This window comes from Coffea arabica, chromosome 3e (assembly GCF_036785885.1).
Source record: "Coffea arabica cultivar ET-39 chromosome 3e, Coffea Arabica ET-39 HiFi, whole genome shotgun sequence".
NCBI classification, from domain to species: domain Eukaryota; kingdom Viridiplantae; phylum Streptophyta; class Magnoliopsida; order Gentianales; family Rubiaceae; genus Coffea; species Coffea arabica.
This window is the reverse complement of record NC_092315.1, coordinates 42,800,736-42,872,824: the sequence shown is the minus strand read 5'-3', so window position 1 is coordinate 42,872,824 and position 72,089 is coordinate 42,800,736. Positions and strand designations below refer to the sequence as shown.

General features: G+C 36.7%; 2 protein-coding genes, 1 long non-coding RNA gene and 2 pseudogenes across 3 annotated transcripts in view; 3 read left to right on the top strand and 2 right to left on the bottom strand.

Moving 5' to 3' along the window:
* The window catches only part of LOC113736860 (endochitinase EP3-like), a 9,289-nt gene extending 4,409 nt beyond the window's left edge, over positions 1 to 4,880 (top strand). The window contains exon 2 of the mRNA XM_072083466.1: positions 4,310 to 4,880. Within this exon, the coding sequence (XP_071939567.1) occupies positions 4,310 to 4,722 (413 nt within the window). The 3' untranslated portion in view covers positions 4,723 to 4,880. The remainder of the gene's footprint in view (positions 1 to 4,309) is intronic.
* Positions 4,881 to 10,676: 5,796 nt separating this feature from the next.
* LOC113737668 (endochitinase EP3-like) lies at positions 10,677 to 12,644 on the top strand. Its single transcript, XM_027264862.2, has 2 exons — positions 10,677 to 11,130; positions 12,063 to 12,644. Exons 1-2 carry the CDS (start codon positions 10,722 to 10,724, stop codon positions 12,473 to 12,475), a joined length of 822 nt encoding a protein of 273 aa, XP_027120663.2. The 5' UTR covers positions 10,677 to 10,721; the 3' UTR covers positions 12,476 to 12,644.
* Positions 12,645 to 35,541: 22,897 nt separating this feature from the next.
* On the top strand, positions 35,542 to 37,178 carry LOC113737667 (putative pentatricopeptide repeat-containing protein At1g02420; annotated as a pseudogene).
* A 2,092-nt stretch (positions 37,179 to 39,270) lies between these two features.
* LOC113737666 (receptor-like protein 7) lies at positions 39,271 to 42,412 on the bottom strand (annotated as a pseudogene).
* A 1,422-nt stretch (positions 42,413 to 43,834) lies between these two features.
* Positions 43,835 to 45,262, bottom strand: LOC113736558 (uncharacterized). The gene is made up of 2 exons (XR_011842310.1): positions 44,105 to 45,262; positions 43,835 to 43,959 (listed from the first exon to the last, which is right to left on the bottom strand). It is a non-coding gene; the product is annotated as an uncharacterized lncRNA (long non-coding RNA).
* Between the last annotated feature and the right edge of the window lie 26,827 nt (positions 45,263 to 72,089).

Sequence of the window (72,089 nt, the reverse complement as noted above, 5' to 3'; positions counted from 1 at the left end):
TCAGAATCCGGAGTTCAACCAAACATCAATCCAACATATATACATCGAAATTTAACATTTACAAGCCAAAGCGGTATACCAAAATATCCAACAAGTTCACACATGTGCAATTGGCCAATTACAAACCAACCATTGGTTGAAACAAAACACTTAGGGTTTTCACCCTCAAGGAGCTATTCAAAATATACATTTACATGAGCTCAACTTGACAACCAACTAGCACAACCTTTCCCAAAATAGTCATTTTTCCTGTAAGGAAAACAAATGGAACGGAGTGAGCTAAAGCTCAGTGAGCAACTATCACATAATCAACAAAGATCACTTAACTTTCATCTCAAGTACGCAATTAAGAAATAAAACAAGTCGGTAAAAGGATACGGACGGCTCTCAAGAGCCCATTTCCACGCTTACATTCTTGATCCAACCTCATTGACCCTCCGTCAATGTTTAAGAATACCCGACCGTAGACCTCACTTCACTTCCATTCCTTCCACCCAACATACCCCAACCGGGCCCGCACTCCAAGCAGTAGCTTTAGGTGATACTCGAGTACACCGGAACCAAGGGTCTCATTACCACAAGATTCCCATTTCAGTCCCCGTGGCTAGTCAATTTTCACGACCAAGCCCTCGCTGGCTCGATTCAAGTGACTACCAACGGGGTCGAGCTCAGTAATGCAGTAGGGCCGTTGGATACTCGTCCAACCGACACCCAAACAGTTTCCCATGAATGGAATTCAATATCTCATATAGCAAGTGCAGTATTACAGTGAAACGGTAAACAGTCATTAACAAGATAAAAAGGATGAGGGCGGTCAAGTACACCCTCACCTTAACCATGTCCAATAGCCAAACAAGCCTTCAAGGCATCACAATCACATATAGCAAAGCCACATTATAAACATTCAAGTGAGTAGTATACTCACTACTCAAGTAGGTGATGTTTCATGCACCGTCGTTAAAAGGTCGTCGTGAACCCTCGTCACGTCCTAAAACACGTAAACAAATACAATGAGACTCGATAACGAGTCATAAAGCCATGCCAATCACAACCCCAATAGGATTTCATATTCATATATAAGCATTATAGCAAACCAGAAAATCAGGAAATGTAACTAACTTGGCCCTGAAAAAAAAACAGTTTTGTCCTCAGTTTGCGGTAATGGCACAAATTGCACTACGCTTATCGGATGAGGGTGTAAGACCCACCGTTTCGAAGCTAAGAAACAGGGCTACAACAATGTAGAAGGTCACTCAGTCCAATTCCTAGCACAACTAGGTCAAATATGCAAAATACCAAACCAGAACCTTAATTGCAGGTTTACAAAATACACTATGCTGTAATTAGTCCAACTCAGTCTATACAAGTCCAAATTCATTCATACCAAAGGCATGCGGTAGCTAAGACATCAAGCTACATTTCATCAGAAGGCCTCAACAACCAAATCCAAAGCAATTCCAGCCAAAACCACCAATTACAGACGCAGTTCGGCCATCCTGAAGAACCCAGAACAGCAACAGTAAAATCGACTTTTCTCACTCTACACAACTCCGATGAACCTGAAATTTTACAGGCACCTCAAACACATCAATACCTACAACTTTCATGTTTTAAGACAAGGCCAATTCGGCCTCTAACCATGAGATACAAAATCGGACAGAATTGGGGATATAAAACCCTAACTTTCTCAAATTCCTTCCAAACCCAAAATTGCTTGCAATTACCAATCATGTACACCTACTAGAGTCATTACCCTTCATTACCAACCATCATAGATAACCACAACATCATGATCACATTAAACCAGAAAATACACCATTAAATTGAAAACTTCATCATTTCATCTCAAACCAAGAAATAAACCACAAATTTCAGCACTTTAGCTACCACTAAGCACAACTTAAGCTTCATTAAGTGTAGGAGGAAGTTCAATCACCACTCACCTAGTAAACAAGAGAGGGAGAGTTGTTGGACACCTTAGCTTCCTTAAACACTTCACCAAATCACTTACTAGTACCAAATGGAGAGATTTTATGGAGTAGAAACAAGATCAAGCAATTGTTTTGGAGGATTTGAGCTAGATGGTAGCCAAGATTTTGAAGAGTTTTCTTCCTTCTTAAGCTCAAGGTGGCCGGCCAAGAAGGTGAAGACAAGAGTGAATTTTTTTGTGATTTTTGAGATATTTAATCAATTGGTAAGAAAAGTCAAAAAAAATGAATAGTTGTCAACAAGTGAAACCAATCCCAACATGACAAGTGTCACTTCATTAATGCATTTCTATCCTTTTGTTTTCCTCTCACATCAATCACATCACATCCTATACTTATCTCTTAACACCCGATAAATTTCACTCAGTATCCGGAACTTAACCTTATTGACCGAATTTTTCCGAACTTTTCGCACTAGTGGGCCCCACGTCCGTTATATATCCGTAATTTTTCAAAAACTATCCAATGCTAGAAAAATCATCTAAAAACTATAATTACTCATAAAATTCACCAGGAAAATTTTCTAAGCCAGAAAATGCAGAAAACATGCCATTAAAGGGGAAAAACCCTAGGAAAATTATTAGGGAAAATACGGGTTCTCACACGTCTCCTCAGGAATTGAGGATATTTGTCTCTTTGAGATTCCAATTGGTAAAATGGGTGTTTCATCAGAATAAAACTACAAATAATTAAGCAATTCAAATAAAACGAATAATTAACTAACACGAATATACACAGGAATTAATTCAAGAATAGATAAATTCTAACCAAGAATACAACTATTCAAACATAGTCCACTTACCCGATCATTGATGTAAGGGAGGTTCACTTAATTTATTAATAGACTAGTTATAGTCGCCGACGAACTCTAACGACCAATTTTTCTTTAATTTATTGATAACCAAGGTACAACCATTGATTACCCCTAACCAGAAAATACTCCTAGGTACGACCGTAGGAATTAATTTTTCAATTGCATTAATAACTAGAAAAACCTAACCCCAATCAATAACACGCTACGAGGGTTATTTAAATTAGATTGCACGTTCCCCTGGTGTGTAAACACGCCAGTTGCCACTAATATTAACCAATCAAACAATTATGGATTTAATTGACTAATTTGGCAGGAGATTAATAAGTCACATTGAACATCGATCCCTTGACATCCAATTAACAAAATAATCCCATGGAAATTCGAATAGACAACGCGCAATTATTAACAAATTAAGAACGCGTGAAAACTAATTAGATCTCACAGATATTCGGGACTGCGCCGTCGAGTTGATCCTTGACTAGATGAAAAGTTTAGCCACGCCGCATAAATAAATTTCCACGCAAATTAATTGATTGCAAAGGCATCGGGTTTTTCACTAAATAATCAAGAGGTGAAAGATATTTCTCCAGTTGGGACTTTTGTCGAACAGTAGGCATGCATGAAAAGGAAAAAGGAAGAAAACTAAACTATTGCTAAAAACTATCCCTAGCCTCTATACGTTCTTTTTATTCCAAGCAAAAGTATGACTCCTTAATGCTCTCTGTGGTCCCCAACGAATTGGGAGTCCAAGTACAAAAAGAAAGCTCTGCCGAATTTTTCTCTACTTTTCGTTTCCTGTTGCCCATCAAAGACTTCAACTCCTAATCAGTAAAAAGGAAATGCCATCCGTTTGTGGCACCATGTGGCCCCGGTTGTTTGAAGTCTCCATTGTCTCCATAAAGTCCCTCCTTTTTTGTAGTTTTCTACTCTATTCCTTGAAATTGAGTCCAAATACCAAATATAAGTAAATATTAATAATTAAAACAATATTTGGCAAGGATAAAAGGGAAAATTAACAATAAAATTACTAACAATTAACACCCTATCAATTCTCCTCACACCTGAACCATGCTTGCCCTCAAGCATGAGAGCAACAATCAAACACCAAAATTTGACAATGGTTATTGCTCCAACTATCATATTGCTAGGATACCAAGAAAAACATATACTCCCTCCGTCCCACTTTGACGTTAATTTTTTCTACTTTGTTGTATTGGTTATTTATTTAGTCTGTGATTACTTATAACTTTATAATTTCTTTATCACATATGGTCCCTTCTTAAATATTGATGACATTTTTTGGGGTTGTTCTTGATTGATTATTATAACTGACTATAGATTCTGATTTTAAATAATTAATTTTTTTTATGTTCTCATTTATTTTGTATTTAGATTATAGGTTTTTTAATAGTAAAAATATCTAAAATCCATAATGTATCAATGAGTGGCTTTCATATAAGCAATTGAATGCAGTGATAATTGATACAGACTTCTCTATATTGTGCAGATATGTGCTATATAGAAGAGATAGACGGCCCTTCCAAAGACTATTGTGATGAGCGCAACACTCAGTACCCTTGTGTGCCAGGCAAGGGATATTACGGCAGGGGTCCAATACAAATATCTTGGAACTTTAACTATGGACCAGCAGGTGAAAGCATAGGGTTCGATGGACTAACTGAACCTGAAACTGTGGCCACAGATAATGTTATTTCATTCAAAACTGCCTTGTGGTTCTGGATGAACAATTGTCATGATCTTATCACTTCTGGCCAGGGTTTTGGGGCTACAATTCGTGCCGTTAACGGACAGCTTGAATGTGATGGTGCAAATCCGGACACTGTTAGTGCTCGTGTTGAGTATTATGCTGAATATTGTAACCAGTTGGGTGTTGATCCCGGTGATAATCTCAGATGCTAGGGTACTTGTAAGAGTTTCGAAACTAATATAAATTAGCAGAAGTTGAGTCCCTTTGTAGTTCTTTGACAGCAGAAGTTGTGAATTTGAAATCGGATAACTGATTTCAACTCAACTTCTTGGAGTATCTGCAATTATTAAATTCCATTTTTGATCCCTTATCATGTTTGACTTTCTTGTTTCATTTTCAACACATTTCTTTGTCAATGATTTGGTGATCACATCTTTCATTTATAGCTTTTTTTAACGGGTGCTAATAAGGTACTTGTTAACATATTTAACGTTCATCTAATCTATTATGTATATATATCTATTAACAATTATTAACTTTTCTTATTTAATTTTATCTACTCTCTCTTGTATTTATTTATTTTTTCTATTAATTTTACATTTCCAAAAACATGACACTTGAGATATATTTCAATGGTTCCCTATGAATACTTATTAGACAGACCCTTCATTTATTATTATTCTTCTTCATATTTTCATATGCTATTGGCAAAATTTAGTTGTGCAGAACTCAGTTTATGCCTTTCTTTCACCAAAATGCCCATAATACATTTGTATGCACTGGGGGAGACAATCAACGAGATGAAGGGTCTGTTTGGTTGGAAGTAAAATGTTTTTCTTGGGAAAATATTTTCCGTGGAAGTAATTTTCCATGAAAATCATTTCTCTTTCATCATTTTCAGGTGTTTGGTTAGTTTATTGAAAATATTTTCTTACTTCATTTTTTTGGTGTTTGTTTAACTTTTGAAATATTTTCACTTTTATCTCTATCTTTACTTTCTACACATTATAACTACATACTTCTTCCCATGCAAAATAAGAAAATTTATCTCATTGTTTAACTTTAAAAAATCTTGGAGAAATGTATATATGAATAAAAAATATCTCCTTAAGCAATAAACAAATTGCTGGCCATTTAGTGTCAAATATCAATCACATGCAATGCTTATTGTGACATATATCTTGCACTATCATTGCTGAAAGTTTCTCTAGAAAAGAATGTCCCTATTATACATAATTAATTACTAGAATAGGATGAGTAGGATGAGGTTTTTTTTATTTTGAATATACTAGGGGGAGGGTTGGGTTGGGTTGGATGGTACGGGGGAGGGAGTGTAAGGAAGAGGTCTTGGTTCGAGTCCTCCTGTTTACACTAAAAAAAAAAAAAGAACATACTACAAGATGGTTTCAGTAAGTTTGGAACATACTACAGGCGGGATGCATGCATTTCGGAAAACAACTTCAGTAAGTTTGGAAGGGAAGTTGTTTTCCATAAGATGAGTGAAAATTTATGTAAAATGTTTTCAGTAACTTTTGTGCAATCAAACACGGGAAATTAGGAAAATACTTTTTCTGGAAAACATTTTCACCCGAAACAAACGGACCCGAAGACAAACAATTTTCACTGGTAAAGTTTGAGAGAAGATAGGGAAGAAATTTGAGGACACTTTAAAGTTAATCTTTTACAATAAATAAACAAAATTTGTGAGAAAACAATGAAGTGCCTTGAAGGTTGCCGAAATTTGGCCTTAAATCCTGGTTCCCCCAAATTATATATTTAATGAAGCCGTCATGGGCGGCTCTAATTGGGTGACGATTACGATACTAAGATACAAGCCCAAAAATGTCTTCGGTTGCAAATTTAGTAGTTTCATTTAGAGTTTATTGTTCGTTAACTAGCAATTAGAAAGATAACCAATAGATAAAACAAAAGAAGTTTCTCCACCATCTCTCTACACAACCTTCAAGACAATTATTATTTCCTCCATGGAGGATTGCCTTCCTCCCTCTGTTTGACTTCTCTTTTTTTTTTTTTTTTATGTCTAATAAAGTATAGTGAGACTATCTAGTGAGAATTTTCTTCTCTACTAAGATATTCTAGTGAGAGTTTTATTCAGATAATTTTATATCTTGTTTTGTTAGATTTGAGAGCTTTTCAGATTTGTATGTCAAATCTTGAATTTCTTAACTTATTTTCTCAAGTGTTGAATTTCTTCTCTACTAGATTTGGAGCTTTAACCACTTCAATATAAAATCTAACGGCAATGATATGCATAAATATTTTTTGACAATGATGATATGCACATATATTCATTGGGGGCAGATGATTTATCTGAATTTGGAATATATCAGAGGTACTAAGATAATTTTTGTTAACTTTTATATATCTTGCATCTAACGATTTTTCACTATTGCATGTTGGATGCATTTTCAGCCATTATTAGTGCAATTTGTATGTTTTTTAATAAAGAAAAAAGAGTTTTTTGTGCCTTTCCTTACCACATCGCACCTCGTCAAGCCCTCCAATGACCTTGTAAAGGTGAAATAAGTCTCCACAACTTGTTCGGCATCTCAGACTAATAATAATAATAATAATAATAATCATAATCATAATCATAATAAGGAAAAATTGCCAATTTGGTCCTTGAACTTTTTCACTTAAATCAATTTCATCATTTACGATTTTTTTTACCAATTTAGTCCTTAAACAATTTTATATGGTCCAATGTGGGACTTATTGGGCAGCGCTACCACATTTTATGTATTTCCCACGGCGGACCAAGGGTATAATTGGAATGACAGGTTTAGCTGTCTAATTACAGTGATTATAATAGCAACTTTGACATGATGAAGGAAAAGAAACCTCTGAAAATTGAGAGAGAAGCTGGGTTTCATAAGGATTAAAATTTAAGAAGTTGTTTCTGAAAATGGCAAGTAGGGTCGATTCCACAAGTAACGGGTAAGAAGTTGTTTCTTTCCAAGTCAATAGAACAAAATTGGGGGATATTTAATGGAATGAAAATGAAAATAAAATAAACAAAATTCAAAAGCTAACTCGCCAAGTACAATTCACTGAAAATAGCAATTAGCAAAATTCTATCCAAAGGATCAACTTTTCAGGCACGGTCCAATTAAATGATCATCGATGCAAAGATATTTCACTCATTCGTCACTAGGTTGGTTATAGCGATCAACAAGCTCTGACTGCTAGTTTTTTCTTACTTTTTCGATAGCCAAGGTACGACCGTTGACTGTTTCTCTAACCAGAAAATAACCCTAGATACGACCGTAGGAATTTAATTATTCAGTTGCATTAACGCTAGAAAAATCCAACCCTAACCAATAAACACGCTATAAGAGGGTTTATCTAAATTAGATCTTACGTTTTTCCCAACATAAAGCCAATTATGATGGTTGTCACTAATTATCAACTAAACGAATAATTACGGATTCAATTTAGTTAACGTGACAGTAGGCTATTAGATTAAATTAAATATCCGGCTGTTGATACTCAATTAATAAAATAATCATAAACAGTTAATCCAGAAAACGCACGAATAGTAACGGATTGGAAGAAATAGTGAAAGTTCGATTAGATCTCACAGATGTTATGGACCGCGCCTTCGCGTCGACCTTTGGGTAGCAGAGAAACCTAGCCACTCCTCATCACATCAATCTCGCGTGATTTGATTGATTCCATCCACTTAATTACCAAAAAGTTGGGAAAGATGAAATAACGACGAGACAAACGAAAAGTCTTGCTTCTTTTTTGGTTCCGTGTTCGTGCCGGAGAAAAGTAAAGAAAAAGGTCTAAAGAAAGTCGCCAAAAGCAAAGCAGAGAGCAGATCGTCTACCCAGGGATACAAGAAACTAAAGCTAATCTCCTAATCCCACGTGAATATGGCTTTTTCAATCCTCCCCCGGGTGGCTACCGCAAGACAAAACGTAAGAGAACTCAAAAGCTCTCTGCAAGACTCAAACTACTTGTCCTTTTCACCTCTGCAGCCCACGAGAAAATAGCCGCTTTGAAGACTTCCTAATTCCCCACTTTGTCTACCAGTCTCGCGGGGTCCGGCTTTGTAGGCTAGTGCCCCTAATTTTCCTCCTTATTGGTTGTTACCCAATTCGCTGGAAATTATTGCCTTTTTGTTTTAACGCACTTCCAGCAGCGTCAAGCAGGAATAAAGGTAAGTTTAGTTAATTAGTCCCGCGGTCCACCTTTGAGGAGTCTCTCTATAGTTTCTGGCGTCGGCACGCTCTGAAATAAAAAGTCTTCTGAAAATTTGCCTCGAGAGATCAGTTTCAACACCAACCGCCTGTAATTTACACAAATATCAAATATGAGCAAAGCTGCACTACTTAGCATGATAAGTAGCCAACATTATGACCAAATAACAGCACTTATGGTGCCCAATTATTGCTCTATCATTTTATTTATATGGTGTATTTTATTATTAAAAATATTTATATTTTATTTATCGTATATTAAACTTTCATTTTAAGTTTGTGTGCTTTATTTGCTAAGGTTTTTTTTCTATTGTTTCTTGATTGTCAATTTGCCCCACCCTCCCCCCGCCAAAATCAAAATCCTGCATTCCTCACTAGCCACACATGCTCATAGAGAGAGGATATAAGTAGCATCCTGTTTAGGAATAGCAACAAGGGGTTTTAGGGGATGGGATGGAGGTATCCATTTAATGTTGGAGGAGAAATATTCTTCAATCCCTCCATCCCCTCCTGCATTTTCTCCCATCCCATTGATTCCCAATTGGCACCCATCCCATTGCATCCCTAATCATGTTGCTAAATGTTGTAATGTCATCCAAACTAATGTATTTCTCTGCTCGTTCTTTTTTATTCCTGGAAAATAATATGCTTAATCGTTTTCTTAATAGAACTTTTTTTTTTGCTTAATATTCCTCCTCCTCCCAAATAATGACGAAATTGCCCGTAATTTTTTATGTAATTGATTATAAGCATGGTTTGACTTGATCATAAGAGCATAGAAAACTTAAGCATCGTACTATTTGTTTCAATTTCTTGGCCCGGGGAAGTTGCCTTTCAGTAGAAAAAGAGCAAAGAAACCAAAACTTGAAATTTGGTTCAGAATGTTTTTCAAAATCAATTACTTAGTTGGGTTACCATTTTGATATCTTCAGTAACAAGGGTTTGTTTTGGTTTTTCTGAATTTTGCGAATCAAGAATAAAGCCAGAGCAAAATTAGTTAAAACTATGGTCGATTTGAGAGTTTAAGTGCAAATATTTAGAAAAAGAAAAGTACATTAAATCGCCCAATTTACTGCAAGATGTTTCTTGACATAGTCAGCAGCCACTCTAAAATTGTCATTTGACCAACTAATTAATGATAGGGAAAGACTTGTATATTTTCACGACTCTGCATGTAACGATATGTCGATAATTCACTATGACCTAATACTATTTATAAACTATAGTGCTGACATTTTGGAGCATTTCATTGCCAACAATTCAACACGTCCGACAAGCATCTCAAATGAAACATATATGGTCATAGCGTGTACTAACAAAAGCCACATAATGTTGTTATGCATGATAGATATGTCGGCTGCTTTATTCTTTCTTAATTTTTCCAAAAGCCGATGAACACTTATGTCAATTTATAGAACTATTTCTTCTTCTTTTTTTTCATATCATTTACCCTCAAAATTTTTCTAATACATGTTTTATAAGATTTTATTTCTGGAATTGCAATTAAAAAAAAAATGTCTCATATTTTTTTCCGTTCTAACTCAAACACAATTTTGAAGTATTACTAAAACACAGTTAGGCAAATAAACTCAATAACAAGCATGAAATTAAATGATTTAGGCAACTTCAAATTATATTTTTGCACACATTCTAGTGGGGACTTGTGAGTCTACATGCCTTATTCTCACAATTGTTCATACGAATTGGCCAAAATCTTTCTTTTTGACCTTTCCCATTCTAGAAGCCAAGAAAGAAAGTTTCCGCTTCATTGACAATGTCAAAGTCAATACTCTCGATAGAAGTCAACCATTCACGCTTTCGTCTTCTGTTCTGTTTTCTTTAATTGCTCAAATTCAATATTTTCAACAATAGCAGCTGTGCATGCTTCACACAAGCTGATCAGTTTTCAGTTCTCTTCCCTACATATACCCTTTTTTCTGATACAACTGCTGCCCACAAGCTTCTCTCCTTTATCAAATCCAAAAATGAAGAGTTTTCCAACCATCATTTTCTCCATTGTAGTTCTTGTAGGAGCCTTTCCACAGCTGATTTCAAGCCAAAACTGCGGCTGTGCACCAGACTTGTGCTGCAGCAAATTCGGCTATTGCGGTACCGGCAACGACTACTGCGGCTCTGGCTGTCAATCCGGCCCTTGCACCGCTGCTCCGAGCAGTGGTAATAGTGGCGTTTCAGTTGCTGATATTGTGACGGACGCTTTCTTTAATGGGATTGCTGATCAAGCTGCTTCAAGCTGTGCTGGAAAAGGGTTCTATACTCGATCAGCTTTTCTTGAAGCTCTGAACTCGTATCCCCAGTTTGGAACCGCTGGTTCTGTTGATGATTCTAAAAGGGAGATTGCTGCTTTCTTTGCTCATGTCACTCATGAGACTGGACGTAAGTTTTGAATAACACTAGCTTGGAAATTAAATTTTGAAGATATTTTCTACTTTTTTAGTAGCTCCTGTGAATTTCTAGATAGTATATCTTGGAATCTCCTGTGCACTATTATCCAAGAATTTTTTCTTCAAAAAATAAAACTTGAATATGAAAGATTTATTACTGTTAAATAATTTATCATGATGAACAGAAGGATTATTATCTCCATATTCTTTTTACTTTTCTTGTAGTGGTCACTTTTATATCTACATAAGCAAGTTTTTCTGCCTTTACATTCCAAGCTTAAGGTGGTTGTATATTTTGCTGCATCTAAGAGTAGATCATGTGGCTTTACTTAGCTTAATAAGTATTGCACATATTTGTTTCGGGTACAAGGTATTACGGTTACGTTTTAAAATTCATGCCTTTTCTACTTTTATCTTTTGGATTCCTTTTTTCTTTTCCTTTTTTTTTTTCCTTTTTTTTTTTTAAGTTAAGATTGGCTCGCTCATGAGTATGACAACTGACAGATACACATTTCCGAACTTCCAATTTACCAAGTAGAATTAACTATTTCACCTAAATTTGGCCGTAAATTAGTTCAAATTTATTAGCGAAATATATTTTAGACGTCCATGATACCTTTGTAATTTTTATATCACTGTTGGTCCCTTCTTAATCTTGCTATTGCCAATTTTTATTTATCTATCGTATAACCCTATAATGTTAAATCATTCTAAAATTTTACCTCATAAAAAGAGTGTTTACTTTAGGTCTGTCCAACCCAATTTTTACAAAATGGGATAAAGTCTTTTCTCACCAATTGAATTCATTAGTAAAACAATCAAATCTAAAAATTTACAAAAAATTCCAGACCTCCTGATTTTCTTTGATTCTAACCCTTTATCAATCATTTCAATTGAGTGACAAAATTTCTTTATATTGCGCAGATTTGTGCTACATAGAAGAGATAGACGGCCCCTCCAGAGATTACTGTGATGAGAGCAACACTCAGTATCCATGTGTGCCAGGCAAGGGATATTACGGCAGGGGTCCAATACAGTTATCATGGAACTCTAACTATGGACCAGCAGGTGAAAGCATTGGATTCAATGGACTCAGCCAACCTGAAACTGTAGCTACAAATAATGTTATTTCATTCAAAACTGGCTTGTGGTATTGGATGAACCATTGTCATGATCTTATCACTTCTGGCCAGGGTTTTGGGGCTACAATTCGTGCCATTAATGGTCGGCTTGAATGTGATGGTGCAAATCCAAACACAGTTAGTGCTCGAGTTGAGTATTATACTGAATATTGTAGACAATTGGGTGTCGAGACTGGTGATAACCTCAGATGCTAGGGTATTTAATCCGAGGAAAAACAAGTTTTTGACGTGAAATAATGTTGAGGTACACAGCTGACTGGGGGGAAAAAAGCAATAAATTGTTTAACTTTATTTGTTCTTTACAAGCAAAAGTTATGACTCTTGAAATCAAATAATTGATTATGTTGATCTTGGTTCGACTTAACTTGTTGGAGTGTTTTACCAATAATCAAGTTCTTATTTTGATCCGTTGATAATATTTTTTGAGCTTTTGTCTTTGGTGTTTAAATCTCAAGGCATATCTTCATTAAAGTTTCCTCACATCTTTCATTTTGTGTTCATGTTTCGATATGCTTTTGGCAATTTTGGCCGTGATGTTTCGATACAAAACAAAGGCTTATGCTCTAAAGCACCATGCAGCTGACGCAGCTGACAAAGAAAACGAAAAATCCCACAGCAAAACCAGTACTCCTAATGACAGGTGCCGAACCTGTGCAATAATAAAAATAAACCTAATTGCCAATAAAAGCTGATAAGTGACTAATTTATGTAATAATTGTATGATATTTTATATTATTGTTAGTCACTTTGGTTACATTATTGGAAGAAAATGATTCATTTTGGCTATAATTGGTGAAAAATGCTTTTAAGTAATTAAATGAGGTTTTTATCACTTTTTACTTGGATTTTGTGCATTTTGACAGTTTTGACACATTTTCGTATTTTGGCTATAACTTGAGCTATAATGATCGGATTGAGATGATTCTTAAACCAATTTGAAGATAAGAGATAGATCTACAACTTTGGTGAAGACATCTGAATCTATTTTGAAGGTTTTCCAGGTTAAAAAGCCGAATTACAGTAGCTAATTTCTATTGGTCGAAGCTGAAATAGGGCAGTGAGCAGTCAAAGGTATTTCGGTCATTTCTCAGCCTACACAGATCCAAATGAGGTGATTCTTGATGCATTGGAAAGCTAACTCAAAGGGCTACAAGTTTTATGTTGATCAAGAGCTAAATCAGCTTTTATCATCAACAAAAGTTCAGTTGAAATTGACACAAAATTGGAGCAGAGCTGGAAATTGAACAAAAGTGCACCAAAATGTCACTGTAGCAATCCGGCCGGAACTTGGCCAGATTTCTGGCCGGATTGTGGTCAGAGAAGGCTGCTCTTTACGTGGGAAACTCAATTTCACCTCCACTAAGTCACAGGTGATGCTAGACATGTGAGAAACATTCCCAGCTGTAAAAGGGAGGTGTAAACCTCACTTCTTGACCAACTTTCACCTTTATATAGCCAAAGCTTGCAAGATTGAAGGGAGAATAGAGAGACATACAGGAGAAACTTGGAGTGCAGAGATGTAGCTCTTGCACTTTCTGAGTAGTAGGATAGTTTAGTTTAGAATAGTATAGCTCTTCCATTCTTGTATATTAGCTAGATTAGGATGAAAATGGAGATGAAAAAGGAGGAGTTGAAGCTCATGTGACAATGGTTATCTCTTTTCCAACTCTTTATCTTTTGTATTGGATTCTAAGTTTAGTTGATATGCAAGTTCTGGATTTTGTGTTTAATATGTGTCTCTAACGTTTATGCCTTGGGTTTGGTTGAACTTTCTATAATTGTTAGTATTTATTATTTGGTTATTTGATTGCTATGATTTGAGCAAGTTATTTAGTACTTTGGCTCTTTAAATCATGATTAATCTGGTACCATTGATTGTGATTATTTAAGGTGTTGTTTCTGCAATGAAAATTGAGATTTAACACTAGTTTAAGAAGTGCTAAACATAGGGAGTACGCTCACGAGAGTAGAGGTGCACCTATGTGATTTTAGTGATTAATTTCATTGAAGAAATGAACTTGTAGCTAATTTCATAACCATGAGAATATGTATGGATTAGTTATGAATATAGTTGATTCACTACGAAAGTAGGTTTCACATGTTTAAGGAAATTACACCATAACTAGCCTAGATAGTAGTATTCAATGATCCAAATATAGCACTTGCATGAGTAGTTAGGGATACCACAACTTAAGGAGCTTTCATTTGTTATTTTCTTGCATAAGTTCAGTAGGTTAAATTTGTTATAATTCATTGATAGTCTAAATAATAGAGAAGCTTTAGTAGTGCCGGTAATTGCAATCTTCCTTGTGAGATCGACTTTTAATACCCTATACTCGCTCACGATTCGTATACTTGCGATAAATCGCGTGTAGGGTATTTAGGAGTTTATAAATGTAAAACTTGATTAGGATGAGCTTAATGTTATATGTATACCCTACGCCCGTCAAAAGTAGTCAATAATCAATTCTAAGTACTGGAGCAGAGACTCTAGGTGTGCAATGGGTTACTTGATTCACCCTGTTCTCGAAGAGTTTGCTTAATCCGATATACCAGAATTAATTATTTGACAAAATTTACTAATTGGCAGACAGTGGCAAGTAGGGTCGTCTTGTAACAGCCCCACCTTCCCCTAAGGCGAACCAAAGGGGTTAGCGGACTGCCTGCCCAGCTCTCGCCAGGACTAACGGATCAGTTTACGTCGATCTACTACATTCCGGAACACACCAACGCGCGCAAACAAGTCAAAATCACAAAATAAAAAAAATATGAAAATCGAAGCCGATGATGAACAGTACCGGCCATGTCAGAATCCGGAGTTCAACCAAACATCAATCCAACATATATACATCGAAATTTAACATTTACAAGCCAAAGCGGTATACCAAAATATCCAACAAGTTCACACATGTGCAATTGGCCAATTACAAACCAACCATTGGTTGAAACAAAACACTTAGGGTTTTCACCCTCAAGGAGCTATTCAAAATATACATTTACATGAGCTCAACTTGACAACCAACTAGCACAACCTTTCCCAAAATAGTCATTTTTCCTGTAAGGAAAACAAATGGAACGGAGTGAGCTAAAGCTCAGTGAGCAACTATCACATAATCAACAAAGATCACTTAACTTTCATCTCAAGTACGCAATTAAGAAATAAAACAAGTCGGTAAAAGGATACGGACGGCTCTCAAGAGCCCATTTCCACGCTTACATTCTTGATCCAACCTCATTGACCCTCCGTCAATGTTTAAGAATACCCGACCGTAGACCTCACTTCACTTCCATTCCTTCCACCCAACATACCCCAACCGGGCCCGCACTCCAAGCAGTAGCTTTAGGTGATACTCGAGTACACCGGAACCAAGGGTCTCATTACCACAAGATTCCCATTTCAGTCCCCGTGGCTAGTCAATTTTCACGACCAAGCCCTCGCTGGCTCGATTCAAGTGACTACCAACGGGGTCGAGCTCAGTAATGCAGTAGGGCCGTTGGATACTCGTCCAACCGACACCCAAACAGTTTCCCATGAATGGAATTCAATATCTCATATAGCAAGTGCAGTATTACAGTGAAACGGTAAACAGTCATTAACAAGATAAAAAGGATGAGGGCGGTCAAGTACACCCTCACCTTAACCATGTCCAATAGCCAAACAAGCCTTCAAGGCATCACAATCACATATAGCAAAGCCACATTATAAACATTCAAGTGAGTAGTATACTCACTACTCAAGTAGGTGATGTTTCATGCACCGTCGTTAAAAGGTCGTCGTGAACCCTCGTCACGTCCTAAAACACGTAAACAAATACAATGAGACTCGATAACGAGTCATAAAGCCATGCCAATCACAACCCCAATAGGGTTTCATATTCATATATAAGCATTATAGCAAACCAGAAAATCAGGAAATGTAACTAACTTGGCCCTGAAAAAAAAACAGTTTTGTCCTCAGTTTGCGGTAATGGCACAAATTGCACTACGCTTATCGGATGAGGGTGTAAGACCCACCGTTTCGAAGCTAAGAAACAGGGCTACAACAATGTAGAAGGTCACTCAGTCCAATTCCTAGCACAACTAGGTCAAATATGCAAAATACCAAACCAGAACCTTAATTGCAGGTTTACAAAATACACTATGCTGTAATTAGTCCAACTCAGTCTATACAAGTCCAAATTCATTCATACCAAAGGCATGCGGTAGCTAAGACATCAAGCTACATTTCATCAGAAGGCCTCAACAACCAAATCCAAAGCAATTCCAGCCAAAACCACCAATTACAGACGCAGTTCGGCCATCCTGAAGAACCCAGAACAGCAACAGTAAAATCGACTTTTCTCACTCTACACAACTCCGATGAACCTGAAATTTTACAGGCACCTCAAACACATCAATACCTACAACTTTCATGTTTTAAGACAAGGCCAATTCGGCCTCTAACCATGAGATACAAAATCGGACAGAATTGGGGATATAAAACCCTAACTTTCTCAAATTCCTTCCAAACCCAAAATTGCTTGCAATTACCAATCATGTACACCTACTAGAGTCATTACCCTTCATTACCAACCATCATAGATAACCACAACATCATGATCACATTAAACCAGAAAATACACCATTAAATTGAAAACTTCATCATTTCATCTCAAACCAAGAAATAAACCACAAATTTCAGCACTTTAGCTACCACTAAGCACAACTTAAGCTTCATTAAGTGTAGGAGGAAGTTCAATCACCACTCACCTAGTAAACAAGAGAGGGAGAGTTGTTGGACACCTTAGCTTCCTTAAACACTTCACCAAATCACTTACTAGTACCAAATGGAGAGATTTTATGGAGTAGAAACAAGATCAAGCAATTGTTTTGGAGGATTTGAGCTAGATGGTAGCCAAGATTTTGAAGAGTTTTCTTCCTTCCTAAGCTCAAGGTGGCCGGCCAAGAAGGTGAAGACAAGAGTGAATTTTTTTGTGATTTTTGAGATATTTAATCAATTGGTAAGAAAAGTCAAAAAAAATGAATAGTTGTCAACAAGTGAAACCAATCCCAACATGACAAGTGTCACTTCATTAATGCATTTCTATCCTTTTGTTTTCCTCTCACATCAATCACATCACATCCTATACTTATCTCTTAACACCCGATAAATTTCACTCAGTATCCGAAACTTAACCTTATTGGCCGAATTTTTCCGAACTTTTCGCACTAGTGGGCCCCACGTCCGTTATATATCCGTAATTTTTCAAAAACTATCCAATGCTAGAAAAATCATCTAAAAACTATAATTACTCATAAAATTCACCAGGAAAATTTTCTAAGCCAGAAAATGCAAAAAACATGCCATTAAAGGGGAAAAACCCTAGGAAAATTATTAGGGAAAATACAGGTTCTCACACGTCTCCTCAGGAATTGAGGATATTTGTCTCTTTGAGATTCCAATTGGTAAAAGGGGTGTTTCATCAGAATAAAACTACAAATAATTAAGCAATTCAAATAAAACGAATAATTAACTAACACAAATATACACAGGAATTAATTCAAGAATAGATAAATTCTAACCAAGAATACAACTATTCAAACATAGTCCACTTACCCGATCATTGATGTAAGGGAGGTTCACTTAATTTATTAATAGACTAGTTATAGTCGCCGACGAACTCTAACGACCAATTTTTCTTTAATTTATTGATAACCAAGGTACAACCATTGATAACAGTAGGCGTGCATGAAAAGGAAAAAGCAAGAAAACTAAACTATTGCTAAAAACTATCCCTAGCCTCTGTACGTTCTTTTTATTCCAAGCAAAAGTATGACTCCTTAATGCTCTCTGTGGTCCCCAACGAATTGGGAGTCCAAGTACAAAAAGAAGGCTCTGCCGAATTTTTCTCTACTTTTCGTTTCCTGTTGCCCATCAAAGACTTCAACTCCTAATCAGCAAAAAGGAAATGCCATCCGTTTGTGGCACCATGTGGGCCCGATTGTTTGAAGTCTCCATTGTTTTCAGAAAGTCCTTCATTTTTTGTAGTTTTCTGCTCCATTCCCTGAAATTGAGTCCAAATACCAAATATAAGTAAATATTAATAATTAAAATAATATTTGACAAGGATAAAAGGGAAAATTAACAATAAAATTACTAACAATTAACACCCTATCACCTAAGACGGAGTTTAATCGCATAGTCCACACTTTCAACCATAATCATGCAACCCAATTATACTATCAATAACGTTATGACACTTGAATAAAAAAAACATGATGACACTTGGATACGACTAATAATACTGATAACCTAATAATAAAGTCTTGTTTGGTTTTCAGCTTCCTATATACAATGCATTTGCTTCCTATATACCCCTGGGCCTCTTTAGGTCCGCCCCCTCCCCTTTAGTGTAGGATAGATTAGATTATATAACAGTTGTCGTCTCCGAAAAAAAATATAAATAATTAGTAAATTTCAAAATCAGTTGTACCATAGGGAAAATTTCTTTTAGTATTGACATCCAAATTGGAGTTCCCTATCACCTAAGACGGAGTTTAATCGCATAGTCCACACTTTCAACCATAATCATGCAACCCAATTATACTATCAATAACGTTATGACACTTGAATAAAAAAAACATGATGACACTTGGATACGACTAATAATACTGATAACCTAATAATAAAGTCTTGTTTGGTTTTCAGCTTCCTATATACAATGCATTTGCTTCCTATATACCCCTGGGCCTCTTTAGGTCCGCCCCCTCCCCTTTAGTGTAGGATAGATTAGATTATATAACAGTTGTCGTCTCCGAAAAAAAATATAAATAATTAGTAAATTTCAAAATCAGTTGTACCATAGGGAAAATTTCTTTTAGTATTGACATCCAAATTGGAGTTCCTCGAAATGGTTCCGATAGAAATAAGAATTTTGAACAGTATTTTTTCACTTGGCCACGGACACATAAAGTTTACAAAGGATAATTCCATCAACCTTGTTTTAGGTTTTTGACTTCATTTAGCTGCACCAAAGTTTTCAAACTTACTGTTACCTCTCTTGATTTAAGGTTTCCTTAACATGTTTGTTTCATGTTATATGTTACTTCCATGCTTACCCTTGCCATATTTTAAAGAATTTGTAACCCTTTTTTGTATCTCCTTTCCGTTCCCTTTTTTCTATTTGAAAAGAGTTTGCACAATGCGTGCTAGAAGGTAATGATGGAAGTAGCATACTTTTGAGTACTTTTTTCAAAAGCCTATTCTACTCACTTTAGCACACATTAAATTGTTAAGTGTATAGTTGAGTATATCTATATATTTGAATCAAAAGGGTTTTACGAATGCCTTTGTTTATGAGTTATAGCTCGGAAGTATAACATTTTCACAAATCTCTTATATATAATTTGTATCGCTTTGTATAGAAAGTGTCATTGGTAAACATAGAGGTAAACTTCAGTATTTGCCTTGGAAATCAATAGCTAATAGACACAAGCGTCATGTCATAATTTGAGGGGAGCTATGATGAATTTGTTATAAACTCAGAGGAGATTTGTTAAATTATCCCAATGTCCAAATATACCACATTATTTCCCCAAAAGGTTGCTTACTCGCCTGAAAGATCTATAAGAAGAATTAAAAAAAAAACCAAGAAGAAGAAGACGTGGCCAGGCCAGTATCTTTGGCCCGTAAAGTAAACATAAATCCTAGCTGGTCGCCTCCTAGTTGAGACAACTACTCTGAGATTGTTCTTGAAATTGCAAAGAGATATCAAAAGGTGAATGAAGGAAAAGGATTGCACTTCACATAACTGGCCATACACACCTGTTTATTCTATCACTAATAGAACTATATTGCTTAGCATTCAGCTTCCTCAACTCACCCTTCTTCTTCTTTTTTTTTTTTTTTTTTGGAGCAAATGATAAAGTTTTTTATTGAAAACCCCATTAAACAGCTTGTATACAAGTGAAAAACTCATCTCACCCTTCAACAACTTCAGTTTCACATAATCGGATAATTCGGATTACAAGGGACAACATTAACATTCCAAACTTTCTGCAAAGTCTCAGGATAAGTGGCATATTTCAACTTTGCTATTGATCTGTTTTTATGGCCAATTAGTGAACTGAACTTCGATACTTTACAAAATAAATTGAAGATTTTGAAAATGCACCGGAATCATTAAAATATAGGCATTGCAGGCAGTCAAGTAGGCATTCCACATAATCCAAGAGAAAGTAAAATGGTATGAGATTAGGTAGGGTATAGAGAAGCTTATAAGAAGCTGAAGACATGATTTAATAGAAATCAGTGGCTAACATGGTCATCAATACTAACAAATCCACTAACTTTTACTACTAATGTATGGAATGTATAGACCCTTTGACAAAGATGATGACCTCTTGAGTATGACATTTAGTAGACCGAATTGATTGCCTTTTTAGTTAATTAAATCATCATAAATTCATTACATCAACTAGCTTCATCTACAAAGTCCTTTTGCCATTGCACTATTGATGTCTAAATCGAAAAAAAGTACAGCCAATAGATTATTTTTCTTCATGAATCTTCTTCTTTTTTTTGTCATAGAAAATTCTGATTAACTATGAAAAAATTAATGCACTATTAAGACCAACTCCTAAGTATAAGACTGGAAAAGGTGAACTATGAAGCGCCATAGTTGATCACTGGGCATCTATTTTCGAGGAAAATTTGTAATTGATTGCAAATCTATAATTTTCCACTTGCGCCAAGAGAATTTTTCAATTATGCACTAAAATATACTAAATTTGGGAAAGACTAAATGTTGATTTTCGAATACAGAATACTGATAATGGAAGTAGTTGCAGCAGCGGTTTTGTTTTTTGTTTTTTGTTTTTTTGGAAAGACAAGCCCTGTACACGTTGGAGGGCTTCACTCCAAATTTTATTAAATCAACAGTGGTTAAAATTGTTCAACTTGACTTGTCTCTTATGGGCTAAAGCTCCTCGTAGTAAGGAAAATTGGGAGTTGTTGTTAGAATGGGGGATAGATCACGGACGTTTGCTAGATTGATCTTGGTTGAATTCTGTCTGTTTTGTTTGTTTTACGCGAAGATACCATCATTAAAGCCCGGAAGGTGGATTTTCCTTCAAGGCCAGCTGTGTCGAACGAGGCAAAGGCAGGTTCACTAATCATTTGTGTGTAAACTTCTTTGCTAATGTTTCTTGGGGTGATAATCTTCGACATCCTTATGTAGGGTAAATTCTCTAAGAGAGTCTGCGTAGGAGAGACTATATCATTGTTACTATGACCACCACCACCACCACTATCACCATCACCAGCACTAATTGCTAGTGTTTATTACCACAATTTGATAACAGTAAAAGTGGGGTGTGAAATCGATCATCTTTCTTATACTTTACAATTTGATGTGTTTTCACTTGTGTAAATCTTATTTGACAAAAGTTTCAACAATTATCTCTTTAATTTATCTGTAATGGATAAGCATGCCAATCATGTGGATGCTACTGAGTTTATTCTTGATATCCTCTTGTTTGTTTCATAATGGTTATTGTTTCCAACATAGTGGAGTCAATTTTTGTGTGGTATTGAAGTGCTTCAAAATTTATTTCAGTAAATGGGTTTTGACTCGTCAATGTCTATACTTTCTGTTAGCGGAAGTATTCTGTATGAAATTCAATCGAGGGTGTCCATTTACAAACATGTCAATCTATTCCCCCACCCCCACCCCCCACTCGTCTCTGGCAATTCTCCAAGCCAGATGTGCTGCAAATTTGAAAATCTCATTTGTATCAATGTTTTATAGCAGTTTCTGAGACAGATTAACATCTGGCTGACTGGCTCAGACATAATGTTCATGCTTCCTTTTACTCATATTGCAAGTCATAATATGGAAATGATTGATGAAGGAACAAAACGAAATAGAGAAACTTGCTAGGTATGTCAAAAATGAAGAAACTATGATGATGATTTATAAATAAAACTGCCATTGCTGATTCTCATGAAAATTGATAACAATACTGTTGATGGATTTCTAAATTATTTGCTTGGCAAAGGTGCAAAATTTATACCTTTAGGATGTTTCCTTGTTTAGCTTGGATTCTTTATTACAATGTTTATTTTAGTTTTTGGATTTTCTGCGATGAATGATGTTAACATGTGGTTAAAGGACATTTGCTGACAAAAAGCTGAAGAATACTGGTATATAGACTGCGCTAAACTTTTCTTTCATCACCTTTGTCCTGTATGCTGAAGTAGCAACTCCTTTTATGTTTTGCAGGATTTTATTCGTCGTTGTCTTACATATAATCAGGCAGAGAGGCCAGATGTTTTGACCATTGCTCAGGATCCATATTTGACATACACAAAGAAAAATCATAACAGTACATAGTGCCAACTCATGTTATAGAGAAAGCATTCCCTAATTTTGAGGTGAGGAAATAATCCCTCAATTCTACAGGAATTTTGTATAGTTGTAAAGGTTTTTGTAATTATTGTCCCTGTTGTTCTTCCCTTGAGTTGGGGTTTCATTTCCTCTTTCCCTTAGCCCTTTAAAGGATTGATAGACCTTTCTTGTATGTCGTTACTAGTGAAAACCTTTTTTGTCTTGGTCAAGGGATGGAGATTGAGGAAGAAAGGAAAGGAAACTTTTGAATAGTTTTTGATGCTCTGGTTTCTTGATTAATTGTTTGGCTTTTCAACTTGTATTTCGTGGATTTCAAATCCATAAAGCTAGGGCAGCAAACGAATTTACTCGAACTTCTTAGCTGTTAGACTCAGATTCCAATTCTAATTTTTCGACTTGATTTGAATTTTTGGACTCAAACGAAAGCTCAATTCGAATCCTAAACGAGTTTAAAATTTAAGGTTGAGTTTGATTCAATTTAGTACTCACTAGGCTCGAGCTCAATTCGGAGCTTGGAATTTTATTTAATTTTTTAATAATAAAATAGGAAATGCATAATTTTATAAAAAATATTAAGAAACTTAAAAATATAAAAAATTAGTTGAGTTGCATTGAACTTTAATCAATTGAATATGTACGAGTCGAATATTCAACTCGAATTTTATTTGATACTTTAATCAAATCATATTTCTTGTTCGAACTCGAATCAAGAGTTGAATTATTTGTTCAGGGCCAAATTCAAAATTAAGCTAAGTTACAAGAGTACTTAAAATTAAGGCCATTTAACCTGCAGCTCAAGCTTTTTAGCCAAGGCATAAACAAGAGTATTAGTAGCAAGAGACTCTAAGAGCCACTTAATATGCAGATTCTCTTCTCCATGTCATGTTTTAGGGCATCTCATGGTCTACCCATGACCAGTTGACCCCAAGTTAATCTCATATGAAACTGATAATATCCTCCATGCAGTTTATGGAATTTAATAGAAAACTCATTAATTATGCATTTATGTATAAAGTATACAAAGATCATGAACTATTCTATGTTGTTTTGAACATTTGATTTTATGATCATCGAGTCTTTTGTGTTATTTTCATAATATCTTTGCCCACATTTCACATTTTTCCAAGGAAGAATAGTTTTTATAGTTTCACCCTTGTTTGTTATTGTGAACAATGAACACTTTGCACTTGTAAAGATTGTTGAAAAAATTTTGGACTGCCTTCAATTGCTCATGCAATTAATATAAGTGGACTACCAAAATAATAATGCATGCATTTTTTCTTTTTAAAATATTTTCCAAGAACTCACATCATTTTTAGGACTTGATAAAATTTTGTTGCATGATACCTGCAATAATTTCATAAGACATCATTTTAATAATATGTACATAAGATACCATTCTAATTACGTGCATTTGGGCATTCGAGTATAATCTTAAGAAATTAAGCTAACGATGAGTAAAACTTAGAGCACTTGCTAAATCAAATTAGTCATAAAATGCCTAATTAACAATTCGAGTACATATAGTGATTTTGGCTTCAATTTTTAAAAACATTATATGAAAACTGAAAAAAAGTTCGGATTTACATGAAAAATTGGCAATACATGGCAATTTTAACTTTATTATTTTTTCCTACTTGTTGTGTGACTTAATATCCAGAATTCAATCTGGGAATAGATTTTGTATTCGATTCAATTCGTTTACAATCTAATTATTTATATCACGATGCAATCCTTCTTCAATTCAAATTCAATGGCCTGAGCCGGCAATATCCACTATCCAAAAGGGCTTCAACGAAACAGTTTCTGTTTTTGATGCATGAGCCCTTGAGCTTCCTTCGCACCAAAGTTGTTTCATTTCCATAAAAAAAAAACCCAAGTTTTTCACTATTTGGTTCGTAATAGTAGAGGTGGCAAAATGGGCGGGATGGACGTGATTTGCTTGAATTCGAAATAGAACCGAATCATATGGGTTTGGGTCTAATCTTACCCATATATATTTTGGGACTAACTTGGGCGGGATCACTTTGGGATAGGTTTAGATTGATCCCGTCCAATACCCAAATCTATTTTCTATATTTTTCCTTTAATTCTTTTTTATTTTTTATATAACTTTAATATTTTTATTTATTAAATTTCTTTTGATCTTATTGTGAATTTATATTTTCCTGAATTCATTTACACTTTAGAACGATCAGCAGTTACTTTTAAAAGACATAATATTTTGGTAAGAATGAACATATCTTCTCCCTGGATTAAACCAAAAATTGGATTAACAAAAAAAGGAAAAGATAGATATACAACCATATTCCAACCTTACCCATAATGTTGTCTGACACAAGGACTAGAAACAAGTTTTTTAACACCACATTCATTCTTACTGACATTCTTAAAATTTTCAAAATTTGATACAAAAGAAATTCACATTAAATGCTGAATAAAGCTAGCACAGAAACGAAGAAGCTGATTAAAAATTGATAACAGGGTTGCATATAGAAATCTATGTAGATAGTTCAACAATTAGCATAAAATTAACATATAGGGTACCAACAGTTGTTAGTAAAGTATTGATCTTGTAGACACCAAAATTTTACCAATTTATTTTATTTTTATTGTTATCTTTAATTTTTTTAAAGTTGTTTAAATGAAATCATTTTTACTTAACTGGTTTTCTTTTGTAGGAAAGTGAAGAAAGGAAATGAAAGAAAATGGAAGTGAAAAAAAATCAGATTTTTGCAAAAAAAAAAAAATAATGATGAATTTTTGGATAAATGAAATTTTTTGGGAAGATATTTGGGCTCAATAGGTACCCAAGTATTTTCCAACATTTTCCATCAAATAATGAGTATAATTGGGATGCATCCCATTTTAAACCTAATATCAAATTACAATACCCATCCCGCCAAAGTCTTTTTGGGTATGGGTAGTTCATTGGGATTTGGGACAAATTGCCACCTCTACGTAATAGTAATAACCATGGCCATAGTTCAGGTTCAAATTGGAATCAAATCGGAATTGAATCAGCAATTTGTTAAAAAAAAATTATAACTAATTTGGAAATTTTAAATCGGTGTTGGAACCATGGTTAAAGGTTTTGGTTGAGGTTCACCGAAAGTTCAACAGCATTAAGCTAGTTCTAAAATGTTGAGTCAAAAGAAAAACAATGCGCAAGTTAGTGAGAAAATTGAGATGTTTTTCTCTTTTTCTTTTTTCAAGTTTGATAGAAAATTATGTATCTTTTGTTTTATTTAAAACATTCAATAAATATGAGATATGTTTTACATAAATTTTTTTTTTATCATCTTTCTCTTCCTTGTAAGCTAATAATACAATAAAAGCCTTATTTTTTTTTACATTCATTTTCTTTAGTTTCTCGTTACTCTAAATTCATTATTATATTTTCTTAAAATTAATTTTATAATCATAAGTAATTAAATGTACTAGAAAATCTGAAAACTATACCTAGAAAAATACTAAAATTGAAAATGATAGAAACTGAAATCGAAACTAGAACCAGCCGAACAAGAATAATGCTAATCTACCTATATAGTAAAAGCGCGAATGGGATTGTTAAGGGTGGTTGTTGTTTTGCTGACGTGGCTGGGTTTTATTGGCTGGAATTTGGTCGTCAATCACGTGGGACTCGCGTGCCAAAAATTTTGTTTTAGGGCTTCCCTTGTTTTCTTTCCCCTCATTCATGTCCGCCGCTTCGTTGCTCTCCAGAGCTCCTCTCCTCTCCCCTTCCATTTTTCTTTTCTTTTCTTTTCTTTGTTCCTTTTTGTTGTTTTTATTTGGTCCTTTTTTCTCTGTTTTTCCTTCCCGTTTCCCCCCTCCCCCCTTTTTCCTTTCTTCTCTTTCCTTTTTTTTCAATTATATGATTCTAACTGATTTTTTTCCCTTGTTAGAATTGGTCTGGATATGAAGCTACTGAACGCATGAGACACAGAAATCATCTTAATTGGTAAGCTCCAATATTTCCCCAAAGTTTTACAGTTTCCTTTATTCAAGAAAGAAAGACATTTTTCCTGCTAAGATTTGTTAATCTTTCGATTAATAACCTAGAGGTCTGAAATACTATTTTTTCATCTCCTTCTTTGAGCAAACAAAGAAAGCTGTAGTAAAATCTTCATCCAAAAGCAGTGAAAGTCAGAAGTATTTATAAACCCAGAGATCTGCTGTTTTTTATTTTCTTGTTGAGTATGCTTTTGAGTTTGTAGGTGAAATATTAGAAATCTGCTTTCCTACCCGTAGTATGTTTTTTATTTTCTTCTGCTTAGATCTTGCAGGTGAAATATTAGAAATCTCTGGGTTTTCAGTTCCCTCGCAGCTGAAGCGCGGCCAGTTTATTCGAGCAAAGAGGCTAATTTTTCCGAGAAAAGCGCAGGCGAGTCCGACGAAGGTTTCTGCATCTTCGGATGATAATGGAAGCGCTCCCAAATCCTTTGATTACGATCTCATCATTATTGGCGCTGGCGTCAGTGGTCATGGAGCTGCACTGCATGCCGTAAAAAAGGTTCCAAACATTAATTCCATGGATTCTTTTTTTTTTGCTTTTAAAATGTCGGATTTTATGTGTTTTTGTGCTTTTGCTTATTCCTTTTCCGTTGTATAGTGTTTTGAGCTAAAATTTCAACTGAGTGATTGCACAGACGTCGCAAGCTTTGAAGTTTGAGCACATTAAAGTTGATTTTTTATTATTGCTGTATTTGTGGTGTCATTTAAGCTTAGGAACCAAGCCATAAATAAGTTATCTCATCTGTTGGCTTTGGTTTTTAGTGCAAAAGTTTCATGCTTTTCAGTTTATGCTGTACTATACTACTTGATCATTTGGAGTCTTGGAGCTCAAAATCAAGATTGCATTGGTTATCACTCGAGATGTTATATGCTCAAATTTCCCAGCTCTTGTTTAGTTGTTGCTTGGGATTTTCGAAATAACTTAAATTGTCAATTTTCTTTGTTTCTTTTTCATGTCTCCGCCATTGTCAATTTCCAATGGAATTGAACTTATTTCATCTTTTGATGACTTTAGTTTGAAGTTTTTAATTATAGTTTTGAATAATTTTCAACTAATTGTGGGAAAGGAGGTTAAAGTGGCAAAATTTGTTAGATTGGTTGGTAGATAACACTTTGGCCACAAATGCTGTTATGAAAGGTGTATGTTTACCAAAAAACCTATTATTTAGAAGAAAAAATCCCTAGATCTCTTTTCCTTCTTTGACCATATAGTTTTGGATTCATGGGTTGTTTAAATCTTAGCACAATGTCTTTGGCTAAAAACTTGGTGATTATCTTTGTGTAACATTTTACAGCCTTCTTTTTTGCTACTTGTTTCCATTTTGCATATGAACAATTTATTTTTGCTCCTGTTTATTTTTGTTAACTTTTGGGTTGAATTTTATAGGGGTAATGCTTCGTTTAGTACCAGTCAGTCTAAGCCCAAGCTTTGGCCTTTTAGCATAGTTCAGCTTTAGACAAGTAAGCTGTTTACACTTTATTTAAAAAAATATCTTAGTCAAATTGATGTGCTTGTATACTAATAATTAGTAGATGTCTTTGTTGATTATGTTTCTGTTAATTATGAGAAAATGATTAAGTTTCTGTTAATTATCTTTTCTGCTATTTAGCTTGCGAACCATTTCTTTGTGTCCTTATTTGGCGTTAAATTAGATGGCTACCTGGCTCTTCATGATGGAATTAGGTATTAAAATTATCGGCATATAATAAAGCAAATAATGGCCTTCTACTACTTTTAAGGTGCTGATTCTAACCTTTTTTCTTTCACCTTTCGGTTTAATGTAACCATCTCTATGAATGGAATTTTTTTTTACAACAGTGTGTATATTGTGTATATAATAATGTAATGGAAAATTGTTCATTTGTAGTTATTGCATGTTTTATATTGTAATTGAAGATTGTTCGTTTATTCTTTGGCCACACTGGTGCAGTATGCCCTAACCTATGAATTGTACAAAATCCTTTGCCCCATACTTTTGCCTTCAGGGATAATTATATGGAAAAAACTTGTCTGCCATATAGGTAATTGCATAGATAGGCGCTAATTATGATGTTCCTGTAAGTGAAAAAAGTTAGATTAAAATGGAAGTGACAATGATAAAAGAAAAAAATCTATGATATATTTTTGGAGAATATGGTAATTGTTACTAATATTTAACTATACGAAGTGGATTTTTGCAGTACCACTCAAGAATGCCTCTGCCATTTGATTAACAAAACTACGTGTTTATTTATGTGGGAAGCAGAATCGGCCACCCTTGAAGCTTTATCAAGATCAAAGCCTTGAAGCGTATGACCCTGGATACTAGATTTTGCACTAACTGTAGCTATCTGATCTTTGCATTACCTGCTATATATGTATGTCAGCTCTTGATGCATTATATCTCACGCGGATGGTGTTATCATAATATTTTTATTTGGTTTAAAATCTTGTGTAACTGGATGAGTTATTTTGTGCCAAGAGTTTGACCATCCCTTTTGCTACTGATGTATTGAGAGGATAGAAGTATGGCCTATATTAATAATCCTCCTCCTTTTTTGATCAAATGCAATTTATCCCACTAAGGTTGATACGTAAACACAGTTTCTTTTTGTTACAGATTATATGCAGGCTGATTTGTAGGGATTAGATAGCTGTCACAGATTGATATAGGCTGATTTGTAGGGATTAGATAGCTAACAAATGTAGGCTAGTTTGTAGCCTAAATTATAGGAATTAGAGGACTGATTTATTGTAATAGGATATCTTCATATTATAAGATGTCTATACCTGTATATATACCCTTACCATTGATGAATAAAAATATGGGGAATTTATTCTCTTCCTCTGAAATTCACATGGTATCAGAGCAAGGTTTGTTCATAAATTTTTTTTTTCTGGGTTGTTGGGTGTGAGGGAAGCTGCTGCCATATTCAAGGTACAGGCTTTAGAGGTTCCTTTATAGACACCGCCAACTCAGGGAGGTACGTAGTACCGATTGGTCAGAACCCAGCACCTCTCCTCTGTCTCTCGACGCTATTTGCATACCTGTTTGTGGGTCAACATCGATCTAGGTGTGGGACTTGGCTACAACAGGTTTTTCTTGTGGGTAATCTGTTATCTTGTTGAATTTTCTTAGCAATTATGTCTGACAAAAAGCCTGGAGTTGTTTCTGATATAGTTCCGTTGGTTTCAAAAATCACGGAACATAAGTTAACTGGAATTAATTTTCTTGATTGGAACAATACTATTGAATTATATCTGCTCAGTATTTCTATGGATGGCCATCTGACTGATGATCCACCTACGGATGACTCTAAATTGTCTTGGATGAGAGAGGATGCTCGCTTGTATATACAGATCCGTAATTCTATTGATAGTGAGGTGGTTGGTCTGGTGACTCATTGTAAGACAGTAAAACAATTAATGAACTATTTACAGTTCTTATATTCTGGAAAAGGAAATTTCTCTCGTATCTATGATGTTTGCAAGGATTTTTACAGGGCAGATAAAGGAGACAAGTCTCTCACCAGTTATTTTATGGACTTCAAGAAAACATATGAAGAGCTCAATATGCTGCTTCCCTTCAGTTGTGATGTGGAGGAACAACGAAATCAGCGAGCGAAGATGGCGGTTATGAGTTTTCTAGCCGGTCTTCCGTCTGAATTTGAGACTGCTAAATCTCAAATTCTTTCCGGTTCAGAAATTTCCAGTCTAGAAGATGCTTTTCGAAGGGTTCTCCGTACAGAGAATACGTTACCTGTTCTATCTACTCAGCCTAACAGTGTTCTTCTTAGCCGAACTACCACAGCTGATTCAGGAAGACAACACTACAAGAGTAATGGCAACAGTACGAGCATGGGGTCGGGGCCCAACCACTCTGATAAGAATACTAGCAATCATGGACAGGAGCAAGGAGAGATTGTATGTCACTACTGTCATAAACCAGGTCATATCAAGCGAGACTGTCGGAAGCTGCAGTATAAGAAGGCTCACTCTGCCCATATTGCATCTAGTTGTGCCACCTCTGACAAGCATGTTACAATATCTGCGGATAAGTATGCTAGATTGACTCAGTTTCAAGAAACAGTGAAACAGCCATCTGGTCATGTTACTGCTCCTGTCGAGACAGGTAAACCCAATGCATGTCTTGTTTCCTCTTCTCCAAAATGGGTCATTGATTCTGGTGCTACTGATCACATGACAGGTAATCCTAGTTTACTTTCTAACTTTCAGCCACATAAATCTATCACTCCTGTTACTTTAGCCGATGGTTCAACATCCAGTGTTATTGGGTCTGGAACCACTCAGCCCACATCATCTCTCCATTTATCATCTGTTCTGAGTCTACCACAACTATCTTTTAATCTGATTTCTGTCAGCAAACTTACTCGTGCTCTTAATTGTTGTGTCTCATTTTTTCCTGGTTATTGTTCATTTCAGGATCTCATGACGAAGAAGATTATTGGTGAGGGACATGAGTCTGACGGTCTCTACATTCTTGATACACCGAAACCAGGGTCTATAGCTTGTGCTGGAACAATCTCTCCTTTTGAAGCACATTGTCGATTGGGTCATCCTTCGCTTTCTATGTTGAAGAAACTTTGTCCTCAGTTTTCAAACATTACTTCCTTAGATTGTGAGTCTTGTCAGTTTGCTAAACATCATCGTCTTAGTTCTAGTCCTAGAATCAATAAGCGAGCTACTGCTCCCTTCGAGTTAGTACATTCTGATGTTTGGGGTCCTTGTCCAGTTACCTCTAAAACTGGTTTCAGATATTTTGTTACCTTTGTGGATGATTATTCTAGAATGACATGGCTTTATTTGATGCAAAGTCGCTCAGAACTATTTCTTCACTTTTCTTCCTTTTGTGCTGAAATTCGAACCCAATTTGGTAAACCTGTACAAATTTTGCGAAGTGATAATGCAAAAGAATATGTTTCAAGCAGTTTTCAGAAATACATGCTTGAGCAGGGTATTCTTCATCAGACCTCTTGTGTTGACACCCCTTCTCAAAATGGGGTTGCCGAGAGAAAGAATAGACACCTTCTTGAAACTGCTCGAGCTTTGTTATTTCAAATGAAGGTTCCTAAATGTTTCTGGGCTGATGCTCTATCTACTGCTTGTTTTCTAATCAATCGTATGCCTTCCTCTGTTTTGTCTGGTAATACTCCTTTCCACACTCTATTTCCAAATAAACAGTTGTTTCCTATAGAACCAAAGATATTCGGTTGTACTTGTTTTGTTCGGGATGTTCGTCCTCAAGTTACAAAACTTGATCCTAAGTCCTTAAAGTGTATGTTTCTGGGTTATTCTCGCATGCAAAAAGGGTATCGTTGTTATTGTCCTAGTCTTGGTAAGTATCTTGTGTCTGCTGATGTTACTTTTTTGGAACAAACACCTTTATCTTCATCTTCAGGCTCTTCAAGTTCTGTGAGTCCAGGGGAGGATGATGATTTGTTAATCTATAGTGTCATACCAAATTTGGGTCCGCCTCCTTCTACACCGGTTAAGCCTCCTATCAAATATACCTACTCACGTCGGGCACATCAGCCCAGTTCTGACTTGGTCCTTGAGTCTCCAGAATCATGTCCTGATGAACCAGTCTCTTTGTCATCAGATCCGGCTGCCAACGATGATCTTGATCTCCCTATTGCTCACAGAAAAGGTAAACGTGCATGTACTTATCCAATCTCTTCAGTTGTTTCCTACCATCATTTGTCTTCCTCTTCTTGTGCTTTTCTTACATCCCTAGACACTGTTTCTGTACCTAAGACTGTTCGAGAGGCATTAGCTCATCCCGGATGGCGGACTGCTATGATTGAGGAAATGAATGCTCTAGATGTCAATGGTACATGGACTTTGGTTACCTTACCTGCAGGTAAACAAGCCATTGGATGTAAATGGGTGTTTACTGTCAAAATGAATTCTGATGGCTCCATTTCTCGATTGAAAGCTCGACTTGTTGCTAAAGGATATGCTCAAATTTATGGGGTGGATTATCATGATACTTTTTCTCCTGTTGCTAAACTTGCTTCGGTCAGGTTGTTTATCTCCCTTGCTGCAGCTTATGACTGGCCTCTGCATCAGTTAGACATCAAGAATGCCTTTCTTCATGGTGATCTTCAGGAGGAGGTATATATGGAGCAACCACCTGGTTTTGTTGCTCAAGGGGGGTATGGGAAAGGGAAAGTCTGTCGTCTGCAAAAATCTCTATATGGCTTGAAACAGAGTCCTCGGGCTTGGTTTGGAAAATTTAGCCAAGCTATTGAGAAATTTGGGATGCAGAAAAGCAAGTCAGATCATTCTATTTTCTATAGACACTCTAATGGAGGTATTATTCTGTTAGTTGTATATGTGGATGATATTGTAATCACAGGTAGCGACTCTAGCGGAATTTCGTCTCTAAAGTCCTTTCTTCATACTCAGTTCTATACCAAAGACTTGGGGATGTTAAAGTATTTCTTGGGAGTTGAAGTTAGCAGGAGTAAGAAGGGAATCTTTCTATCACAGAGAAAGTATGTACTTGATTTACTGTCGGAGTCGGGAAAGTTGGGTGCTAAACCATGTAGTACCCCAATGGTTCCTAATTTACAATTAACCAAAGAAGGTGAATTGTGTGCAGATCCTGAGAGGTACAGAAGACTAATCGGAAAGTTGAATTATCTTACTGTGACACGTCCTGATATTGCTTATTCAGTGAGTGTGTTAAGCCAATATATGTCCTCACCAACTGTTGACCATTGGAAAGCAGTCGAACAAGTTTTGCACTATTTAAAATGTGCTCCTGGACGTGGAATCCTATATGGCAATCATGGTCATACTAGGATTGAATGTTTTTCAGATTCAGATTGGGCAGGGTGTAAGGAAGATAGGAGATCTACTTCAGGATATTGTGTTTTTGTTGGGGGAAATTTGGTCTCATGGAAGAGTAAGAAACAGAATGTCGTCTCACGATCCAGTGCGGAAGCTGAATATAGAGCTATGGCCAAGTCTGTGTGTGAAGTCATATGGGTATATCAGCTCCTTAGTGAAGTAGGAATTAAGGTCTCAGTACCTGCCAAGCTATGGTGTGATAATCAAGCTGCACTTCACATTGCTTCCAATCCAGTCTTTCATGAACGAACGAAACACATTGAGATTGATTGTCATTTTGTTCGTGAAAAGATCCAACAAGGTTTGATCACTACAGGTTATGTGAAGACTGGAGAACAATTAGGTGATATATTCACAAAAGCTCTTAACGGGGTCCGGATTGATTATCTATGTAACAAGCTGGGCATGATTAATATCTATGCTCCAGCTTGAGGGGGAGTGTTACAGATTATATGCAGGCTGATTTGTAGGGATTAGATAGCTGTCACAGATTGATATAGGCTGATTTGTAGGGATTAGATAGCTAACAAATGTAGGCTAGTTTGTAGCCTAAATTATAGGAATTAGAGGACTGATTTATTGTAATAGGATATCTTCATATTATAAGATGTCTATACCTGTATATATACCCTTACCATTGATGAATAAAAATATGGGGAATTTATTCTCTTCCTCTGAAATTCACACTTTTCATTAGATTTCTTGAAGTTATATGCTAATAAAAACCTTTTTAGTTATTGTACTACAAAGTAATGCATTTTTCGGTCTTTCGGTTATTTTGAAGTGTATGATTCTAATAACAAGGAAAAGGCTTGATGCACACTGTGCATTTCTTTTTTCTTCTTTTTCTTATATTCCTTTTTGAGCTGGAACAGCTTTGATGTGTAATGAGAACCTCTGGAATGCAGTCTACTGGTAGTAAGTTTCATAAATGCAGGCTTTTACATTATCTCATGTACTTGTCTTTCCTTTTACGGGATTCTGGTTGTTGACATGCATCAAATGATCAAAGGTAGAATTGCATCGAGGCCTGTGAAACTTCCTTTTTTCTTTTTTTTTTGTGTATTGAGTACTTGACCATCCCCTATACTATTGATGTATTGAGAAGATACACCTGCATTAGGTAATCCTCCTCCGTTTTTGGTCAAATGCAGTTTATCTCACTACGGTTGATATGTGAGCACAATTCTTTTGCTTTCCGTAGATTTCTTGAAGTTACAAGCTAATGAAGCCATTTTGGTTATTGTACTACAAAGTAATAGGTCTTTCTTTCAGTCTTTGGGTTAATTTGATGCAATTACGAAAATAGTGGATTGGTTGTATCAGAGTCTAAAAATAAGGCTAAGCCTTGCTGCAATACTACACTGCTCTCTCTTTTTTTTTTTTAGCTACAAAGTCACAGATTTTGGTGTACATAAAAAATATAAGGCAGCATTACACAGTGTTATATTATTTTCAAACTAATGACATTGCCATTGCTGTCCAATTAGTCAGCATACCAAAAATGACTGTCATTTAGCAACTAGACTGAAATTGTGGCTCTCTTCATTGCATAATAAAATTATAAAAAATAATCACAAACATTTGGATGCACCTTCATGTAACTTTTTATATTGAATATCCCAGTTTGAATAATTGAACGTTTCTGGGCAAACTTGAAAATTACACCGCGCATCGCGCGGTGTTCCCCTCCTAGTTTGACCTTTAAAAGTAATTGGATCTGATGGTTCTAAAACTATGGTCATTTTTATGGTATTAGCCTACTTTTTTTTTCTCTTTTTATTTCGCCGATGGAAAAAAAAAGGCAAAAAAGAGGAAAACAAAAGAATACAGAGGTGCATCCCTGAAGTGTAACTTTCACTTCAATTCAGCTGGAAGAATCGCTTTGCGGCAAAACCACAGCATAAAAAATGACCCCAAAATCACAAAAATCCCAAAAATTTCATGCATTCGAATACTTGAGGGAAAACCTGCAGGAGCAGCAGTAGCATAGAGTCTGAATATTTGGTTCTTGTCTTCATTCAGATTTCATCCCAAAAAAATTGCTCCATCTTTTTATCAGAAATCCCATTTTTCTTCACTCTTGTACATCATCAACGGCAACAGTAAGGTATGCCTGTTTAAATTCACTTCTTTTCTTTAGTTCCATTCCCCAAATTGAAAAAATCCCGCCTTTTACTTCTTCCTCCCCTGCTGTAAACGACGATGTTGAGACTGTTTTTCGGATACTAACAAGTTCAAGAACCTCAGTTGAACTCAGACAGTCACTGAGATCAGCAGCAGCTTCAATCCCTTTCTCAAATGACTTAATTGATAATGTTCTGAAAAGGGTCAGATTTTCTCATTCTAATCCATTACAGGCTTTGGAATTCTTTAAGTTTACATCTAGGAAAAAGGGGTTTTTGCATTCTGCATTTTCTTTGGATACAATGCTGTATGTTTTGGGTAGGAGCAGAAAATTTGATAATATTTGGGAGGTTTTGGTGGAAGCGAAGAAAAAGGATCAATCTTCGATCACTTCAAGAACTGTTCAAGTTGTCTTAGCTAGGATTGCTAAGGTTTGTTCAGTTAAGCAGACTGTGATTTCGTTTAAGCGGTTTCGAAGGCTTGTTTTGGAGTTTGATACTAGTTGTTACAATGCACTGTTTAGGACATTGTGTCAAGAGAAGAGGATGAGTGATGCCAGGAATGTGTATCATAACTTGAAGCATGAATTTAGGCCGAATTTGCAGACTTTTAATATATTGTTGGCTGGTTGGAAGTCAACTGATGAGGCCGAGGGCTTTTTTGAGGAGACGAGGGAAATGGGGGTTGAACCTGATAGTGTTTGGTGGATGTGTATTGTAAGACGAGAGAAATGGATAAGGCGTATAGGGTGGTGGAGGAGATGAGGGAGAGGGATATTAGTCCAGATGTGATTACATATACGAGTTTGATTGGTGGTTTGGGGCTTGTGGGGCAACCTGATAAGGCAAGGGATGTTTTGGAAGAGATGAGAGAGTATGGATGCTATCCTGATGTGGCAGCTTACAATGCTGCTATTAGAAATTTCTGTATTGCAAAGAGGATTGGGGATGCCTATGGTTTGATGAATGAGATGGTAAAGAAGGTGTTGAGCCCAAATGCAACTACTTAAAATATTTTGTTGAGGACTTTTATTGGTGGAATGATTTGATAAGTTCATGGAACTTGTACCTGAGAATGAGGGAAACAGGGTGTCTACCAAACACTCAATCTTGTATGTTTTTGATCAGGTTGTTGAGAAGGCACGAGAAGGTTGAAATGGGACTTGAGCTATGGAATGATATGGTGGAGATGGGGTATGGCTCTTATATATTGGTCTCTGACGTTTTGTTTGATTTGCTTTGTGACATGGGGAAGTTGGATGAGGCTGAGAGGTCTTTCTTGCAGATGGTGGGGAAAGGGCAAAAACCAAGTAATGTTTCATTTAGGAGGATTAAGGTGCTTATGGAATTGGCTAATAGGCAGGATGCTCTTCGTAATTTGTCAGAGAAGATGGCTCTTTTTGGCAGATCTATTAAATTTGCTGGGAGTGAAGAGAGTGACTTGGAAACATCAGGCTCCATGACTTGCTGAATACAATTTTCCAACTATTCCATCCATGAAGTATACTGCCAGGATGCTGAGATCAACATTTTGTTCCCATGTCAGCAGAAATTTATATCAATTGCATTTGTATGACATGCCAGTTTCTCGCAATTGCGTGTCCAGAAGTGCATTTGTATGACATGCCAGTTTCTCGTTAATTAGATTAGGCAGAGTGTCAACATGTTCTAGCTATGTTGCAATCAGTTTGAGTGGTGGCTGAGTAGAGCTGCTGATCTTATCCTTTTTTTTCTTTTTCCTTTTATGGGTAGCAATCATCATTCTTGCTGATGTTTTTGGCTCCTCAAACTTTGAAATTGCTTTCATTTAGATGTATATACCACAATTAAAATTTTGGTTATAGTTGTTTCCTTCAGAGCTTAAATCTTTTGATGACAATTTGTCACCATAGAGTTATTAATTGAATCCACTTCTAGGTTTTGTTCCACCCTTGTGGGATTGATAAAAGATTGCACAAGAATCAGAATGACTTGCTCCTTCTGGAAGATTGTTCTGTTGGTTTTAAAGATGTTCGATCAGAAAGTTTTCAACTTTCGTTTTTATGTTCTTTAATGGGTAACTTTGCAACTAGGTTTGTCGTGGAGCTGGAGATGTTCATCGTGTTGCCATATGTGGCTTTTGTTCACCAGACGCAGGGCACTTTGTTGGTGCTTTCCTTTAGCTTCATTCAACTGATGCACAAAGCACGTTAGTCTTCTCATTTTGTGTTGCAAGTACACCAGCAGTTACTTTAGATCATAAAATCAAACTAAACGTGAATGGAGAAATGCTATTTCAAGGTTTGTCTTTTAGAGTCTCATATTTCTGTGCACAACGGTGAGTTACATGATTAAGAAGTTAATTGAATGGCCTGACATGTTGGTTTCTTATCAATCAAATTACTTGTCTATGACTTCTCTCTGACGCTGAGGACAAAATTATTTGAATGCAGCAAAATCCATGGGGAAGCTGAGTTATTGAAAAAACAATGCTGAAACTGCAAGAAGGTTGACCTGGTAGTGGTAAATTTAATTAGGTAAGCCATCCTTTATTTCCAATTAAAAGATCCAACAGTAACATCAAGTTACATGTACTTGTGCAAATCCACATAATCCTTAATTTCCTCTTTTTTGTTGAATTACAAATCCTATGTTCTCAATTCATTGCTATTTTGTTGTTAAATAATTTAGCTTATGTTTTGAAGTTTAATAAAAATTAGTTCTAGTAAAACTAATTTTTAGCTTGTGGTTGGACATTCTTGTGTACCCTTAATGAACTTTGACACAAAGCTGGATCATTTTCAGAATAATTTTGGGATGTGCCAATGTATAGAGTCTGTACCGTCTCATAAAGGTGAATTTCAATATTAGTTCCTACCTTTAGGAGCTTCTGAAAAATGTAATTATTATTTTCACCATTAATTTGGGTTTCCTAAATCATATAATTAATGGAGACTATCTTTTAGAAACCTGAATCTAGTAATCAATTGTTGAGCTTCTACAAAGTGTTACAAAACCACACTAAGATTCACACATGAAAAGAACAAAGGACATAATATGAGAAATTTTGAAGCGGATTTTGATTTCTATGAGTTTAGTAATTGACAGCACTTGAAGAACCGTGAAAGGTTAATAGGTCTAACACAAATACTTAAGACATCTAACGTGGAATGAAAAGTTCTCTTTCCCAAATTTCTCCACCTACAAAAATGAAAGGTAAGCACATTAAACTACAACAATGGTGATTGCTTAGATGAATTGATCAAATCAATAAATGAGAATAATAAAAAGAAAGGTATCATATCCTTAAAGCTGTCTATTCTAATTCATTGAATCAGAAATTCAGTGAAAACCCAAGAAACTATCAGTCTCACTAATTATCAGAAATGGCTTTGGATCCTGTGAGGTCATCCTTTTGGTTATGGCCTTGAGTGATATCTTGGTTCATAGACTGGAGATCTTAAAGCTGTTATTTTTGAATAATGGGGCAACGAGACATGCTCCAAAAATTTGATATCAGCTATACAAATATAAAACCAGACCCGCTGTATGAATAATAGCTTATTAAGCACAAAGATAGTAAGTGCTTGAATATAAATTGGGCAACTGTAAGAAGTACAGTTTATCTTAAGAATGTAAACATTTGATGATATAGATAACAAAGTTGTACAAGGAAACAATATAAAATCACAGAATGTATGTTCTAGTTACCTCATTTATCTGGATATTTAGTTTCTTCTTCCATGCGCTCGTGACATGTTATTGGTTTTTTCAGCTGATTATACAGTTTTTCTCTTTCCAAACAAGAGTACACTATTACTATATGCTTCTTCTTCAATGAATCTTACCAATCTTCTTGGTTTTCCAGTAGCAAACATTAGAAAACCAGAAGCTATGCCAAGAACAAGTCCACAACCATATCCTATGAGCACTGATTTCCTTGTAAATCCACCCATGAAACTCGAATCCTCGCCTTGTTCCAATGCCTCATCTGGGGGCGCTTGTGGCACATGCATTTCTTCACAGCTTTTTGTTATTGGGAATCCACATAATCCTGAGTTTCCGCTGTATGAATCTTCACCAAGTGTGCGCAATTGATTGCCTTGAGGAATTGCCCAATAAGATGATTGCATGATAAGTTTAGGACTTCAAGAGATGTAAGATTCGTTAGCTGCATTGGAATCTCTCCTCCAATTTGGTTTCTTGAAAGGTCTAATGTTTCAAGAAATTTCAGGTTCCCAATAGCTGGTGGAATGTGGCCAGAAAAGTTATTGTTGGATAAGTTCAACAACTTGAGGGAGTAGAGATTTCCAATGACGTCTGGGATCCTCCCATGAAACATGTTGCTTGACAGATCAATGGTTGTGAGAGTTCTAATGATTTTGGTGAACTCAATCTCATGGCCTTTGGATGTCATGCTGACAGAGTATAGATAATTTGTTGTATTACCGGTTGCATGCAAGTATTTAGATTCTGATTTGTTGCTTTGTAAGCTCATCATAGCCCTGAAGCTTTCCAAAGTTCTGTAGATAGAACACCACTGAACTCATTGCAAGAGAGGGCGAAGATTTGCAACTTTTGGAATGGACTCTTAGCCTTGAAAATGCTTATGGGTCCAAAGAATCTGTTAGAACTCAACACAAGAACTTGGAGCTCCGTAAGATTTTGTAACCATGCAGGAAATATATCTTTCAGACGGTTGTTCCCCACATCAAGGACTTGCAGTTGGCCAAAGTTTCTGGCAGCGGCCCTTCCAAGAAATTTCTATTCAGACCAAGATATCTCAATCTGATATCTTTTGCAAATACCATTGAATTAATGGTCCTTTGCAGGCCATTTCCTTCCAAATTCAGGACCACAAAACTAGAAAAGTTCCCAAAACACCGAGGTTTGCACCAGTAAATTTGTTCCTTGACAAATCAAGAATTGCTAGAGCTTTCAAATTGCAAATGAAAAAAGGCCATTGTCCTTGGATTTGGTTGAATCGAACATCTAGAACCCTTAGATTCTTCCAAGGTAATGCATCCATCCCAGAAAGGTGGTCATAAGATAGATTTAGATACAGAAGTGAATCCCAAGGCATGGATGTCACCCAGCTGGGAATCTGACCTTGAATCTTATTGTCAGAGAGCTGTAGAACTTCTAACTTCTTTGAGCTTCTGAGAAATTCTGGGAAAGCCTTCATCTCACAAGAAGATAGCTCTAAACGATAAAGGTTTGGTAAAGAGTTGCTGACATTTCCGCTGGTGCTCCATGATATTCGATTATTAGAGAGAACAAGGTACTCAAGACCATCACTGGATAGTTCAAGCACGCCACTCAAATTATTTGATGAGAGGTCAAGGAAATCTAAAAATGGGAGTGTTGAAATTGATTTAGGAATTTGACCATATAATTGGTTATTACTCAAATCAATTTTCATCAGTGACATTCCATTGAGCTCTTCGATTTGTCCTGTTAGGAGATTGTTTTTGAGAAGCAAAGTTGTGAGTAACTGCAGGCTAAATAACCATGTCGGTGCTGTGCCATGGAGCAAGTTGTTTTAAAGATATAGAAAAGACAATTCCTGAAGGCCACTCACGTTTGATGGAAGAGGACCTGTTATCGAATTGGATTGTAGATCTAGCGTCTGGAGATTGGTAAGGTTCGCAATGGTGGATGGGAAAGGCCCAACCAAATGGTTGTCTCGCAATGACAATTGAGTTAATTTTTGGAGATTTGTGAAACAATCTGGTATTTGGCCTTGCACTTGGTTGCCTGTAAGGTCTAAAACTTCCAGTTGGACAAGGTTTGAGATCACCGATGGAAGAGGCCCACTGAAACTGTTTTGAGTCAGAGACATCGTAGTGAGCTGAGAAAGGTTTCCAATTGACTCAGGAAGGCGACCAGTGAACTGACATCCATCGAGCAACATGGCGTTCAAGGACTTCAAGCAGCCAAATGTGTTGGGAAGTTCCCCAGAAAAATTTGTGTAAGCAAGATCTAAGTACGACAACATGTATGAAGCAGTGCAGTTCAAGTTCGGTAAACTTCCAGTGACTTGAGTTCCATTTAGTATGAGTTGTTGCAATTTTGCTAGATAGAAAATATGGTCTGGTAGCTTACCATAAACTTGAGTTTGACCAAGATCCACAATTGTCAAAGATGAAGAAAAGTTCTTAGGGAACTCGGAGAAGATACTAACGTCAGAAAGAGAAAGTATTCTAACCTGAGTTAAGTTTTGAAGAAGCAGTTGGAAATCCTGATGTTCAAACTCAATAGGATTTTGGGAGAGATCGAGTGAAACTAAATTTGACAGTAAAGATATTTGGGATGGAATTTGAGCGTAGAAATTGGAATTGGAGAGATTGAGGTTTGTTAAACTAGTCAAGCCACCAATGCCATGAGAAATTGGTGAATTCTTGAAGTCATTGTAAGCTAGATTAAGCTTTTGGAGGCGAGAAAGATTGAACAGGCTACTATTAGCATAGATGGATCCTTGAAGTTGGCAGCAACTAAGGTCTATGCCAATTACATGACCTGTAACTCTATGGCATGTTACCCCATCCCAGGTGCAGCAATCAGAAGTTTTGCTCCATGATATCATCTTTGGATATGCATTTTCACAGTAGGCAGAAGCATCTGTTGATTTTTGAAACATTTGCTTAAGCTGAAGTAGAGCAAGACTCTCATCATGGTGACACAAATGAGGTAAAAAGGAAGACAAACTGGTAATTTCTCGAGATTGCAAAGAAAGGAGCACTAGTGTATAAACTATTAGATTCCTCATTTTGCTTGATCAAATTTTGTATGTGCAGATTGTTGGTGTAGCATATATATCCTAAACTCACTTTGCTTTGTGCACAAATGGACCGGTTCTCTTTGGATGGCTTCTATCACTATGTTACTAAATTCCTATCTAACTATCCCTTTCATGAGTAATGGCTAATTAGAATGGGCCTTAGCTCCTCTGAAAAGTCGTAGCATCCATATGAATTATTTGCTATCTTCATTAGGCTTGTAAAGACTTGTAATGCCAAGAAACTACATTTACGTTCTAAATTCATTTCCACCATAAATGCCTTTGGATCAACGAGTCCACTAATTGTCACAGCTATGGGGCCAAAGTGGCCTACCCATCTCATTCCTTTTCGTTCATGAGTATTATCTGTACTTTTGAACCTGTAATGGGGTCATATCTGGAATTCACTTTTGTTTTGTTGTAAAACAAAAAAAAAAATTGGAAAAAGAAATGATTAAAGAGATGTAGAAAGTCAATAAGCATTCTGTTAAGATTACTTAACTATCTTGCTTTTCTTGTGTTAATTGGATCATGAAGCATTTCATGGTTACTTGTTGCTGTTTGAAGTTTGTGGTTGTATGTGCTTTATTATATGGTTATCCTTGACTCATTATCTCGGATATGTGAATTGTCTTTTGTATTTAAAATAGAGATCTCAACCTTATTTTCGAGTTAGTTCATGCTATTAGATTTTGTCTCGTGGATTGATCATTTGATTTGAAGAACTTCACTATAAATTTTGTTAGTAGACCCTAATTTGGTAGTGTGAAAAAAGATCATTCTCTTGAAATCTATAACTCTCCCTTCCCTTTTCTCAAAATTGTCGTACCATTTGGCGTGGAAGCTCCAAAGCCAATTAAGATTAAGCTGGTCGCTGGTGCTCTAATTTTCAGGTCCAGTGAAGAATAAGTTATGTTCAAGTTGCATCCATGAATTTCACTTTTGACAATTTTGGATGAAGACTAGGCTTCACTTATCTATAATTTATTGCAAAAGACTGAGGATGACTTGTTCTTTTCCACAAAGTCAAGAAAAGTGGCTTGGATTAGTCTCTCTCTGTTCACACATACCAGCTGTGGCAGTAAACGATTGAAGTTCGAATGGTGCAAAGCTGTTCCAAATCAAGTCCCACAAAGGTGCAAGTTGAAGAACATCTTCGTTGTTGATTAGTCAATGTAAAGCATTTTAAAGCACACTAGCCTAGTTTGTAGTCTCAAAGATAACTTCTTTGGCAGGTGGGGAATAATGAAGAGAATTATTGTCATAATTTTCATCGAACAACTTTCAATGTGCAAACCAAACTGGGATATACCCTTTTTTCATATTTTCTGAACATGTTCTTGATTTCATTTTTAACCATGAAGCAAAAGATAAAGTTGCAAGGAATCAGAATCTCTTTGCACCTGGAACTTGACAATCATAAAAAGAAGCAACTATTAGAACCTTAAAACGTGCATAGCAGATACATACAACTGGAACTGAAACAAAGCCAGTTTTACTGCTGATCCTTCCTAGTTACGACTCCAATGGGAGGCCTGGACATAAAAAGTCAAATTTTCTGGTGATTAGCCATAGAAAAAAGTTATCATTTCCAAGGATATTTGATTATGAAAATGGAAATTATGCAGAGGAAGTAAAATTATTAGACAACAGCTGCAGAAGAGAGTATGTTTTGCCCACCAATTTTGTAAATTGCATTGCTGTTCTCAAGTTCGTATGTGGACATATTTCCTCGATCTTTTTCACAGATTGTACGACTCTTCAACAATCTATATGAACCATCTTCGTTTTTCAGTTAAGAACACGAGACTTCCCATGGTTAGTCCGAGCACTAATCCGCAACCATATCCCAGAACAACAGCTCTCCAGGTGAATCCATCAAAGAACTCTGGATCATATTGTTGCTCAGATCCGAATGGCGAGGCTGGTGGTGGTGCCCCTGTATTTCCACAATCTTTAGTCAATGGTGATCCACACAAGGCCGAGTTCCCTCTGCATGAATCATTCCCAAATGTATCAAAATGTCTTCCTCGAGGAATGGGTCCAATCAGATGATTTTCTGAAAGGTGTAAGAATTCAAGGAATGTCAGATTCAGAAGCTCCACAGGAATAGTTCCCTCAAGCTGGTTCCAAGAGAGGTCTAGACATTCAAGCTTATTCAAATTCCCTAATGCCCGGGGAGTATGACCACTGAGATTGTTATGAGAGAAATTGAGTATAAGAAGAGAATGAAGGGTTCCGATAATTTCTGGAATTTGTCCTTCAAATCTGTTGCTTGAGAAATCAATGGCTGTTCGATCTATCAGGACTCTTTCAAGACTATACTCCGTCCCTTTGATTACTAAAGTCAAGGAATGGATGTAATAATCAAGCTCATAGCCAGTTTCTGACCTATATTGCCCAGGGTGATCCTTTAAGCTTCTCATAGCTTCTAAGCTTTTGAAGAGTTCTGTAGGTAGAACACCAGTGAGCTCATTGCAGGATGCATCGATGATTCTCAGCTGCGGAAATGGGCTTTCAGTTTGAAAATTACCAATTCCTCCGTGAAATCGATTATGAAAACCTGTAGATTAGGTAGAGATTCCAACCAAATTGGAAATCTATCATCAATCTTGTTGATTGTCATTCAGCATAAGAATATTCAGAGAGTTACCTTGTGAAAAAGTTGTGGGAATGGTGCCAAAAAGTCCATTATTTCCCAAATCCAAAACGGAGAGCTTCTGGCTGAAGTTTCCCAAGCATTGAGGGATTCGGGAAACCAAATTGTTATATGACAAATCAAGAATGAAAAGAGAAGTTGAGTTACAGATAGAAGAAGGCATTTGACCCTGAAGTGAGTTGAAACTCATATCTAGATGCAACAGATGTTTGCACCGTAGTTGGTCTATGGTACCAGTCAAAAAGTTATGCGAAAGATTCAAGTAGGGCAAATTATCCCAAGTCTTGGACATGTGTTGAGATATTCAATCATATAGCTGTATATATTGTTACCATATATGTTTCTATCATGACGTGATTGTAGGAGTAGTTTTAGCTTTCCATTACATGATTTTAGGAATAATTGTATCTTCCATTTTTTGTCAAATTCTTGCAACTATATCAGCAGACTATTGCAATCAGTAATATACGCTTGAAGTTTTTCCCAATCTGAACCCTTTTCTTCATGGCATCAGAGCAGGTTGAGCCTTAACAATTGTTGACAATAAAATATGTCAACTCCAGAGAATTCAACGAAAGGGGGAGAGGTTACAATCTATGATGACTCCCCCTATGTGTTGTACCTTCAGATCATCCAGGGCTGCAATTTGTCTCCACACCATTCGCAGGAGAAAATTTTGCAGCATGGAAAAGCACCATGGAAACAGCCCTATATGCCAAAGGCAAGGGTGGTTTCATTGATGGCAGTCTAGAAGTGCCAGATCTAAAGTCACCAGACTTTCAACGGTGGAAGAAGAATGATGCAATGGTTAGAGCATGGCTGAGGAATTCCTTGGCCAAGGACATACAAGAGAGCGTTGTCTACACCGGCACGGCACAAGAAATTTGGACTGAGATTTGTGAAAGGTATGGACAAAGTAATGCACCTCGACTTTATAAAATAAAAAAATAATTTTCCAACATGTTACAAGGAGATGGGCAGCCTTTAACTCAATATTATACCAAGTTCAAAACCTTATGGCAAGAACTGTAAATCTATGATCCATTGCCTTATTGCAAATGCGAGGCAGCCAAGGATCACTTATTACGCCGAGAAAAAGAAAAAGCCCTTCAATTTCTACTGGGATTGAATGGAAATTTCGATCGGTTGAGATCTAATGTGCTGTCCATGGAACCTACACCTTCACTCAGTAAACTGTTTTCCTTGGCTTTACAAGAAGAGCAATCCTTTGTACAAGTAAATGAACAAACATCACACAGCCTGGAAGGAGCGGCTTTTGCAGCAAAAACTGATCGTAGGGGCAACGAAAATACCAGGAGTCAAGCCCCAAGAAGTCGATCAAGTAAAAGGTGTGAACATTGCAAGAAAATGGGACATCTCAAGGAAGAATGCTTTGAGATAATAGGGTATCCAGCAAATTGGAAGAATAATCAACAAAGCAAAGGTGGCAATTGTGGTGGAGGCAAGAACAATTCAGGGCAGATGCAAATCTATGGCAACATAGCAGCAACTGACCACCAATTTATCAACCCAAGTGAGAAGTCACAGTCACAACAACCTCTTGGATTGACAATGGACCAGTACAACAAACTCATGCAAATCCTTGGACCACCAAATCATGATAATGAGGCCTTGGCCAACTTTGCAGGTAAATGCAATTCATTCCATAACTCATGGATTTTGGATACTGGTGCCTCTAACCATATGGTTGGAGACAAAAGTATACTTGACAATGTTAAATGCATCTCTTCATATCCAAATGTGAGAATCGCAAATGGCTCTAGTCTCCCTGTAACTCACGTTGGTAATGCCTACCTAACACCAAATATCAATTTGAAAAATGTTATTTGTGTGCCTGGTTTCAAGTTCAATCTCCTCTCTATTGCCAAAGCTACAAAGGAATTAAACTGCTCAGCAACCTTTCTTCCTGATTCTTGTTTTTTTCAGGACCTGTGTACGAGGATGCTGATTGGAGTGGGTAGGCTCCGAGATGGGGTTTATCAATTAGAAGGAGGCCACGGGCTCGCAAGTCTTAGTGTTACTGAATCTGATGCTACCTTGTGGCACATGCGCTTGGGTCATCCTTCCTTTAGCCGATTAAAATTAATTTCTAGTATTCCTTTTCCTAGCAATTTTAATCACATTTGTGATGTATGCCATAGGGCCAAACAAACAAGATTGTCTTTTCCAAACAGCAATAAGAAAAGTGTTAAACCTTTTGCTTTGATTCATGTTGATCTTTGGGGAGCATATTCTGTCTTATCACTTAGTGGTGCTCATTATTTCTTAACTATTTTTGATGATTTTTCACGATGTACTTGGGTCTTTCTTTTGAAAAATAAATTGTAGGCCTATGATTTTCTAACCATGTTCTGCCAATCTACACAAACTCAATTTGGTTACCCAGTACAGGTTGTGAGAAGTGATAATGGGAGTGAATTTGTCTCAGGACCATGAGAGATTTTTTTGCTAGTCAAGGGATTGACTATCAAACCTCTTGTGTTGATACTCCACAACAAAATGGGCGAGTGGAGAGCAAACATCGCCACATTCTTGAGGTTGCGCGAGCATTGCGTTTTCAAGCCCATTTACCTTTGAAATTTTGGGGAGAATGTGTTTTGACAGCAGTTCATCTTATCAATTTGATGCCCACTCCCACTCTCAAAGGCAAGAGCCCATATGAGGTACTTTTCAAAAGTAAACCCAACTACAATCATTTGAAGGTGTTTGGATCACTTTGTTATGCTCATAATCATGACAAACACCGAGATAAATTCTCTACTAGAGCCTATCGGTGTATTTTTCTTGGTTATCCCCATGGACAAAAGGGCTATAAAGTCTATGATTTGGAAAGAGAAAAAGTATTTGTATCACGGGATGTGATATTTTATGAGACAGAATTTCCTTTTCAATGAAATAACGAGTCTAAACCTTCAATGTGGAGTGTGCAACCCCATATAGATCAGCATGATTACTCACAATCTGACCCAATTCCACCTCCTATAAACTCCACTTCGATGGACACCACACCATCTCCTATTGAACATACATTTTCCCAACAAACCCAACATGAAAAAGATAATTCTACACTACAACCAGATACTGGCAGCCCTAGTGGAAATATAATTCCTTCCTTGCAGCGTCCACATCGAGTAAGGCATGTATCCACAAAGCTTTCTGGTTTTGATTATAAGTTGTTACCCTCCTTGGAACCATCTCGGGAGTCCCCTCCATCAGCAAACTCAGGTACAATTTATCCTATCTCTCATAACTTGTCCTATTCTCATTTCACTGATGCCCATAAAGCTTTTTTGGCCTCCATCACTTCATTAGACGAACCAAAGTTTTTTTCCCAAGCAGTTAGGGATCATCGTTGGAGACTTGCTATGCAGCAAGAAATTAAGGCACTGGAGGAGAATCAAACTTAGACATTAGAGCATCTACCACCTGGTAAGCATGCCATTGATTCCAAGTGGGTGTACAAAATCAAGTACAAGTCTGATGGCACAATTGAGCGGTTTAAGGCACGTTTGGTTGCTAAAGGTTTTACACAGGTTGAAGGACTCGATTACCATGATACTTTTGCTCCAGTTGCAAAGCTTACAACTCTACGTTGTCTATTAGTTGTGGCTGCAGTACGACATTGGGAATTACATCAGCTGGACATTAATAATGCCTTCCTGCATGGAGATCTACGTGAAGAGGTATACATGAAAATACCACAAGGCTTTGCAAAACCAGGTGACAATCGGGTTTGTCGACTTCGAAAGTCCCTTTATGGCCTTAAACAAGCCTCTAGAAATTGGTTTCAAACATTTTCTAGTTGCTTGTAGAGTATTGGTTTTAGTCAATCTGCTACAGATAATTCACATTTTACATTCACCAGTGGAGCACACTTTACTGCTTTGTTAGTGTATGTAGATGATGTTATTGTGGCTGGAAATGATTCAACCACCATCAATCATATGAAGCATCATCTTGATTCAGCTTTTCGCATCAAAGATCTTGGGCAACTCAAATATTTTCTTGGTATTGAGGTGGCTCGTAATAAGGAAGGAATTGTACTTAGCCAGCGAAAATACACTCTAGACCTCCTTGAAGAGACTTGTCATCTCGACGCAAGTCCTGCTGACTTTCCTATGGAACAACGACACAACTTGGCAGCGGGAGTTGGTGCAGTAGTTAAAGATGCTGGTCAATATCGTCGTCTCATTGGAAGGCTACTTTATTTGACGATAACTCGACCTGACATTAGCTATCCAGTACAAGTTCTCAATCAATTTATGCAAGATCCACGTGTTCCTCACTTGGATGCAGCTTATCGAGTCCTTCACTACCTCAAAAGGGCACCAGGCCAAGGTATATTCTTGTCATCTGCTAGTTTGCTGCAACTCATTGCTTATTGTGACTCAGATTGGGCCAGCTGCCCAACATCTCGACGATCGACTAGTGGTTATATCGTTTTCCTCGGTAATAGCCCGGTTTCTTGGAAGTCCAAAAAGCAAACTACAGTTTCCCGCTCATCCGCTGAAGCAGAGTATAGGGCAATGGCCAATGCTACTAGTGAACTCCTCTGGCTGCGTTCTTTGTTTGCAGATTTGAAAGTTTCATTAGCATCACCCATGTCTCTCTTTTGTGACAACCAAGCTGCTCTACACATTGCTGCAAATCCAGTTTTTCATGAACGTACAAAGCACATTGAAATTGATTGCCATTTCATTCGTGATCGCATACTAAGTAACGAGTTGCAGACTGCTCACGTTCGCTCATGTGATCAAATTGGCGACTTGTTCACCAAAGCACTTGGGAAAGCTCAGTTCCACCATTTGTTGAGCAAGTTGGGCATTCGCAATCTCCATGTTCCAACTTGAGGGGGAGTGTTGAGATATTCAATCATATAGCTGTATATATTGTTACCATATAAGTTTTTGTCATGACGTGATTGTAGGAGTAGTTTTAGCTTTCCATTACATGATTTTAGGAATAATTGTATCTTCCCTTTTTTGTCAAATTCTTGTAACTATATCAGCAGACTATTGCAATCAGTAATATACGCTTGAAGTTTTTCCCAATCTGAACCCTTTTCTTCAACATGAACCAGCTTGGAATTTCGCCGTGAATCCTGTTATTTGAGAGGTCCAGAAATTTTAAGCTCTTTGAATTTCTATGCGACTCAGGAAATTCCTTTATCTGGCAAGAAGACAATCCCAAGTGCCAGAAATCTGGATAGGAAATGCTCACATTGTTTTTAGTGTTCCGTGGGGCTTCATTCTCAAGAGGGTTCTTTTGAAGCTTATTGAAGTCCACAAATACGTCTTGCCCAACCCCAGCAAAATGGTTTGAAGAAAGGTCAAGATAAGATAGAGTCAGAATAGTAAAAATTGTTGGAGGAAGTGAACCGCTTAGTTGATTACTAGAGAGATCTAAAAAGACCAAGTGATAGTCTACTTAGCTTTTGTGAACAGGAAAATTTAGCTAGAATTTTCCCTAGAAGATAGTTATCTTCCGAAGACAATTGATTCAGGAATGACACCAGAAATTTGACAAGTTCCTAGATCCAAAGAATTTAAGGACCTTATGCACCCAATTGAATCTGACAGTGCAGCAGAGAGACTTGTCGCCGATAGGTCCAACTGCCTCAGAGAATCAGAAATGCTGCAGTTCAAGTTTGATAAACTAACAGTAAGATTCTCATTGCTATCTAACGAGAGAACTTGCATGTTCGGTAGATGAAAAACATTGCCTAGTAGATTACCTGTTATTCCAGTATATGAGAGATCTAGATATGTCAAAGATGAAGAAAAATTCACCCTTAACTCGGATGAGATGTTCACTGACGAAAGTGATAGCTCTCTTAAATGGGTTATGTTTTGAAGCATCGCTTCAAAATTACTAAATTCATATCTTGGATATGAGCAACCCATAGAATTACACAAGAGATTGAAAGAGAGATCAAGTGAAATTAGGTTGAACAGGTGTGATATTTTCTGAAGCAACCTCACCTTGGAAATTTGAATTTGAGAGATTGAGGTGGATCAAACTTTTTAGCGAGTCAAATCACTATGAAATCCGTGAGCCGGTGAAATCATTAAAAGTAAGGTTGGGACTGTGGAGATGGAAAAGATTGAAAAGGGTAGCGTATGGATGGATGACTCCCTGAAGCTGGCCACAACTCAGATCTAGCCCAATTACACGACCGGTGATGTTGTCGCATGTGACACCATCCCAATTGCAACAATCTGTATCTGGTTTCCAATGTGTTGTCTTTGGATATGAGTACTGACCAAAATAATTGCAATCATGAGAAGCATCAGTTGATGTGCTATGCATTTCCTTAAACTGAAGCAGTGCAAGAGCCTCATCATGATGGCACAAATGATCTTCCAAGAAAGTGAAAGTGATCACTTCTTCAGGATGTAAAAGAAAGAAGAAAAGTAAGGTACTATAAAATGTTATCGGCCTCTTCATTATTGCTTGATAAACTTTGTAACCAGCGTAATTGTTTATATAAAGGCGCGGGATTTGTATGGAAAAGGTATTTATTTGAAGAAAGTTGTAAGAAGTTCTTCTCAAATGTAGAGCAAGATAATAGTGGAAGCACGTGCAAAAAGAATTTAAATTTAGAAAAGCAAAAAAAAATAAATAAATTGGCTTTTAAGTTTTACGTGTAAACGTAATATCTTCTAAAAGTGCTCTTTGATTAATCAAATTAGCATTGTCAAATCCTTATATTTTGTCAATTAAACTAGTAATATATACATTGTCATTGCAAATGATATTTCATTTGGCAATTTTATTAAAATAAGATTATTATAATTTTGTTCCAGTTTGCTAACTATAAAGAAAATCTACCCTGCCTGATAGTACAATCGTTTCGTATGTAAGATCTTATGATAACAAAAATATATTTTTGCTTAGCCAACATATATAGGAGTTCTAATTATTGTGCCCTTCTACATTATTATAGATAACTATTTTTTCAAATCTTGTCTGTATTCTTAAAAAATTCACTGCTTTGATTGGTGGGGAAAAATGAAGAGGATCACCGCCATAATTTCCATTTTTATAACTTTCAATATCCAAACCAAACTGGGATATTTTAACCTATTTCACATTTTCTGAGCAATTTCTTTCTATCAACCGGACTGAATCAAATTACAAACTAGCAAGACACCAAAATCACTTTAAAGTTAAACCATGAAAAAGAAGCAAGCAAACATTAGAATATTAATGAGTAATGAGTAGTGACCAGTTGGTCTACGAATCTCAGTCCTTTTAGATTAACCTCTCTCGTTAATGAGTAATATTATCTAGATTGTTGAACTGTTCATAGATTCATATCTTGAATCGACTTTTTCTTTTTCCTATAAACAATAAATTTCGAAAAAGAAATGACAAAAGAGATGGAGAAAGTCCATAAGTATTATGTTAAATTACTTTTTGGTATGAATGCAGTCAAGCTACTTCCAAGAGTTTCAATTTCAACAAAGTGTATTGATTTTGAAGATTCCTCCAAGTCACTTATCTTGACCTATTCTTTCCCAGAAACTCTTGGCATGCTTGAAGTCCCACGAAGCTGCATGTTGAAGAACAACTTAATTTCCACACCATTGGGAGACCTGGATATTAAAAGTCAAATATTCTAGAGATTAGCACATTACAAAAAAAAATTATTATTCCATGAGTATAAGTTCAATAATTAGTTAATTTAGTTAATACTTAATATCTTTACTCCAAGATCCATAATTGATGCATTTTACAAACCCACAAAGTTTGGAAGGTGATAATATTATTAGACAACAGGTGCAGAAAAAATACACTGTGCCTACTTTTTTTTTTGTATAAACTTGTATTACCACAATATAAATTACTAATTGCTTGTTTGTTCATACTTGTCTCAATTTTGGCTTGATTCTTTAATGAGTGGAGTCATTCTTTCGAAAACAATGGCAGTCAAATTCAATCATCCTTACTTTCTTAAATACTGACAAAATTAGAATGAATTAAATTTCTTACAGACTCTTTGAGCAATCGTTCAATGACAAAGTTCAGGAAGATATTCTAGGAGCAATTTTCATTCTCATGTCACTAAAGGTGCTCTTTGATTAACCAATATTGTCAAATTCTTGTATTTTTTTCAACTGAATAAGTAGTGTGCGTGCGCATGTGTGTGTGTATATATATATATATATATTGCCGCAGATGATATTTCACCACGCAACTATATTAATTTAAAATTATTATAATTTTGTTCTAGTTTGCTAAACTATAAAAAAAATGTACCCTACCTCATAGTAAAATAATTTAATATGTAATATGTTATTAGAGCAAACATATATTTTTGCTTAGCCAACGTGGGAGTTCTAATTATTGTGCTCTTCTACATTATGATGGACACTTTGCATTTTAAACTTGTTAAAAGTTTTCTCCACAACTATTTTTTAAAATCTTGTTTGTATTCTTAAAAATCGTTGCTTTGGTTGGTGGGGAAAAATGAAGAGGATTACTGCCATAATTTCCATTTTTATTAACTTTCAATACCTAAAATAAACTAGGATACTTACCCTATTTCACGTTTTCTGAAAAATTTCTTTTTATCAACCTCGAATCAAATTACGAACTACCAAGACACCAAAGTCTCTTTAAAGTTAAACCATAAAAAGCAGCAAGTAAGCATTAGGCTGTCAGATTCCTCATTTTTCTTGATCACATTTTTGTATATGTTGAATATTCATGTAGCGTATATATATATATATATATTCTCCATTCACTTTATTTTGTCCACAAATGGACTTGTTCTCTTTGGATGGCTGCTACCAGCCCTCTACAGAATTCCTATCTAAACATCCATCCCATTTTGATAGGTCGCAATTTTATCATTTCTTTTATTATTAATTTCTCTTATTACTTGACCTGATGTGGATTAATTGTTAGATTCTACTCACTTTTGAAAATTTACATTTATTACAGGGAGTAGAACAAAAATACCACAACAAGTGCCAATTTGATAGTCATTAGGAAAGGAGTTCAAGTAGCAGCCCTCATCCCAGTGGCATTTTTGGAAAAGGGGAACTTTTCCCCTTTTGGTACTTACCGAAGAAGGAAGAGACGGAACAAGGCTGGACTCTCTCTTTTTCTGCCGCGGGGCAGCTGCAAAGCAGGGGGCATTAGATAGGAATAGAGAGAAACAAGAGGGCACTACTTTTTAGTTTTAGCTTTTGACTTTTCTTCTTGTGGGCTCTTAGTAGTTTTCCTTCTTCGTATGTCAAGACAAAGTGAAGACCAGTAATTATTTTCTGTAGCTTGCTTTTCTTATTGATTCGAACGAATTGAATTTTCCCAATTCTTGGAGACAATGGCCGCAACTATTGCTGCAACTTTGTGTGGGTCTTTCCTATCCGGGATGAATTAAATTCCCTTTTCTGGTCAAGAAACAACGGAGGTTTTGGTTCATCTAAAAATTGTGAGATCGATTTAAATTTATCTTTTCCTCTTATTTATTGGTATTTGCATATTCCCTGATTGTAGTACTTATGGTTATTTAATTAATTGATTGTCTTGGATCCAGATAATGAATTAGTTTAGTAACCTATTGTCAATTAGAGCATTAAATCGTAATTGTTTAATTGCCCTAAAATAGTGACAACTGGCATGATTGGGTTTGTGTCAGGGGAATGCGCAGGCTAATCTAAAATAACCCTGGTAGTGTGTTATTTGGTTAGAATAGGGCTTCTTTAATACGTAAGGCAATTGGAAAATTAAATCTTACGGGCGTACTTAGGATTATTTCTCAATTAGAGTAGTGATTAACGGGCGTACCTTAGTCACCGACACAGTAAGAAGGGGTTGACTGTCATTGCTTGTTTGACAGTTATAACCTATTTATTAGTAAATAACTGGAATTGCATTTGCATCGATGATCAATTAGGTGAACCATTGCTGAAGTTATTTCTTGGCTAGACCTTTAATTATTATTACTCTGATTTTAGTAAATTGTCATTTAATTCCTAGTTAGCTATTTATCTTTATTTAAACTCCTTTGATTGTCATCGTTTATACCAAAAACATCCCCTTGTTATTGTGGATTTGAAAAGAAACGAATTTTTTCCAGTCCCTGAGGATGCGACCCTACTTGCCCTGTTTACAAATCAATAGTTTCTTGCGAATAAGCAATCCCATTCTGGTATATCGGGTCAAGCAAACACTTCGGGAATAGGATGAATCAAGTAACTCATTACACACCTAGAGTCCCTGCTCCAGTACTCATCGCGCTTACGTTCTTCGGGTTCAATTCAGGTTGAGATGGCAATTCGGGTTTCAGTCCCTGCTCCAATACTCACACAAAGACTGACCATAAACATCGAGCAAAGAACTCATGGATTCATCAGGTGACCACTATAGAAAACCCTAAACCCCATGTTCTTAATCAAACTCATCTCATAGGTTCCTACTGAATCAGATCTTAGCAAACGAGCAAAATGGCAGAATCATAGAACCAGCGAGAGCTTGACCCAGTAGCAAACAAAAAGATTCACATCCGATGGCTTTATCTTTCATAAAAACATGTTAAAATCCACCAAATAAGAGGTATTTTTACCTGAGAATGCTAGCACGGTTGAGCGGCATTGAGATCTGCCCGGAAACGCGTACGGGTTCCCAGGAACGCGATCGGGAACTTTTGCTGCAAAAGTTGCCTCCTCGTCGAGCAGTCCTCTTTCCCTCGCTCTCAGCTTCGAAGCCTTCTTCAAGATTTTGCAGATTTCCTTTGCTTGTTCCCCGATCCTCCCTTGTGTCTTCCTCAGACTCTTGATTCGTTTCTCTCCTAGTCTCAGGACAAACACGTTGTTTCTGGAAACGAAGACCCACGAAATGCCCTTTACGTTGATGAAGTCGCTTCTCCTTTCCTTGGTTTCCTCTCGCTTGGTTTCTTTCTTTCGGCCGTCACCCTCTCCAAAACTCTCTCTAACCCTCAAACTCTCCCTTCACTCTTTCCTTCAGCTGTCAACTACTCTCCCCAAAAACCCCCCTTTTTTGCTTTTTTCCTCCGTTGTTTCTACTCAGCCCCAGCCGCCGACTCCTCTTACCCTTTGTCCCCGCTGCTCTTTTTTCTTTTATAGGAAACCCCAGGTCCCTAAAACCCTCACCTCAAAGGTGAGGATGAAGGGTGGGTTTCTACCGAAAACTTAAGCCATTGGATGGCATTTTTGAGATGAGGCTGGGATTAAAAAAATGCCGTTGCAAATTTATGTCCCTGTTTTCGCCTTTCGCTTGCATTTTTTGCATGAAAGAAAAGAAAATGGCGCACGTGCCAAGCACGAGCGCATGGAACAGTTTTTCTTTTTCTTTTTTTTCAATGAATTAATTAATAATAGTAAAACAATTTTCTTAGCAAAAATTAAAACAAAATCAACTAATTAAATAAATAAAATAAAAAGAAAAAGAAAGGCTAAAAATTTGGTGTCTACAGTTTACCCCTCTTTGTCTGAGTTTCGAAGAAATTTGAGACAAAGACGTAGACACCAAATACTCACCTGTGGTTATTCTGCTGCAAACTACTCGAATGACTGACGCTTTCAAAATGAGGACTGACCCCTTTAACAAAAAATTAGAAAATGGGACTGACCCAGACAAAGAATTTAAAACGGGACTGACCCGAACAAGAAATTTAAAATGGGACTGACCCAAACAAATAATTTAAAACGAGACTGACCCGAACGAGAAATTTAAAACGGGACTGACCCGAACAAGAAAATTAAAACGGAACTAACCCGAACAAGGAATTTAAAATGGAGCTGACCCGAACGAGAAATTTAAAACGGGACTGACCCGAACAAGAAATTTAAAACGAGACTGACCTGAACAAGAAATTTAAAACGGGACTGACCTGAATGAGGAATTTAAAACGTGACTGACCCGAACAAGAAATTTAAAACGGGACTGACCCGAAGCTGCTATGACATCGGTCAGTGGGATACAACCCAAGCCTGCCGAGGTTGGTGGCACAAAATCCAAACCCAACGGGATGAAGTGAAGTGAAGTGAAATGAAGTGTTAGTGGGACTGACCCATGTCTAACGATAAGATGTAATGTACATTAGTGGGATTAACCCGTGTTTAATGGCAATGATGAATGAAGTGCTCACTAGTGGGACTAACCCATGTTTAGTGGCAGTGATGAATGAAATGCCTTGACAATCGATCAGTGAGATTAAACCCGAGTCTGCCTTGATAATCAGTCAGTGGGATTAAACCCGAACCTGCCTTAATAATCTTGATAATCGGTCAGTGGAATAACACCCGAGCCTGCCTTGAGAATCGGTTAGTGGGATAAACCCAAACCTGCCGTGATAGTCGGTCAGTATGATAACACTCGAGCCTGCCGAAAAAATCGAAAATAGAAAGGCACGTTAGTGGGATGAACCCAATGCTAACGGAGATAGAATAACGTTAGTGGGATGAATCCAATGCTAACGAAGATAGAATAAAAACACACACACGTTAGTGAGATAGACTCGATACTAACGGTGGTAGAATAAAAATGCACACGTTAGTGAGATAGACTCGATGCTAACGGTGGTTGAATAAAAATGCACACGTTAATGAGATAGACTCGATGCTAGCAATGGTAGAATAAAAACGCACACGTTAGTGAGATAGACTCGATGCTAACGGTATTTGAATAAAAACACACACGTTAGTGAGATAAACTCGATGCAAACGATGGTAGAATAAAAACACACATGTTAGTGAGATAGACTCGATGCTAACGGTGGTAGAATAAAAACGCACACGTTAGTGAGATAGACTCGATACTAACGGTGGTTGAATAAAAACGCACACGTTAATGAGATAGACTCGATGCTAACGATGGTAGAATAAAAACACACACGTTAGTGAGATAGACTCGATGCTAACGGTGGTAGAATAAAAACGCACACGATAGTGAGATAGACTCGATTCTAACAGTGGTTGAATAAAAATGCACACGTTAGTGAGATAGACTCGATGCTAACGGTAGTTGAATAAAAACGCACACGTTAGTGAGATAGACTCGATGCTAACGGTGGTAGAAGTCAGTGAATTAAATGTGGTTGTCCAGAAATGAGGTAGAAGGGTGCGCAGCGGACGCTGAGACTCACCAATAAGAAATTAGATTTGACTTTTCAAGAAACAAGAAATTAAATTTGATTTTCCAAGAAACAAGAATTTAAACTTGATTTTTTATTTTTTATTTTTTTTGTTTGATTGATTTTTTTTTAAAATTTTGATCTTTTGATTTTTTTTTTTTGGATTTTTGATCTTTTGATTTTTTTTGGGATTTTTTTTTTATTGAGAGAATCTTTTCAAAAAATAATTTGTCCCAGTGTAGAGCCCTTTTTCTTTTCCTTTCTTCTCTTTTTCCGGTATCGGCCTTCCACATCACTAAATGTTTCTTCATCAATTTCAGCCATGAATACCTGTATAGGGGTCTTACCAAAGTACAACATGCACTTAAATTTCTTATTATTTTTTTGATTGATGCACCTATTACTCATGTAAAGAGCAGTATGATTGATTCAAAAATATCTTATTTGACTCTTGGACGAAATCCTCAAATGCATTACAAAAATTTACCCCAGTGTGGGCCCTTTCAATTGCAAAAATTTTGTTTCGATGACTCTCCATTTATTTGAACAAAGTAAGAAACTATGTTTCCTAACGTATAATGTGAAGAAAATTAAACATCTTGCTTAAACTCATACAAAAAATTTCATGATGAATTTCTCAAAATAATATCAAATTACAGAAGATTTCTTCCTCACTTTAACATCGAGACTTAGGGTAATGGGTCACCTCTTTTTTGTTAGCTCATCTTTCAGGACCAATCAAGTGATCTTATTTTTTATTTTGAGGGGGCTAAGGGGAATTAGAGGTCAGGATTTGTCTTATTCTTGTGCCCAAATTGTATGTAATCCCTTCAATATCACATCTTAGTGAAAACAAATAGTTTGTCACCCTTATTTTTTAAGAAAACTTAGTCAACATATAAGCTTTATAAACTTGTAACATATGGGTAGAAATGACAGTTAAGCATGTGGAAACCGGTTATTGCCTTATAATCCTGAATGATTAATGGATTCCTTAGAAGCATAATCCTCACTTCGAATTGTCATGAAAGATAAGTCAGCGATGGACTTTATGAGCTTGTAATGTGGCTTGAAAACGATAGTTAAATAAATAAGATTTTAAGGACATTGCATTGAAGATCGCATTTCCTCCCAAAAATCGCCCCAATTTTGGACTCAAAGATCTCGACCTTTGTTTGACTTTATAATCACTCAACAGGGACTTTCAGCATCGAATCTTTTTGCATTTTTCTTTTGCATTTATTTCGCTTGCTTTTTCCTTTTTCCTTCTTTTTTTCAAAAGTGCCCTTGCTGGTTTTCACATGAAGAGCAGTGTCAACCTCACGCCTAATCAATTCAAATATATTTAAAAATTCCTTGGCATCAATATATGAGCATCACTTGCCAATTAGAAAATTTCTTGACAGAGATATTGCAAAAAACAGAAGTCAGGACTTTCGGCTTTTGTAATGGGGTCTGGTGGGGTGCTTAGAAAAGTTAAAACTTGAAAGCGGATTTCAAAAGTGGTTTAAATGATCTGAGATCGCATTGTTGCGCCAACCCTATTTTTAGGGTTAAATCAAAACCTGCCCCAATTTATTCTCGACCGAGGCTCTTTTCTCTTTCATTTTCTTCTCTCTATTTTCTTCTTGGCCTTTTGCCATTCTTTTGAACTTTTCAAAATTTGTCCCAGTTTATGCTTAACCGAGGTTCTCTTTTGTTTCATTTTCTCTTTTTCTTTTGTTACTTTATCACTTTTCACCTCTTGAAACTTTCCTTCCCTTTGCAACTCAAACTTGCCCCAGTGTGGAGTTTGCGATCCTCAGTGGTTGCCAAACGAAGTATTTTATTTTGAAGGCTCGAAAGGGATAACTAGCGATAGAATGTTTGATTGGAAAAGAAGAGAGCCTAACTTTTTATTCCGTTCCTTACAATAACTCTGAAAGGAAACTTTCATTAATGCGAAATTTCTTGCATGTATCTGAATTAATTGATTGATGCGGACGAGGCCCATGGTGCTCAAGTAGACCCTGTAAAGGTGCCCCAAGGCCCAGTGACACGAGCACGAGTTAAGAGATTCAAGGAGTCACTTCAAGCCTTGGTTTATGCCGTCCATGTGAGGACTCGTAAAAACTATTATTTTTTTTAGCCTAACTTATGGCTTAATAAATTATTTAATTGGATTTTTACCACGAGAAATATTTTCTAGTCTTATTAGACCTAAATACATGATAATATAACTTCGTTATATTTTTAAAGTGACTCGTCTCAAAAATTAATTTCCTGGAGTGCGTTTAGTAAAAATAGTGAACAGTGCTCGGAGATTTTACCGCGTGGGAGCACAATAAGTTTGGAATATTGGAGACTTGTACTATGGTCCTAAAATAGGTAATCTTATGAATAAATACTCAAGTGATAGTTAGTAGCACGGTTGTTATAAGAATTTCTCGGAGGTTTCGCGTTATAGCGTTAAAATTGACGGTACGCGTTTTCATACGCGCGACTTTATTTGAGGGACTTTAGACCCTTATTTCGGGACAATTAAGAGTGAATAATATTTACATGAAAATAAGTGCATTAGAGACTTAGTGCACTAGTGAACCAAACGCGCGTGAAAACGAGCCCTAATCGCGCCAAATGCCCCCTAATGTGAGTTGACTAATGGGTGATTTGTAGCCACAAGTTAGTATCTTCTCTTGGAAGCTTAAAAATCTGATCACTCTCTCTCTCTTCCTTCTCAAGACTGCCGACTAGCTCTCTCTCTCTCTTAAGCTTCATTGTTCTTCATTTTACTTCACAAAGCTTACTCAAACCACCACCAAAACATCTCCAAATTCAACCAAACTTGCACCACACTTAGCTTAACACTAGGAGATCATTTTGAGCTGCAAAAAGGGTGCTGGAAATCACGATTTCTTGGAGCATTTCAAGGGCCAAAAATTCTGTTCTAGTACATTAAGAAGGTATAACATGATCCATCACCTTAAACTTGATTTATAGTAGTAGATATGCATCTCTAAGTACTTGCATATAAGTAGATGACTTGATATTGTTGGAAAAATGTGAAAGTGGGCTCTATGAACTCCCACTCTTGGGTTGTTGCTGATTTGATGATTGATGGTGGATATATTGTTGGTTTAGTGGTTAAAATGATGGATTAATGGTGTGAAATTGATAGAAACTTCATTGGGTGCAAGAAGCAAAAGTTTCCGATTTTGCCCCTGCCTTGTTCGGCCATTTTAAGGCCAATTTTTAATGACCTAATGGCTTGAATTTGATGTTTATATGACGTATTAGATGTGTGAAAAATTTCATTGAAAAATAATGAGGTTTGGTTGGGCAAACGAATTTTTTTTGTGAAACTAGCAAATCTGGAAACTGTTCACGTATGGCTCTGACCAGCGGTGGTGATTCGGCCATAACTCCGTCCTCGGATGTCGAAATCATGTGCCGTTGGTGGCGTTGGAAACTAGACATTTCAGGCTTTAATTTGAGATAAAATGCACGTTCTGATTCTTTGTGAGTGAGCCGAACCAAACGTTTTAAGATCGCTGTCCTGTTGCTCTGTTCAACTGGAATGAAGTGATAAGGCAGCAAATTGATGCCCAATTTTGAACTAGTTGGGCACCAAATTTTGAAATGATTTCTTCTGTGATATTATAGCCCTATGAATGTATTTTTCAACGACATAAACCATGCTCGATTCTGAGTTAAATTGACTGAGTTGTGACCGAAACAAGAGGACTGCACTGTTTTGGAAAAACCGTAATACTTGGACTGGTTTGGGACAAAACCTGGGAGTGATCTTATTAATTGAAGTTCTTGATGCTAAACACCTACCAAAGGTATCATGGATGTATCTTAGACCTTTATTTCATAAATGAACCATGGTTGGATAGCTTTGTTGATTAAACGATTTGAATTGGGAAATGAAGTCAAAAGACAGGTTGCCTTAGAAATTTTCCTGAACTTTGGATGATTAATTAACTATCTTTCCGAAGGTATTTTTTCCTGAAATTTGATAGAGAGATACCTTTCATATAGGAGTAACATACTACAAAAGTTTATACCAATCCAAGTTCGTTTTGACACTTAGCTAAGGTTCCAATTTTTGGAAACTCAAATCTGGAAATTGTTCACCAGACTTGAATTTTCCCAACTTCGAGCTACCGTATCTCGGTGCTCGAAACTCCAATTCTCAATCCGCTTGTTCTGCCCTAAACCTTACTTACACCTCTAATTGAGTTATAAATTTCAAGGGCTAGCTTGCAACGAGTGAATTCTGCCAAATTTCCAAAGTTAGCAAAAAAAACCAACCTTAACTCAATCCTGAACATTCTGGAACAGTGATTTCAAGCTCATTTTTAAGTACTTTCCACTTAGATTCATGGAAAAGTGTCTTCTACGAACTTTTAACACTTTCCAAAAGGTTTCCAACGGGATAAAGTTTTCCAATTTTGGACTTATATCGAGAGAGATACGAATTTTCAAAGATTTATAATAAAACTGAAAATTTTCAATTTTCAAGGCAAAGGAGTTTTTCCAAAACTCTTAATTCTCTTAGTATTATTCAAACGTTTTGCCCTCGATTTTCATGATAAAAACTCAAATAATATTGTACTTAATAAAATGCAAGTTGAACCTCGATTTACGAGTAATTGAGGTTCATTTTTGTGAAATATTCTTTAGATTGTACTAGTGTACAATCTTCCTTGATAATTTTGATATTTGAGTGATTATCCACTATTAATTGCCAGGCGCACAAGGAGACCTTCAAGAGGATCTTACAGTGGACACTTGAACTTCCAGAAAATAATTCTTATTGAATTGCTCGGTGAGTGTCAAGTGTGTGAATCCTTGATACTTGCTTATTTGTGGTAATTGTTGGAGATTTTAAAAATAAGGGCGGGTGTGTATTTTATCACACTCGTTCTAATTTCAAATGAATGAATGAAATGTATTGAATGAATGAATGAAATGCAATGGTATGTTATAACTACATACGTCGTTGGAGTGAATCTCCTCGACTTTCAAATGAATGGGGGACGCCCAAACTCATAGGCCGACCTTGGACTCGAGCCGGCAATGAGCTTGGTCGGGAACCTGGGCGAGCCATGAGATATATAAGCTTGACCTAATGAGAGGTCTTGCTTGGCATACTCGTGGAGTATCGCCTTATAAATGACTTGTGGGCCCTGGAGGTGTACGGTGGACGGAGGGAAGTAGGTGGTGATCTACGGAAATGGAAATACCGACCCGGTTGACGGAGGGTCATCGCGGGAAGGTATACGAATGACATCGGCAGAGCGAGTGGAACTTAACTCCTGAGAGCTACTATATCCTTGAATTGTTTCTGATTACTTTTCCTGCTCGAATGGTTGATTATTGAAATATCACGGTTTTATTTAATAAATTTAGGATTGCTATTTGAACAATGTGCTTGAATATGTGTTCTTGGCCTCACGAGCATTTAGCTCACCCCATAGTTTTGTTTTCCTTAACAGGACCGAATCTCGGAGAAGTATGGAGAAACCCTTCGTTGTACTTTTGTTTAGGATTTCTTCTATATTTTGGCTAGGCCCTGGTTTGGACTGTACTTTTGGAATTGAAATGTAAAATTTGGGCCCTGACGTGTAATTAGAATTTAAGTCGTATTATGTTTACCCGATGTACTGGTTACATGTTAAGTGACTTGTTAAGTTGAACGCTTCCGCATTATTTGTACTCATGTTACTCTCTTCGAAATGTTCGGTTTGGTTTTAAGAGGAATGGAATTGCTTGAGTCCTGGCGAGAGTTGGGCAGGCGTCCCGCGGATACCCTTTGGTTCGCCTTAAGGAGATGTGGGGCCGTCACAGTCCAAACCCAAGAGAAACCGCCCATTGAAGGGATTGAGTTGGAAGATCCGGGCGAGACTACTAAAGTGTTGCTTACAGTTGAGGATGCAAGTGGTCAAGCTTCAAACGGCTGATTGGGCCGCAGTTAAGTACCTACGCTGAGTTACGGGCCATAGGTTGTTGGGTTAATATTCGGCCAAGTGAAGGAAATGGGTTGGCCGAATTTTCTTTTGTATTTTCCAAGCTTTATTAGGGTTTAGTCAAGGCTATAAATAGCCTTAAATCATGTTTTACATTCAGTTTTCCGATATTATTCAATAAAATTCCAGAATTTCGTCCATTGGTTGTGGCAAATTCCTTTAGCTTGTGAAGGCTAAGTTGAATGTCCGAGCGTGGTTCCTAGGCTGTTTTATTGACTTATCAATCAAGCTCACACACTTGATTGTGACGTCCTCTACCGTTGAATCCGTCCTTGAGTGGTCCAAGTCGGGTTCCATTCCGTCAATCGCGACGTGTACCTCTGAAATCCAGTCTTTGCTTCCGCGTCTCGCATCATTGATTGAGAAAGACTCCTGTTCATCCATATCTGTGAAACATAAGTGATCCGCCGGACAAAACTCTTCCTCTTTCTTTTCCAAAATTAAATCCCAGATAGAATCAAATTTTCCCAATTTGCAATTCCCTCTCTTCTTCTTGAATTTTAGCATTTTTTGCCTCCTTTTTCTTCCTTTTTTTCTTCTTTTGAAAAATCCTCCAATCTCCTTCCCCGGTGTGGGGTACGATCATAAATGCTTTTAAAAAGAACCACCCATTTTAGCTCAAAGGAGGATGCAAGGGATAAATAATGTTTAGATTGTAGAAACGATGGCCAAAGCATCATTCTTAAGTTTTATGACAACCAAAGTAACGAAATGCTCATTGAGAATCCACTCCCTTTTGATATTTGAAAAATCTTCCAATATGGGGTAGTGATCATTAGGGCTCTCATTTGAAACGAAATTATTCTTTTAAAGGCTCAAATGAGAGAGCAAATGATAAAATCTGTATAGATAGAGAAACGAATGCTTGAAGTATCATTCCAAACTTTCAAAACAAATAAGAATAATGTACATTTTTGTTTTCACTTAGATGTGGATTGAATCTAATTAGACACAGTGGGCATTTTCAAGCAAAGATTGCCCCAATTTGTAATTTATCAATCAATGTGACTGATTTTGGGGGGCTAATAGAAATGGGCAAAAATATGAATTGTACAGTGAAGGAGAAAAATGTATCCCATTGGGTCTTTTGAGTGACCTCTTTTTAATTCTGAACACTCTTATTGTATAGTTCAGATCACCAATCTAGTGTATGCAAAGATTTTAGAAAACATACACTTGTGAATTTTCAGGCTAGAGGTTGAAAAAATCTCAATGTAGTCTCATTTCTTAAAATTCATCATGAAATCTCCAATGAGCAAAATAAAGAATGAAATATAGATGAATATATATACAAGACAATAATTGTCTAAATAAAAAACTTTATTATTGGAAAAGTTTGAAACAAAATTTCTTGTTCAATCATAATGCAAATGAGAAGAGAAAAACTTCTAAAGAACTCCACATATACACACTTTTGTCTCCTTTTCTTTTGGAACAAAATGTATTAACAAATCAAATAAACAAAATTTTTTCTTTGACAAACAATTATGAAGTCTCTTAGGTGTTTTAGCCTTGTGCCTCCAGATAGATTCTTCAAATAGTAGGGTCTATCCAAGAATCAAATATTAATTGTAATTTTCAAGATTTATTAGATAAAATCGTTATCAGATATAGAAAAAATATTTTCACCTTATTGAAACATTTTTTATGAATGCAGGGGAGGGGAGAAAATAAAAGAAAAATACCCCGAGTTAGTAAGCAAGACTATAAAATCGGTATGCATGTCCTATGGGGGTGCCCTTTTTATGCCAAGGGTAGGCATAGCATGAAAATGCAATTCTCTGGGGTAGGCACTATACAATACCTGATGAATCCGATCAACTTATTGAGTGAAAAAATAATTTTAACAAATTTGGTCAATTGGAGTGAGAAGAGACATTTGTCCTAAAAATGAGGACAAAGTCCGAATGGATTGCTTGTTTTGATCAACACATAAAATGATGTGTAAAAGAGTCTACTCTTGAAAGGATTGCAATGTGTCGACTAATTTATTTAGTGAACCTTAGAGTTAAACCCTAAACGGAATAAGCGGGTCAAATGAATAGGATGAAATTGATGATTTATTCAAAATTGACTAGATCACCCTAAAAATAGATAAACTGATCCAATGAATTGAATGGAATTGATGATTTATTCAAAATTGGTCAGATCACCCTAAAAAGGGTAAATTGGTCGAATGAATGAAAATGATGATTTATTCAAAATTGACCGAATTGTCCTAAAATGAATGAATTGACCAAATAGATTGGAAGAATTTGATGGATAATTTGATCAAACGAATTGAATGAAAATGATGATTTATTGAATTGTCTACCTATTGGTAGTTTCAAAAAAAAATCATTGCGATACATTAGTCTATGAGTCTTCTAAAATCAAGATTTGGCCTCGATATATTTATCGTCTGAACAATGAGGGATCGTTTGTAAATTTCTTCAAATTAATGCCTTTTACGCAAGGGATTTTTACCAGATAAATGACCAAAAAATGATTGTTAGATGTTCATATTCTAATGTGCAAAATTTGTTCTATAATCATGGAAAAAGATCGGATTCTACCTTACCTTGTGCACTACTCCTTTGGAAGGTACAAGAAATATAGACGTGCAAGTCTCATTGGATTGTATATCCGAGACACATGGCGGTTTATTCCTAACGTGGGATCCCCTAAATGGCATTCCCTCTATGGTTCATGCATGATGTCAATTTATCAAAGCAACTAAATATGCAGTATACAAATGAAACGTGACCTAAAGGAACCCCCTTTTGTATGCCGGGGTACGCCTAAAATGAAATGTATTCATGTTACAAATGCGAAGCATTGAATTTAAACGTGTCACATCAAATAGGGTAAGTTCCTAGAGAGTACCATGCCAGAACTCTTATTTTCTAGGATTTATGAATGCAATAGAGACAAAAACCAAGAAAAGTTAGTTCAATCAGATAAATACACATAACACATTGAAGCAAAGCAATACAAAGAGATAAAGCAATAAAAGGAAAAGAGGGGTTGGATCCCTCCCCTCGTGAATAGTGTTCCTAATAGGGTAAGGCAGGCTCTACCCTAAGTAAACTATCATGGATGCATGCGGTATTGGCTCACTAATGCATCTAGACTCGATAGGTTTTAGGTCCCCGAGCCTTCAGACTTGGAAACCAAAGGTCATCAATCCCAAGGTTCTTTGTCGGTGGCTCGAGCGATTCTCCAGACACTGCTACGCACACATCGTGTCACGGCTACATATCTGAGTGAATCTATCAAAAATCCTCAACCTTTGACTAAAAACTAAAGGTTATCAATCCAAAGTTTAAAATGGAAGATTGAGTGACCCCTTGGATCATGCTACGCACACATCGTGTCGCGATCACACGTCCAAATGGGTCGTCTAATCCTAGTAGGGTGGAGTGGCGTGACAAGCCACTAAAAAGAAAAATAAATGAGGGATAAAAAATAAAGCGTATGCACGTATGCTAGTGCTCCATTTGGAGGGGAGGGATCGAGAACCAACGCGAGGCTCTAGGGTAATATCCCCCCATCCAAATGCAATGCAAAGCGCGGGATAACATAAATAAATCATCCATCCATCAAATCAAATGTACGCAAATGAGTAAGGGAGTGAGTTGATACGCGCGGAATGCAAAACTCCTAAAAAAGAAAAAAAATGCAACCTTAAACACGCAAATGCGATACATGAAAAGGGTAAAAAAGGAAAAGAATAACTAAATCAAGTGCTCGGACCCACTTAGGAAGTCCCCAGTGGAGTCGCCAAGCTGTCCCGCCCCATTTTTTGAGAAAATATAAAGAAAAAAGTGAAAGTTTGTTTTGAAGTCATAATGTGTATTGTGTGTGAAGTGTGTGAATATGAGAATTAAAGGAAAAGGCCATGGGACTTTTAAATGCGACGGTTTGGCCAAAACGATAATCTAAAAGGGTTTTTAACATGAAAAATAGGAGTCGCCACTTGTTATTGAGTTGGGGTGTACCAAGTCACCCAAAAAATAGTTTTTGAAAAATGAGGTGAAAAACCTTTTTAGATGACTCCTAATCTACGAAAATCAAAGAGATGAGTTCGGGGGTCACAGTTGATAAAAGGGAAGGCAAAAACGAAGTCTAAGGCACCCTTTTACCCTAACCTAAGCTAGTTGCGTGATTTAGTGACAAGTTTCCTAATTTCTACCCAAAAGATGTATCGCATTTTGGATGTGTCTAATGTGAATGCAAACCTAAATCTAATTATTGGTTCGAAAGGAACAAAATGTCTCTTTTGAGGCTCGATTGGTCCTAATCACATGAATTGTGATAGCCAAATGGTGAACCCTCAAAGAGGCCACGAATAAATGCAAATGAATGCTCGAGTGAGATGAATGGATGCAAATGTGATCAATATGAACGGGTGTGTAGTGAGAAAGTGTAAGGTGGTAGTGTGCAAAGTGATAATGTGAAGTGTATGTGTGCAAATGAGGAAGAGTGTAAAGTGATAGTGAGAAGTGCATGTGTGCAAATGAGGGAGTGTATAAAGTGTAAGGATGCAAATGAATATGTAACGTGTACGTGTGCAAATGAGAGAGAGTGTAAAGTGTACGTGTGCAAATGAGAGAGAGTGTAAAGTGTACGTGTGCAAATGAGAGAGAGTGTAAAGTGTGTGTGTGTGTGCAAAATGAAATGCATGAGACCTAGAGGAATGCAAGCAAAACGTGTACGGGGAGACCCTAAATCGTGACTTACGATTTGCCTTTTGATTAGAAAAAGAATGAGCGTGCTAAGGCTATGTGTAGCCACACTCGTCCATTCCCCTTACCAGAAGGGTGACTCCCTAACCTAATCAAGCAAATGACCCTAATAACTAGAATGAAATACAAAATCCTAAAAATCATGTTTCAAATGCGGGAAAGGGAGTGAAGGATCATGCAAAAATGTAAAACTAAAAGGGAAAAAAATGAATGAAGATGTAGTGAAGGCATGCAAGTATGTACTAGTGAGGGACAGTCCTATTGGATCTAGCATTGGACTTGTGAGTGATCGAGGGGAAGATCATGACTAGCATTGGACTAGTCACGGTAACGTGCATTCCATCCACATAATCAGATATAATACTAAAGCAAATAGACATGCAAAGCACATAGTTTCACATAGCACGTAGCACATAAGCATGCTTATATAGATGCAGAAGCCTAGGGAAAGCAATTAAACACATAGGCATGTAGGCACACCCAAGCCCTATCTATTACAAAAGGGAACGCCTACTACAATTTAAGGGGGAAAGAAATAAATAAATAAAATCATAACCTAGTTATTACAACTTTGACATTAAATTGCCTTTCAAATGATCAAAATTGAACTAAAATAGATATACAAAACTAAAGTCAATAAAGCAAACAAATAAATAAATAATAAAATAATAAAAAAAACATTCAAGAGGTATGCAATCAAACACGTAAAGTCACATAGGGCACGTAAAGTCAAATAAAGTAAGAAATAAGAGATAGGGTGTACCTTCCTTGAATTGGGGCCCTAATGGAGTGAGATTACTTATTTACCCTCCAAAATAAAAGAAAAAGTCAAGGCATCACGAATAACCATATAAACAAAAGCACAAAATAAGTTAAACCAACAAATCACCTAATCCTTCCCAATTGCAAATTGAATGTAATCAAATAATGCATAATTGCAAGGAAGGTAAATTGTCAATCAAGTTCCTAAAATAGAAAAAAACTACTAAGGACCCAAGAGCAAGCCTTAACCAATCATTCAAGCCCAATTAAAATATTTGGGAACTTCAAAGGCCCATAAGTAATGGAAAGGTCAAGCAATGGTTCAAATGGCAATTACTTTAGGACCTAATTGCAAGAAATTAGAACATAATTGGGCCTCTGTAGCATAGATAGAAGCTAAGGGGAGCAAAGTGCAAATTTTGAAAGCTATTCATGCAAGTCCATGCACAATCCCGAAGCTTAAAGCTTCTGCAATCAAGAACAAACGCACGCTGTTGCCCTTTCATTTCAAATAAGGATTCCGGACTTGATCCAAAACATTTCACCTAGACTTCAACTTAAATTGAGCAACAAAACACACATATTCCACAGTCAAAACTTGAACTTGAAACAGGAAAAGGAAAAAACAGAACTTCGTCCATACCGCTGCAACAAGCATTCTTATGCGCAAACTATAAGCGCAATGCAAACTGAAGCCAGGCAACAGGATTATTAAACATTCCCCCCTCTGTTTTCTAACATAAAACCATTATATTTAAGCACCCGACACTCATACAAAAGGATCATGCAACCTGATATGAAAAAAACATTCTTCTTCTGCCGCAACTTTCTACTGCAAAATTGCAGCTCAACCCACGCTGATATTATATGAAAAGAAATCAATGAAACTTATTTTGTTTGTGAACTAGAACTCTCATAAATCTCCAAATCACCCTTATTAACATAACCCAAGTACAAAACTAACATCGAACCAGGTGCATTCAAAAAACCTTCTACCATTTTTATTATCAAATGTTCGGATCCGATGGATCAATCTCCAAGCCAACAACCAAAACTCACCATTTGCTCCATTTAACACTGAAACCCGATATCAAATATTACACAAACAACAAGAAATGGAGAAGCAGCAATCAAGGAAACATCAAAACAGACTTGTCCGAAGCTTTACGCCACTTTTCTGGGTTTGCTTATTCATGCACACAAAGACTGACCATAAACATCGAGCAAAGAACTCATGGATTCATCAGGTGACCACTACAGAAAACCCTAAACCCCATGTTCTTAATCAGACTCATCTCATAGGTTCCTACTGAATCAGATCTTAGCAAACGAGCAAAATGGCAGAATCATAGAACCAGCGAGAGCTTGACCCAATAGCAAACAAAAAGATTCACATCCGATGGCTTTATCTTTCATAAAAACATGTTAAAATCCACCAAATAAGAGGCATTTTTACCTGAGAATGCTAGCATGGTTGAGCGGCCTTGGGATCTGCCCGGAAACGCATACGGGTTCCCAGGAACGCGATCGGGAACTTTTGCTGCAGAAGTTGCCACCTCGTCGAGCAGTCCTCTTTCCCTCGCTCTCAGCTTCGAAGCCTTCTTCAAGATTTTGCAGATTTCCTTTGCTTATTCCCCGATCCTCCCTTGTGTCTTCCTCAGACTCTTGATTCGTTTCTCTACCAGTCTCAGGACAAACACGTTGTTTCTGGAAACGAAGACCCACGAAATGCCCTTTACATTGATGAAGTCGCTTCTCCTTTCCTTGGTTTCCTCTCGCTTGGTTTCTTTCTTTCGGCCGTCACCCTCTCCAAAACTCTCTCTAGCCCTCAGACTCTCCATTCACTCTTTCCTTCAGCCGTCAACTACTCTCCCCAAAAACCCCCCCTTTTTGCTTTTTTCCTCCGTTGTTTCTACTCAGCCCCAGCTGCCGACTCCTCTTACCCTTTGTCCCCGCTGCTCTTTTTTCTTTTATAGGAAACCCCAGGTCCCTAAAACCCTCACCTCAAAGGTGAGGATGAAGGGTGGGTTTCTACTGAAAACTTGAGCCATTGGATGGCATTTTTGAGATGAGGCTGGGATTAAAAAAATGCAGCTGCAAATTTCTGTCCCTATTTTCGCCTTCCGCTTGCATTTTTTGCATGAAAGAAAAGAAAATGGCGCACGTGCCAAGCACATGCACATGGAATAGCTTTTTCTTTTTCTTTTTTTCAATGAATTAATTAATAATAGTAAAACAATTTTCTTAGCAAAAATTAAAACAAAATCAACTAATTAAATAAATAAAATAAAAAGAAAAAGAAAGGCTAAAAATTTGGTGTCTACATCTGCTACCAGATTTTTTGCCCCTTTCTTGTCTCTGATCTTTGGGTCAAACT

What these genes read in the sequence shown, in the direction of transcription:
- LOC113737668 (XM_027264862.2), top strand. Translation starts at nt 10,722, where the DNA reads ATGAAGAGTTTTCCAACCATCATTTTCTCCATTGTAGTTCTTGTAGGA. An exon ending in TGTCACTCATGAGACTGGAC is followed by an intron (nt 11,131 to 12,062) that starts GTAAGTTTTGAA and finishes TATATTGCGCAG; the next exon opens with ATTTGTGCTACATAGAAGAG.